Source organism: Macaca thibetana, chromosome 13, assembly GCF_024542745.1.
Source record: "Macaca thibetana thibetana isolate TM-01 chromosome 13, ASM2454274v1, whole genome shotgun sequence".
Classification (NCBI taxonomy): domain Eukaryota; kingdom Metazoa; phylum Chordata; class Mammalia; order Primates; family Cercopithecidae; genus Macaca; species Macaca thibetana.
The window spans coordinates 54,581,649-54,653,737 of NC_065590.1; the positions used below are offsets into that span (position 1 = coordinate 54,581,649).

Here is a 72,089-nt window from a genome sequence, read left to right on the forward strand (position 1 = left end):
TGGTTTTGTTTTGTTTTTCCTTTATTGGGGAGACTTCACTGTACTATAGATTATTATTTTAAAATGTCATTTCCTTTAGGACTTTCTTGATTTTATAAAATACAATTAGACTTTAGTATATCACTCATTTTTTATAATGGAAAGAGAGGAAATCTGCTTATATTTTATTCTACATGGTTAGAAAATCATTGCATTGTTATTTATTTTTAAAACATTCTTTATATTGATTTGTAGTGCCAGCTTTATTATGTTTTAATGTTCTGATTTGAGAGTCTGCTTCTGGACACAAAATTTAATTTTTATATATATGTATTTTTCATTATTGTTGCTTATGTCACTTATTGTAATTACAGCAACTTTAGAGTAAGACAAAGGACATTGCATTGAAAGAGCATCCTCAAATTGACTTTCTTTTCATAATAACTAATTCCCACATATTTATACTTCTTGTGTACTTCATATTCTTTAGCATTTTTAACTCCCAGCACTTCTTAATAATATTAACCAAAAATGAAAGAGAAGCCCTGCTAGTATTATTGTTCTTATAACATTTTGCTGAACCTCTTGAAATCAACCTTATTTAAATTAATAGCATTTTATCTGTTTGTCCAACATTTGTATTTATTTTGCTTTCTTTTTGTATTACATTCAAATACTGAATGACAACGACTTTACTTTCTGCCTTGCTTTTGAATTTAACAAGAAATTTTATAGTGTTTCAAAATTAATGTATATTTGGTTTTGGTTTCTAGAAAAATATATCTCATTTTTGAAATTTCTTTTTATTCTTGTTATTATGGGCAGGCAATCAAATTTTAGTAAATGTCTTGACATTTATTAAGTGATGTTTCTCCTTAAATTTCTCAATTTAACAAATTAGGTTGATACAGTGCTCAACTTTGAAACTTATAAACTTGGAATAATCATACTTGCACATATTGTATATTTGATCTGCAAAATGTATTACATATAGATATTGTGGGAAAGGTATTATATTTTAATAACTGCAAACATAAATGTAACAATGGAGATTTTACTCTTTTTTAATATATCATATTACTTTTTGGTACTCTTTGAGATTTATTATATTGATTTACCTAATTTTCTTTTGAGTGCTATTTAATCCACTGAGTAGTCCCTATATTAAATTTTGATGATGCTCTTTTCTATGCATTTATAACGTTTTATTTTATTATTTTGCAAATCTGCTTGGTTTATTATTTTTTAAGTGTTGCTATTAAGACAATCACATTTTAATACTGTAAAGCATTTGTTGTAATATTTTTCTAGCTGATCATTTGAAAGGCATAAGCATCATATTCTCTTGACGTCTTTCTGCTGCCTATCATTCAACACTGGCCTGTTTTCCCCTGTGATTCATAATCGTAGCTTGACCTACAGTCATCTGTGGCCAGTGTTGAAGATTCAGCCCTTTAGATAATTTTTTTTTTTTTTTGCTTCTTTAATATATCTCAAGAGTTTTACCGACTCAAGAGTAACCTTTAGGCTGTTTTTCTTGATGGGCATCCCTGGACCATTTTGTATACATTTGGAGTTCAAAGCCTGAAGAGGGAAAGCCCTTGAGTACAAATTCTCAAAGAAAACTTTTTTTTTTTTTTAGGCAATGTCCCTAACAGAGCCATCACCACCCAGACAGACTCACAAGTTTATTTGCTTTTACAGATTGTTGTTTTTTACTGTATAAATTTATCCTGCTATCTTGAAAAATGAGCTATAATTGTAAATGTATAACTTCCATATTTCTAGGTGTTTTACAGAGTTTCTAGGTTATTTAGTTTATCAAAGTGAGAGCAACACCATCAATACTTTATTTCTGACCAAATTTTCATTGGTCTTTTAAAATGTTTATTTATTTATTATTACTTTCGATTAACTCATGTGGTATTCACCAGCCCTATACCTCAGTGGACTTTTGGAAACTGATGAAATGTGATACATCCTCCTCTACCTTTTTCTTTACTTGAACATTATGCAATTTTGTTATTTAACTGGTAAGATTGAATTAATCTGATCATTTCTATGTGGAAGATAAATTTTAATGAGTGACAGAATTTTCTGGACAGAGTAACCCAGAACAATTACACTTTGGAAAGACAGTCTTGAGAGAGAGAGGGCTAAGGCACCATGGAACACAAACCTTTGCACAGATGGTTGGGTATTAGTCAGTGAAACAGAAGCATAACACTGAGAAGAGAGGGTACTTCAGGGGCAAATGAGAGAGTGCCAAATAACTCTCTTCTAGGAGTATCAAGAATTATATTGTCAGTCTCCTTCCGTGAAGCCAAGATTTGACATGAAACTGTTTAAGTGCCCTTATGCACCAAATACTGTATGGGATTCTAGGTGGCAGAGTATGAGCAGAATCAGGCTTATGACTTCCTAACTGGTGGAAAGTCTGTGCAGCTGGCAATCCAGAGGAAAATCCACAGGCCTCAGCCGCCTCTACAGCTGCGGAGACATTGTGAGATGGAATCAGGCCTTGAGTAATTATCTTGGCATTCCATGGTAATCATTCAATAGCTCATAAACAGTCAACATTGACTATGTAATTAAAAAATAGTTACATAATTCTACCCCTAATTTTGTCACTAAAATTAGTATCTTATGCAACTGTTTAGGCCATTTTAGACAATTTTTTTGAGATACATTAGCTTATGCTTATGCTTTTCAAGTGATAATTTTTATTTATAACATTTTAATTGACATTTTAATATCATTAGGAAGCCAAAATGCCTATGATATTCTGACTTGAACTTCTTTCCCACTTTGTAACGCTGCTACATTTTATCCTTAAAGAAAAAGTCCCAGAGGTTGAGTGACTTGCACAAAGTCATATGAATAGTTAAACTACACTTTCTTGTGCAGCTTTTATAATTTGAGGTCTATACCCCTATTTAAGGAGGAGCTAAGTGATCAGCAAACTAGAAGAAGATAATTTAACAATTCTTTAGTAAATAACATTAATCTGCTTTCTGTAAAAGGGAGTTAAGTGATATGCAGACTGAATATATAAAAATGAACAATAGGCACAGAATAATCTGATTTTATATGCTTGTTATATATATAGGAATCGTGTATCAGCATTTGTAAATGCCATAGTCTTTAGTTTCTAAATTTATAAAGATGATAAATAGAATATCATTTTCCTAGAAAGAATATTCTTATTATGTTTTTGGCCAATTTAAATTACATTTTTTAAACATTAACTTTCTTACCTTTGGTGAATATGGTGAGTGGGCTTCTTTTATTTCAGAAAACCCTATTTCAAAAAATTATTTAATTTAAATAAATACCCTCTGTCAGAAGACTGGCACATTTCAGTGTAAGATTTTATAAAAGGCACTGCCATCCACATGAAATAAAACCATTTAAGCCAATTCACTTGCCCTTTATATCTAAGAAAACAAATCCTGTGTGCTGTGATCTAGCCAATTGGATCTAGCAAGCCACAGAACATTACCAGAGCACTCATGCTCACCGAAACTGCTTTTCCTACATAATTGGTGACTACATAAAAACAAACTAAATACCCTTATACAAACAAAAACTACCAAATGACAAAGGGGAAAAAACCTTTGATTTTTAGGATTCTTTGTATCATTTTTCTTTCTAAGGTAACAGAAGTATTTAAATTCTCTATGAATGAAATTAGCTTGCATTTTAGCTTTTAACACCATTTACTTTTTATGAAACCAATTATGATAACTAGCTCAGCTCAGTAACATGGGAAGTTTTTTCACATCTTAGTGAATTTTGCTAGAGCTAAGATAAAATGAATGTCTTAGAACCTTGCTACACAACGTGTACTCCATAGAGCAGCATCATGGACATCACCTGGACATGGATATCACATCAGCTTGTGCTCCAACCCAGATTTAGAGATTATAAATATGCATTCTTTCAAGATCCCCAGGTGATTTACATTTTAGAAGACGTGGATAAATACACCCTCTGCTGGTCAGCTTTCTATCAATTTTCACTACTGTGAATTTCTGACCGGTCTGCCCTTCCACTTCTGAAACCCCTAGTTATCACATTAATCTCCCATTTACAAAAATTGCATGCATCTGTTCACTTGTTATAATTCTCTTCTCTTTCCCTTGATGCTTTGGTTCACTGATCAATTACCCTATCCACCCTTGGGGTTCATAGCCACTGTCTGCTTCTCATCTCATGTCTTGCTGGCTTCCCTTGGCTTTCCTTCCTTATCCACTGGCTCTCCATGCTTTCTCCACTCCTACCACGCACAAGCATGCTTAATTTGATTTGCCTTCTTGGCCCATAAAAGATACTAATTTTTTTATTATGATCAAACCTATTGAAATATTTATGTCATAATCAGAAAAAGAAAAACACATATAATTGATATTTTAAAACCAACATTTATTTTCGTACCTAACAATTTTAGGTATACCTAATGATTTTTAGAAAAATAGGATTCTTTGCCATAGCAAGGATTTTAAATTGCCACGGTAGAAGCACAGATACAATCATAATCTTCTCAAAGACCAAATGAGAAATAATGTTTAAAACAAAGAACCATCTCAGACTATAACAATGATACCGTTAGATATAAATTCAAAAAGTTAGTGTTGTTTGGGCAGGCATGCTTCATGCTTCTGTCTCTGATGTTTTCAAAACTTGACAGAGCAGTACTATCTGGAGTGAAGCAAAAGCACAAATTTAGTCAAAGCTATTTATCAATGTCTGTTAATAATCTAGACATAAAACTATAAATCATTCCATTAAAAAAAGTGATAGGGAGAAAAGAGTTTTTTTATTGATGTGTAAATTGTTTTCTTTCAGTTCTTAGAATTTTTTTTTGTAATTTTGACTTAATGGAGACCCCTATCTGTACAAAATTTATGAAACTCATTTTTACTTCAGATATAGTAAAATACAATGATAAAACAAGGTACCTGTGTATCAGCAGCTTTCTGAGGCATGTTTATCACTCTCATGAATCTGTGTTAATTTCTTCTATTGATGTCTCCAATTTTTTCTAGTTTATTTTGTCTAAATCCTGCCAATGAATTATGCATAAAGCTTATCAATGAGGAACATAAAGTCATAGATAAAGTTCTTGTCTCTGTTGATGATACCATGAACTGACATTCAGGAGACTTGAGTTCTAAGTCAGACTTTGAGCTCACACAAGTATGATATCATTTCTGATTATTATTTTCCTAACTGCTAAATTAAGAGAGAGTTCATAAACACATTCTCTGTGGTCTCTTTGTGTGAAAACTTGTATTTTCCTATCACAGCTAAGATGTTGAATCCTCTTTCAATCTGGAAGAAAGCATTTTCAAAGCACTTTTTGTGTGTGTCTGAAAACTCTTCCTTTTAGGCAGTATTTTCCTGCTGCACTTAGTTTATTGCTCTGGATTTCTGGGCATAGAGCCTATTTTGGTTTTATTTTTGTTTATGTTCATCGTCTTTATTTCTATTTTTGAAGCTGACGCTTCGTAAATATATTATTACACACTGTAAAATTGGATAATAATACTATAAAATTGATTTTCTATATTTGCGCTTTCCTTGAGAACCTCGAGTGTGTACTGCAATTAGTCTAATTATTCAACTGGAAGCTGTCACCTCCTCCCTTGCCTGAAGCAAAGCAGCAGGAAGTACAAATCACACTCAACAGCCTGACACCAGGAGGAGGAAATAAATACCTCCACATGGAATTTGCACATCTGACAGTGTGTCAGCTGAAATGAAAAAAGATAGATTTTGTTTCAGAGAATCCTGGAACTCCTTCAATAATTAGGACAGCAAAATATTTGCATCTGGTTTACCAGTGGAAAGAGGCTGCAGAGACACATCCTGATTGGCTCCTCTTGATGGCTACGACACTTCATACAGTGCCTGGCATATATTAGATGCTCCATAATTGTTTGCTGAGCAAATTAATCAATTTTTTTTTTTTTTTTTTTTTTTTTTTTTTTTTTTTTTTTTGAGGCGGCGTCTCGCTCTGTCGCCCAGGCTGGAGTGCAGTGGCCACATCTCAGCTTACTGCAAGCTCCGCCTCCCGGGTTTACGCCATTCTCCTGCCTCAGCCTCCCGAGGAGCTGGGACCACAGGCGCCCGCCACCTCGCCCGGCTAGTTTTTTTTTTGTATTTTTTAGTAGAGACGGGGTTTCACCGGGTTAGCCAGGATGGTCTCGATCTCCTGACCTCGTGATCCGCCCGTCTTGGCCTCCCAAAGTGCTGGGATTACAGGCTTGAGCCACCGCGCCCGGCCAAATTAATCAATTTTTGAATGAATGTGTGTTGCTAAAAATCAGTAAGGCTTTTATGTAAAAGGTTCGAGAGAAATCACCCCCATTCTTACAACAACAAATAAAAGCTTAGAAAGGAAAAATGAATGTGCTTTATTGGATTCATCAGTGAACTGAGATTGCAAGAAAAAGAGTCCTCTTGACATCTGAAGGGACAGGAGAATCTAGAGTCATAGCTGAGATGTGCTTCCCTGGAACAGAAACCATTGGTGTCACAAACTGGCAAGAACACTTCAACAGGATTTTTGGTGAATTGCCAGAGGCTGAGTGTGGATTAGTGTAAGAGTGAGAAAACCCCGAGAGCTGTGGTTTTAGGGGAACCCCATACTTTTGTGGGTTTTACCTCCAGGAACTCTACCAGGTTCTTACTGTGAATATTTGAGAAAGGTCCCCTGGATGCTCTGTCAGTGGAGGAGAAAAGTAACCCTTGTGAAATATGCCCAGGGCTTTCTCTCTAGCAAAGGAATGCTCTCCACGGGGGAAAGACCTTACCAGAGCCTTGTTCCAGAGCTGTGGGGGAAGAGCATTCTTGCTCCAGTTGCCTGTAGCCTTCCTGTCTTATCTAATGGGCTAGAGGTGGAGAAGCTATACAAGAAGAAATACTTGTGAAAGTCACAGGCTCACTAAAAGATGGAGATTGAAATGAGAGATTATTGAACAATTCCTCTTCCCAACACCTTACCACCACACCATCGGGACTGCACTGTCCCAATACTGCATCCTTGCTGAGATAGCAGCATGATACAGACTTGCTCTAAGGAGGAGTACTTCAGGAAACCTAAAGTCAGGGGACAGACAAAAACAAAGACACTGGAGGAATTTGAAGCTTCTGAGACCTATAGCTACAGCAAACATTAAACAAAGACCAATTCCTCGCCAGATTAACTCACATCCTCACACCAGAGACCTGTTCACCTCAGTTCTTATTATCTGATAAATTATGTCTGCCTTTCAACAAAAAATTGCCAGGCATGCCATAAGGCAAGGAAAAACACAGTCTAAAGAGACCAAGCATCACAACCAGACTGTTATGACACAGGTGCTGGAATTCTCAGACAGGAGATTTAAAATGACTAATAAGTAACCTAATGAAAAAGAGGACAACATTCAAGAACAGATGGGTAATATAGGCAGAGAGAGGTAAACCTAACACAGAGGATTTTTTTTTTTTTTTAAAGCTAGAAATCACGAACACTGTAACAGAATGTCTTTTGTTCATGGGCTTATCAGCAGTCTGGACACAGCTGAAGAAAGAATCAGTGAGCATATGATAGGTCAATAGAACTCCTAAACTATAAAAATGAATAACTAAAAAAGCAAGGCATCCTAGAACTGTAAGAAAATTTCAAAAGATGTAACATATACATAACTGGAATGCTAGAAAAAGAAGAAAGAACAGGGCAAAATATGTGAAATGATAATAGAAGTCTTGAAGTAAAAATGGCTAATAGATGAAATAATGGCCAAGAACATTTCAGAATTGATGACAGACACTAAGCCACAAACCTAGGAAACTCAGAGTGCACTGAGCAGAAAAAAATACTAAAAACTGCACGTAAGTATATCATTTGCAAATCACAGGAACCAAAGGCAAAGTGAAAATCTTAACAGAAGCCAGAGAAAGAAGCATCATGACCTATTGAGGAATAAATAAAAGAAGTAAAATAGACTTCTCGCTAGAAACCATGAAAGCAATAAGAAAGTGGAATAAGATATTTAAAGTATCAAAATTTAAAACAATACCCACTAACCTAAAATTTGATATATAGTACAATTATCCTATAAAAGTGAAAGAAAGAAAGACCTTCTTAGAGAAAGGAAAAGTTGAAGAACTTCATTGCCAGCTGACGCATGTTAACAAAAGACAAATGGAATCTGCAAAGGCAATAGGAGAAGTCTGCAGATTGGGCAGATAAAGCCTTAAGTGCAAAACGAAAGTGCACTCTGAGGAGGACTTCAGGGGTAAAAGATTAGAAAATATTATAAAGGCAAAAACTGTAATATTGGAAGCAATCAAGTGCAGGGTCTGAATTGAATGGCGTTTAAGGAAGACATTACATGCTTCGCTTTCTTCAGGTGGTCTGTGGGTGGTTAGTTGAGGAATTTCTAGCTGCAGTCTATCTTGGTACCTATGACAGCAGCTGGTTTGGCGTGATTGCAGAAAGGGAGGTCCTGTGATACCTTTTCAACATTGTATTGGTTTGTTCTCACACTACTATAAAGAAATAACTGAGACTGGGTAATTTATAATGAAATGAGGTTTAATTGGCTTACGGTTCTGTAGGTTGTACAGGAAGCATGAGGCTGGCATCTGCTTGGCTTCTGAGGAGGTCTCAGGAAACTTACAATTATGGTGGAAGGCAAAGGGGGAACAGATACGTCTTATATGGCAAGAGCAGAAACAATAGAGAGATGGGGGAGGTGCCACACACTTTTAAACAGCTGGATCTCATGAGAACTTACTATCAGAATGACGGTACCAAGGGGGATGGTGTTAAAACATTCATGGGAACCTCACCCCTGTGATCCAATCACCTTCCACCAAGCCCCACCTCCAACACTGGGGATTGCAATTTGACATGAGATACAGTGGGGAAACAGATCCAAACCGTAGCAAAATTTTTTTCAAGAATACAGTATGTGACTGCACCTTCACCCAGCCATGGTTGCCTGGTTCTGTTTTAACTTTGAGTACTCAGCCACAGGGAGTCCATTTTGTTTGTCAGTTGTGGACATAATTTAACACCTGCATTACCAGAAATGTTGAAAGATTTTCTTGAGGCAGAAAAATAATGTTGATCATAAGATGTATCTACATTAAAAAATAAGTAAAAGAGAGAATATTTAAAAAGAAGTAAATCAAACCACAAAATAACTATGAAGAAGAAATCAAACCACACAATAACTATTGTGTGAACATAACTTGTCTGATGGTTACAAAATAAATTTAAACTAGTAATTACAAAAGCAAGAGCAGAATTTGGAATCAGGGTTATTTTCTATAGGATCAAGTGATCACGACTATGTAAAGAGCTTAACACAGTGCCTATACTTGATTATAATGCAACTGTTCAATTTTCAACTGTTCAAAGAAAATTGTTCGATTTTTTCTTTTTTTATTCTTTTTTTTTTTTTTGCACTGAACTAAGCCATATCTGCTTGGACCTTGTTTTTACTATTATTATTATGCTTGAAGTTCTGGGGTACCTGTGAAGAATGTGCAAGTTTGTTACATAGGTATACACGTGCCATGGTGGTTTGCTGTACCCATCAACGTGTCATGTACATTAGGTATATCTCCTAATGCTATCCCTCCCCTAGCTCCCCACCCCTCAAGAAGCCCTGATATATGATATCCCCTTCCCTGTGTCCATGTGTTCTCATTGTTCAACTCCCACTTATGAGTGAGAACATGCAGTGTTTGGTTTTCTGTTCTTGTGTTAGTTTGCTGAGAATGATGGTTTCCAGCTTCATCCGTGTTCCTGCAAAGGACATGAACTCATCCTTTTTTTATGGCTCCATGGTATTCCATGGTGTATATGTGCCACATTTTCTCTATCCAGTCTATCATTGGTGGGCATTTGGGTTGGTTCCAAGTCTTTGCTATTGTGAACAGTGCCACAATAAACGTACGTGTGCATGTGTCTTTACAGTAGAATGATTTATAATCCTTTGGGTATATACCCAGTAATGGGATCACTGGATCAAATAGTATTTCTAGTTCTAGATCCTTGAGGAATCACCACACTGTCTTCCCCAATGGTTGAACTAATTTACACTCCCACCAACGGTGTAAAAGTGTTCCTATTTCTCCACATCCTCTCCAGCATCTGTTGTTTCCTGACTTTTTAATGATTGCCATTCTAACTGGCGTGAGATGGTATCTCATTGTGGTTTTGATTTGCGTTTCTCTAATGACCAGTGATGATGAGCTTTTATTCATATGTTTGTTGGCGGCCTAAAATGTCTTCTTTTGAGAAGTGTCTTTTCATATCCTTTGCCCACTTTATGATGAGGTTGTTTGTTTTTATCTTATCAATTTAAGCTCTTTGTAGTTCTGGATATTAGCCCTTTGTCAGATGGGTAGATTGCAAAAATTTTCTCCCATTCTGTAGGTTGCCTGTTCACTCTGATGATAGTTTCTTTTGCTGTGCAGAAGCTCTTTAGTTTAATTAGATCCCATTTGACAATTTTGGCATTTGTTGCAATTGCTTTTGGTGTTTTAGTCATGAAGTCTTTGTCCATGTTGCCCAGGTTTTCTTCTAGGGTTTTTATGGTTTTAGGCCTTACCTTTAAGTCTTTAATCCATCTTGAGTCAATTTTTGTATAAGGTGTAAGGAAGGGATGCAGTTTCAGCTTTCTGCCTATGGTTTGCTAGTGTTCCCAACACCGATTATTAAAGAGGGAATCCCTTCCCCATCTCTTATTTTTCTCAGGTTTGTCAAAGACCAGATGGTTGTAGGTGTGTGGTGTTATTTCTGAGGCCTCTGTTCTGTTCCACTGGTCTATATATCTGTTTTGGTACCAGTACCATGCTGTTTTGGTTACTGTAGAGCAGTCTGAGGTTGACCTGAGATGCTCAGGCTTGGTGGGAGGAGGGGCCTCCACCATTGCTAAAGCTTGAGTAGGCGGTTTCACCCTCACAGTGTAAACAAAGCCCCGCTGCAGCTCAGCAGGGCCACTCAAACTGCCTCTCTAGATTCCTCCTCTCTGGGCAGGGCATCTCTGAAAAAAGGCAGCAGCCCCAGTCAGGGAGTTATAGATAAAACCCCCATCTCCCTGGGACAGAGCACCTGGGGGAAGGGGCAGCTGTGGACATAGCTTCAGCACATTTAAACGTCCCTGCCTGACAGCTCTGAAGAGAGCAGTGGTTCTCCCAGCACAGAGTTCGAGCTCTGATAAGGGACAGACTGCCTCCTCAAGTGGGTCCCTGATACCCCCCTGCCCCGTGCTCCCCTTGTATCCTGACTGGCAGACACCTCCCAGTAGGGTCCTACAGACACCTCATACAGGGGAGCTCTGGCTGGCGTCTGGTGGTGCCCCTCTGGGACAAAGCTTCCAGAGGAAGAAACAGGCAGCAATCTTTGCTGTTCTGCACCCTCCACTGGTGATACCCAGGCAAACAGGGTTTGGAATGGACCTCCAGCAAACTCCAGCAGTCCTGCAGCAGAGGGATCTCACTGTTAGAAGGAAAGCTAACAAACGGAAAGGAATAGTATCAACATCAATTTTCTAATTTTAAAAAAGTGTCAGTAAGTCTTCTTAAATCATACATTGCTCAGGTAAAATAAAGGAGATGAATATAGCAATGGTGCTAGATTTGAATTTTTAAAAAAAAATTTGGAGTATAACCTAGTAATACTCTTTTTAACAATAGAAAAACTTTGTCCAAGATTTTTAATTGTCTTCAAATATGAACCCCAAACATTTAGAAAAGGTATGTCCTCAACTGGTAATTGGCTACATCACATATTTTAAGAAATGGAGAAATGAAGGGGAAATAAAGGAAAAGTTAGTAGATGATATATTATAGGAGTCAACAAGATAAGTAAAAAGGGAAAGGGCCTTGCATTACTTAAGCAAAAGTAAAAAGCAACTATCTATAATTCATGAGATTTAGTGGGCAATATGAAGACTTTATTTTATACCCCCAATAGGCAATTTAAAATCTGTATAACTATATAAAGAAATATAATTGTGTATATGGGCTAAAGAATCTGAATGAACATAATTTCTTTTTCTACTCTCAATTATAATACTAAACCTTTAAATGAAACTAAAATATTTAAATTAGCAGAAAAGAAACTTTAAAATGTGGTTTGAGATTCACTTACTCTTTTTCCCAGCCCTCTTCTCTAACAATATTACTTATAAGTAATAAATAAAATTTTTAAACATGTTTTCACAATTTTTGACAGCAACTTTCTCAGAATAGCTTGCCTTTAGACTAATAAATACATAATCCTGTATTCCCATAATCCCATACCTAATTGAACACCTACTTTATACAGAACGAATTGTTCAGGCTAAAGAATAATATCACTGACAGAGAGATCCTTATCTTCATGATCCAAGAAAGCAGAATTCTCTGAGGGCTTGTAGGCGCGACAGCAGCTAAGAAAGATTACCAAAGCAATTAATAAGAAAGCAAAGCGTTATACAGTGGAAATAAAAAGTAAAATATAAAAATAGTGGTCTGTAATAATAGACTATCTGGGAAGGCTTACTGCAGGAGATCAGTTTTGAGCCAGACATTAAAAAATTATCACCACCTTTTTCAAACAGTTCTCAAAAATTATTTTAGGAAGAAGAATAGTTCAGTCACATTAATTTCAATCATTTTCTAAGACTATCAAAAGCAAAGGATGAAATTTGTTCATGTGAGTATAACATTTTATCTATGTCCATGCTATTAACACTAGCTACTAACTACAAAGCCAACCTCTAATGTTTAAATCCAGATTTTAAAATCTTGTCCTATAAACCAGAGATAGATTTGAGTACTTTTTTGAGGAAATTTTTATTCATATAACCAACTTTGAATATCTTGACTGCCTGTATAAAATGAGATTTCAAAAAAGAAACCTAGGCAATTTTTATGGGAATGCGTTAGACCTTAATTCAACTCTGTTTCATTTAAAACAACAGCAGTATAAAAACTAGTTGATAAATATTATCGCAGTACTCTGGGGGAATTTCAATAATGTAGTAAAATTGACATAAAATTTATTGGAGAAAAGAAACATGCAAGTTCATCAATGATAGGGAGACTACATGCAAGTAGTGTTGTATGGTCTTTCACCAGGTAAATTATATAACTTAAGAGCAAATATTTTAAATGAAAAATACATATATCAAGAAACAGATGCAAATATTCAATTCAAGGACATAGTAGAGGTACCAAATCTAAGGGGTGGTTCTGAAATATAAAGTACGTTATTTTGAATGGAAAGTTCTAAGATTTAACCAGAGACCCAAAAGCATACTGAATTCAAGATGATAACTGGGATAGAGGTAGAGCACAAGGAGGCAGGAACTAGCGCCAAAGCCATACAAATAAGATGTTGGTGTTAGTAAGGAGGCAGAGTCTTAAACTGCTAATTCATGTGGCAATCCAATGACAAGAAAATGCCAGCAGTAGATTTTAAGGTGGGTCGGGATCATGACTCGGGAATCACGGTAATAAGTTCACTAATGGAGGGCCACTGTTACATTCTTCTTGCTATGGTTATATGGAGCAGGAGGGAGCCACATAATTCAAACCATCTCTGTGCAGGGGCCCTTGCTTATCACGGCTGCCTATCGTGAGACCAGAGCGTACTGCGGTAGCAGTCCTCAGCAGGAAGTCCGTGAATACCGAACAGTGACAGTTATTTCTCCAGATGAAGGAAATATTAAAAATCATTTCTTCTTTCTAGAAGTAACCTTAAAATGAGAGTGCCGAAAGAATGCTCAGGCAGATGAGTTATATTTCTTAAAAATCTGTAAAATCCTCTTCCAGCCTTTTTTTTTTTTTTTTTGTGGTTCATCTCTTATTCTCGATGATCTTTTTTTTTTTTTAATTGTCAAACTTCTCAGGAGTGAAAATATAGATGGAAATGCTGTGAAACAGTAGAAATTGTTCAAGTTTTAGGACTTGGATTTGTTAACATGAGAATAGTAACACAACTTGCTTTTGTTGGGTCATGTGACATTCCATTCATTGGGGTATAAATTTATTTTCCTCCCTTATGAAATGGTAGAAATGTTAGTATTAATTTATTTAAGCAGGTATGCCTTGAAAAAATGGTGCTAGGCTACTGCATCAGTTTGCATAAAAAGGACAAATAATTGGCCAATACAGTATATGCTGTTTCTCTATCCTGTTCCAGACTTATCATAACATGCTGAAATATGAAACAATAAGGAAAAGGGCAGAAGGAAGGGTAGAATATATGGTCTGCATACATCCTAAAACATTTCCTTAAAGTAGTAATTTTGCCTGAGAAGAATATGTTAAAATGCAAGCCAACGACACAGAGTATATTTTCCCCTCTTACTCCCTCCTCAAAGGCTGAGATGGCATCATGCAATTCTCACTCTACATTTCTTAGAACTTTTGAACCTGAATGATCCCGATTTCTACTCTGGACTTCAGGTTTATGAGTTAGCAGAAAGACATCCCCTCTAGCAACAGTTCCAAAGGATATAATTACAAATATAGCATAAGACCCTCAGCTTTCAAGACTTTTAACATTGTTGTTGTTTTTAGAAAGTAATTGGTTTTGCTTTTGCTTTTTATCCCCCTCCCAATGCCAGTGCAATCTATACTGCCTGCAAGCCAGACTTTAAATGAAGCAGATGCTCCAAGTTTAAACTTCGAGCTGATAGTAAAGTTGTTTCCTAGCAACACGAAGTTATGAAAACTTCAAGAGTGCCACTTGCTCAATACAGTTTGTCTCATTTAGTTTCATGCACTCAGTGGGTTATTATAATGTACTGAGTACCAAATCAAAATGAACTTGATCCTACATTAAAAGGAATGAAAAACCACTCCATTGATTTTGAACTAGTGACCTTTTCAAAATTCGGGCATACAAAATAAAACTTTATACGATACTTTAAAAGAAGATTTTTCAAAATGAAATTTGAAAAGGATGTTGTAGACTGGTGATAAGCTTAGGCCATAAATCTATCCAAGCAGATACGTTGTTTTAAAACACCTAGACTTTCTGAAGATCAGGCTAACCTGACCTAGGCAGAGGAAATGGTGTGTAATTAAAATGCCTTATAGTAGTGGTTCTCAAATATTTCGGTCTCAGAACCCCTTCGCTTTCTTAAAAAGTGTTAGACTATCAAAGTACTGCCATTTTATATGAGTTATGTATGTCAACATTTCATTAAAATTAAACTTAGAAATTTTTTGTCTTTAGTTATTTATTTAAAAATAAATAGTATGTCTTACAATAATATATATTTTAGAAACAGTTTTATTTTCAAAAACAAAAATAATTTAGTGAGATGAATGGCAATGTTTTACAATTTTACAAGTCTCTTTTAATGCCTGGTTGAATAGAAGACAGTTTGATTCTTAAATTTTTTTTTCAGCCTTTATTTGGTTGTGATATCACACATCACATAGCCTCTAGAAAATTCTACTATGTTATCTTGAGAAAATGAGTGAGAAAAAGGCAATTTTTCCAGTTCTTCTTTCACTTTCTCTTCTGTAATTAATTTGGGCCACATTTTGAGAACTGTTGGCAGTAAGCATGTTTCTTCAGTGTGTAACAGGATTTAAATGATTTCCTTTCTCATAGTCATTAACATTAGGCAGTATGGTAAAGTGATTTCGTTTCTGGCACTTAAAAGTCAGTTTGCCTGAGTTTGATTCTATTTTGACAGCTTGTAACTCTATAACCTTGAGTAAGTCACTCTAAAAGTCTCACTTGTATCATTTATAAAATGGGCTAATAGCAACACTAGCCCCACAGTGCTATAACAGAAGTAGGTAGGAAATAGACAACACAGCAGATTTTTTTTTTTCTCAAAAAAGTAACCACCCAATGATTATTGACTGTATCTCTGATTTTAAGACTTCAAGACTATCAATTAAGACTAAAACAAATATCTCAATAAGACACGCAGATAACCACCACTTTCACTCTACCTCATTCTTAAAAAGAGGAAATATCGTGAACTTGTGATTACCAGAGGCTAATACGCGTTTTTGCATTGAGAGTTGAAGTTTGATTTACTTCTTAATATCAAGGAAGAAGTATCTGACATGATGTTTGAATTCATTTGTATTTGCTTCTTTCCTAACAAAATATCTTTTAATATCATCTGGTAGAGAGAGGAATGAAGATGTGTGACTTTGCTTAAAGAAATAGTGAAAGTGAGTATTAATGCAATTTGAAACTAGCACAGAAATATGCATTTAGTTTTGATAAATGATTTCTGGTTGGTAGATTTATACTTGCTTCAACTTTTATTCTGGATTATATAGTGGGCAAAAATAAGAAATTATTATGGGCTTGAATCATACACTCACACTGGGTAAATTCCAACCACGTCATCAACTGTATATTCTTTTACAGTCACTGCAGGACTGATCACATTTGCAACATGAATATTATCTTTCATTCCATAATTTCAAAACACTCAGTACTACCTTGGTTCTCACAGCAATTTATAGCCAGATATGTGGTAAACAGTGTTTCCTTTTACCTTGGGAACTAGCTTAAGAGAGTAAATGAACTGAGATTGCATGAGGTCTTGCAAAGAGCCGATGGGGGAGTCCTGAACTCTACAATAAATGCCATTTCCCTCAAAGGAGAATAAATAGATGTTCTTGAAAATCAGATCTTTAAAACAGAGCCTTATATGTTTTTGGACTTTAAACATTGGTAAAATATAAAATGATATTCAAAAATGAGTTTAACAATTTAGCAACAATCATAGTCCATTCATATTAGGCATTTTAAAAATGTGCTACGGCTTGTTATACCAAATCAGTTTTGATAGGCTTTGTTAGATAAATTAGTGGTTAGTGGGAAGTTTGAGAGCTGGCAGATTTAGTGCATTTGGGAATAATATAAAGAAGTCTTAGGATGTCTGAGTACTGTGTTTGAGTGGTAATGGTTTAATTTTCTGCCCCACTGTGGTGGCTTTTTTATGACATTAAAGTGAAGAAGCAGAAAAAAGATCATTGGGCATCATCTCACTTGTCTTTTTCCTGGGGGAAATGAGTTGAAATACGGTGCTTTTCTTTAGCAAAGCATATTAGATTTAGCAGGCCTGTGTTCAAATTCTAGTAGCCAGCTTACAGAACAAGTGTTCTAAAATGCATTTCTGAACTTCTCTCAATTTCATATTCCTGTGTAACAGGATGATAAGCATAACTACCCTGTAGTCCAATTTCAAGAATCGAAGGGGTTAACATATATAATAGAGTCACCCAGTTCTCAAAAGAAACAATTCCTTCCCACATTCCCTTCCTTGCTTTTATTTTTTTTTTTTCACTTTCTTTACTACAGGTTATATCTTTTGCCTATTCTTGGTGTCTGTCCTTTACTACAGATACCAGTAGCAGTCATATTTCATATACCACTTTCTTTTGCAGTACATTTAAAAAATAAAATGTTGAAGCTGAAACTTGTTGAATTAAGCTATAATTTTATTATTACGTGTGTGTGTGTGTGTGTGTGCATGTTTGTGTGTTTTAAACCCATTGCTCAACTGTTTTGGTTAAGTTAAAGTAAGTATAAAATGTTTTCAAATATCAGCAATAGAATTATTACCATTTGAGGAATAAGGTATTATCCCAAGATGACATATCAAAGATCTCAGATAAGAACACTGAGACATTACATTAGCTTCTTTAAAGTCACAAAGCTAAGTGTCAAAGTAAGATTCAAAATGAATTCATTTGGTTTCAGTCTGGGCAGTTAACCATGCTTTTGGTTAGATATAAGCATATTTTGCTTTTGCTTGAATAGCTGTCTCCAAAAGATCAGAAAAACTAAAATACATTTGACATGCTCTTAATTTTACTGTGAGGAATACATGATCAAGAACCGGTCTCAGTTTAATAAAAATCATACAATAAACCACATTTCGGGACATGTACTAATGTCTCATAGGTAAAGTTGTGCTATAGTAAGATTTGAGTTTTCACTCACAGGACTAATCATCCCTGATGTCAGCCCATCCTGGGAAGAACTGCAGAATCAGGGACTCAAATCAGGAACATGAAAGATGTGCCACACTCTAAGCCCACGAAGGAGGGTCTTCTCTCTGGGCTTTTCTCTCTGTGATTTCCTTTTTCTGGAGCTTGGCCCGTAACTCTCTAGATGTGGTGGAAACATGCCACAGCCTAATGGAATCAGGCTAAAAGCTCTGAAGAAATGGAACTGAAGCAGGATATTTTCCCATCCCCTTCATAGGACTCGTGACAGGGATGCCTCATTTACCCATCCTGCAGTTTTCAATTCCTAGTAAGAGGGAGCATGCAAGCGTATAAGGCGGGAACTGGAATGCATGAACCCTGGAACCAGCTGGCTGCTTCAGCACTGGCAGGATTGAGCTCCACTCACTCAGACCTGCAGCAGTCCACCCCTTGTGGGATGGAGTGCATAGGTGAGCAGGTGCAGGAGTCAGGGTGAGTGCTTCTGGGTGCTGGCAGGAGCAAACACTGTGCAGGCCTCATGGCAGCATCTGCGGAGGTGCATGCGATCCCTGAAGCCCCAGAGGGAGAGTGTTACAGTGCTCTTTTAGCTCTTCCATCTGAAGATGGCTTAAGGGTGAACAGCTCAGTGGGCCTCCTGCGTTTTCACATCAGGCGGCTGCCCTCTGCCAGTGAGGGTGAAAGGCCAGTGTGACAGCCTTTTGTGTTTGTACTCATGGCACCCGAACTCTTGGCTGGTATCCAGGAGAAATAAGGTTGCACAAATAAATTAAAAGATGGTAAAGGTGGGGGATTTTATTGCCAATGAAAGTGGCTTTTAGTGGGAAGAGGAGCTGAAGAAGGGATAGGATGGAAGGTAATCTGCCCCTGAAGTTCAGCCATCTCCAGCTGGATTCTTCTCAAAGTGAGCCATCAAGCTGTTCCTCTAAGGTCAAGCTGGTTCTCTCCGATGTCGAGCCACAGTCTCTGATGTCCAGTCCCTTCTCCTCTTTGCTTGCTGAGTCTGGAGTCTTTATGGGCACAGGATGGGGGCTGGTGGGGCAGGCCACAGGTGATTTTTGAAAAGGCAACATTCAAGTGGGAAAACAAGGATGTAAATTCTCACTTTGGGCCACAATCTCAGGCTTTTCAGCTTTAGGGTGGGGCTTCACCAGGGACCCACACCTGTCTGCCTAGAATTTCTCTGCCTCCTCTCCCCATCAAAAGCTGGAGTTATCAGGCAGGCATACTTCAGAAAACTTCACAAAGATAGGTTATATATAGTTTGTGAGTTTTGAGAGCAGCTTTGGAGATAAAAATGAGGCATAAGTTATTCTCTGTGTTGTAATATCCTTCCTTTGTACAAAGTAAGCATCCTCAATTCTCAGTTAATCATAGCCCACACCTTAACACATTGTGAGTACAAGCAATATTAGCAGGAAATTTAAACTGAGAGTCTACACATTCAAGGAATCTATAAAATTTAAGTACATAAGCAAGTTAGGAGGATGAATAGAATACAAATATTATTATCAAGAGACAAGAAAGATTTCCACTTTGGGCCATGATGCACTAAGAAAGACTGGATTTATATTTCCAACTCAGATAACTAGAAGACTGAACAAAATATTACAGAATACAGCTTTGAGGCATTAAGCCATGCAGGGTTATGATACCTGAGAGAATGATAATATTCCCGAGAAACTACCTAGGGAAAAGATTTTCAACCTTGTACACTGTTGACATTTTGGGCTGGATAATTCTTTGTTGTAGGGAGCTCACCTGTACATTGTGGAAGGTTTAGCAGCATCCTTGGCTTTGGTGCTAGTGTAGTAGCACTACCCTAGTTGTAACAACCTAAATTGTTATCAGACATTGCAAATGTCTACTATGGAACAAAATCATTTCAGTTTGAAAACCATTTGCCTAGAAGTAGTCCCTGTGCTGCGGCATAAAGAAGGAAAATCCAAGCAGAACCAAGCCACCACACAGATTTAGGAAGACGGAGATTAAAGGTTAAAGAGGTCTGAGTAGCTAGAATTTATAAAACAGACTAGCAGTGAAAGGGGAGCTAAGAGAGAGAGAAGGAAAGAGCAAGCTCTAGAATCTACCTAGGGACCTCCTGAATCTAATCTGCACCTATGTGAGAGGAAATGACATGAGCAGGGAAAGAACTACTGGAACTAAGAAAGTGCAACAATTCACAGAGCCTGCACACAGCGGGGAATAGCAATTATTCCCATTAGCCAGAGCTGAAGACTTTAAAGACATGGAGAAATCTCAGAAGGGTGACACCTTAGTAGAAGGTCTAAATTAGCCCTCAATTAAAAGTTGGTCAAGATACACTCCAAAAAACTTAAAAGCAAGCATTTAACTGTTTCCAAGAACTTAATTATGCACCAGAACAAGTTACATCACGATATAAAGGAATACATCAAAATCCAACATTAAACATCATATTCACAATGTTAGGTATCTAATCACTAAAGCTGGAAAATCTGCCTCATAATCACAAGAAAATATAATCAAGAGTGACATTCATAAATAAGAGAGATGACACAACTGGCAATGAAGGACATTTGTAAATATGAAAACAATTATAAATATGTGCCTTATGCTTATATGTGCCCAATTAAAAAAATACGTGACAATGATAGAGAAATAAGAAATATAAAGCATTACCAAATAAAAATCTGTAAAGAAAAAAACACATACTAAAATAAAAAGTGCACTGTAGAGAATTAACAGCAGATTAGACATTACAGAAGAAGAGATCAGTAAAAATGAAGTCATAGGAAGGAAATGAGAACAGAGATCTAAAAACAAACAAAAAAAAAGAAGACAGGAAAATAAAAAGAGCCACAGTGATAATCATATTCTAACAAGTGTAATTAGATACAGAAGGAGAAAGGCAGAAGGCTAAGGATGGGAGTGGAAGGAAAGTGTAGTATCTGGAATAAGAATAGAGAATTTTAAAATACGGTGAAGACTATAAATCAACACATCCAAGAAGTTAAACAAACCCCAATCAGAATAAACACACAAAAAACAGTACTATGGCATATCAAAATCAAATTGGTAAAACCAGTAATGCAGAGAAAAATCTTAAAAGCTGCTAGAGAGGGAAGAAAAAATGACCTATTATGTGCAAAGGAGCAAACATAAAAGTGAAAAAACATTGTTGGCAAAATGTATGCAAGCAAGAAGAAAATATAGTAATATCTTTAAAGTACTGTGAGGAAAAAAAATCCAAAACTGTCAGTCTGACTGTTCTCTACTTGGCAAAATATTTTTCAAAAATGTAGTGAAAGAAAAATTATTTAGACAAATAACAATTGAGATATTTCATCACTCACAGATTGGAACTACAAAAAATATTAAAGGATGTTCTTCAGGCAGAGAAAAAATAAGATAGAAATTTAAATTTAGAAAGATGAATAGCAAATGCCATTAAATTATAATCCTAAAGAAAATGTAAAAGTTTTTTATTCTCATATTTAAATCTCTTTGAAAACAATTATGTGAACAAAAATAATACAAATGTGTATATTATATAGAAATAAAAATAATAACATCAGTAGCACATGAGGAGAGAAACAGATGTAAAATCTTGTTATCTTCTTTCAAGATATATAGGAAGTAGCATTATATTTGAAAATAAACTGTGATAAGTTAAAGATGTATATTGTGAACCCTGGAGGATCTACTGAAAATTTAAAGTAAGAGATGAGGAAGAAGCCAGTATTGAAGAGAAAGTGGAATTATAAAACGTTTTCATTTAACTCAAAAGAAGACAGGAAAAAAGGAATGGAGAAAAATGGAACAAATAGAAAACAAACTACAAGATGGCAGATTCAAAGCCAACCATTTTGATAGTTATATTCAATCTAATTGGAATAATCTAAAAGTGCAATTTGTTGACAGAGATCAAGCTGACTAAAAAGACCTAACTATATGTGTTATATAAGAAATGAATTTTAAATATTAATATACCAGTAGGCTAAAAGTAGAAGATTTTAAAAGACATTGTGAAAACACTAAGCAAAGGAGGCTGAATTGAATAAAATAATATCAGACACAGTAGGTTTCAAGCTAGGAATATCACCGGGGAAAAGAAAAACATTTTATAATGGTAGAGAGGTCAGTTCAACAGGAGAATATGCTTGAGGCCAGGAGTTTGAGACCAGCCTTGGCAGCATAGTGACACCTCTACTTGGGAGGCTGAAGTAAGAGGATGGCTTGAGCCTGACATGTCGAGGCTACAGTGAGCTCTGATTGTACTACTGCACTTCAGCCTGGGTGACAGAGCAAGACGTTGTCTCAAAAAAAAATATATATATATGGGATATAAGGATATAACAATCCTAAGTGTACAGGCACCTAATTAAAACGCTTCAAAGTGCATGGGGAAAAATACAATTGAAATGCAAAATTTACAAATATACAAATATGATTCAGGTAGTTAAAGCTTTTTTTTAGTTGACTAAATGAGTAGTCAAAAGAATAGAAAACATTTATCAACCTAATTTTCTCATGAACCCCCAAAAATTAACAAAATAATAGGAAATTAAATCTAGAAATATAGAAACAGTATAAAACAACATGAATGAGTATAGTTACTATTTGAAAATCAATGTATTTCATATTAACAGACAAAAAAAATATATGATTACCCCAAAACATTCAGAATGCAGGAGAAACATTTTGCAAAACTAAAAAACAAAAAACAAACAAGAAAACAAGAAAACCCAACAACAACTAAAACCTTTCAGCAAACTAGAACGGGAGATAACTCAATATAATAAAGTATATAGTTGAAAAAAAACCTACATCACACTCAGTGACAAAAGGTATAGTTAATTCTCAAGTTTAAGGAAGGATATTGCTCTCATTACTTATATTCATTGTTTTAATGCAGTCCTAGACAGTTTAATAAGGGGGGAAAGAAAAAGGAAAGGAAGGAAGAAAGAAAGAATGTAAAAGGATAATTACCAGTAGAAATGGCAGAGTCAGGGACTCCAAAAATCTGCCCCTCTGTAAAATCAATAAAAATTTTGGCAAAAATTGCCAATATCAACTTTTTCAGAACTTTGAAAATTAAAGCATGCAACAATCTGAGGAGTAGTTATTCAAGAAAAATGACTGTCTCAGTAAGAGTTAGGAACTTCGTGGTGTTTAAACTCATTGTAGTCACATTCCCCTCTCCCAGGTATGTGGTAACCCTAAAAGCCCAAAACTCACTATCGCGGTATTCATGAAGAATAGTAGCTTACCAGCTACTCACTGGTAGACACAGAATAGAGTTGGAACTCATGTAAAACCTTATTCACAGAAAATTGACATTATCTGGACCCCTCTGCAGTTACCTGAAAACCTTCTCTCACAGGCCTTGTATTAATTTGACCTTAATCAGAACTGACTTGATTTGGATCATGGAGAAAATAATTTTTATGGACATTAGTTCACTTTAAAAAGTTTAATAATATGGCAGCTTACAAGAGGTATTGATAACAGTTGGAGCAAACAAGAAGCTGACCAAAGCTGGGGAATGAAATGTCCGCAGAAAACTTTGAAAAGCCTTGACATGTTACTGAGAAGCCAGAAGACCAAGCATCTACAGGGTTGTGTGAATGACCGGGAAAGACCTGAAAGAGCCCAGAGTCCTTCCTTCTAATTGATGTTGCGATTCTGTAAAATCAGGAAAGGAAGATTAAGGCACAGTTTTCATCTACCTGTTGAAACTTGAAAATCATGAGGATAAAAATAATTTTAGCAGTATACCATGTTGTGGATCAGAATACTTATTATATGTTTTGTGTGTCAATTTTACTCTAAGTGATCTGTAAATCCAACACGACTCCAATCAACACTCTAGCCATCTTTGCTGATAAAACGAATAACCTGACTTAAAAATGTATAGGCAAAAGATTTATAATACATGACACAATTTTATGTTTCATAATCTTTGCTATTTTCAGACTCCCTTTATTTATTGCCACATAAACTTTAAGGTTATGTTAAACAATTTAAAAAATTGACCCTGATTAGCAGTCTCACGTAAAACCCCATTTAAATTTATATATTAATTTTAAGAATACTTTGTTTCCTAATCAAAAACATTTATTCAGGTCTTGTTTTAAGTACATCTAATGATTTCTGTTAATTCATAAAGGTCATTCACTTTTTAAATTAAGTTTACTTATATGTATTGCCTAATTTTCCCCTTATTAAAATGAAATGTTTTTGTATTTCCAATTGTACCTATAGTGATGTGTTTAGAAGAAACCAAGTTTCCTATGTTAATGTTTCTTAGAATAAATGTAATAATATTGCTAGGTGTTTATTTGGTGTTAGTAATCTATAATTTGCATACTATTGGAAAGGGAGAAAATCTTTAGTTTCAGTATTGGGAATGACTTAATGAAATTGCTGAAAATATTGTGCATGTCTTGTGATTTAAATGACTACCATCTCCAAGCTTGCTTAAACGTAATTAAAATGATACTAGGGTGTATCTGCCAGTAGTCTACATTAAGGGATAAGGAGCCTCTTAGGAAATGACTCAGCCTGAAAGAAGAGAGAATGCTGGCACAGAAGCTTTTGTTTGTCATTTGTTTTAACAACAAAATGGAATAAAAATGAGTTCAGCCTGTGTAGATTTTATTCAGCTTATCCAAAAGTTCAACCACCAAAAAACTCCACCCTCATCTCTCCACTGAGTTCTATGATGAAAGGAGAGAACAATAACACAATATTTATAAATGTTAATTAAAAGGTTGTGGTCTATTTTCCATGAGACAATGAAGCAGCAATAATTTCAACAATTTTGTAAATATAGAAAATTTTTCTAGTGCTATTGAGTGTAATGAGAAACAGTGATCTTGGTGCTGATGCTAGCAACCTTGATGTCAAAGAGATCCTCTTCGTAGTAACAGTCCAGCTCTTCTTCTTCCATCTCACACTGACATTATCACTACTTTCACCAGCAATGCATTATTGTTATCAGATATTCATTACAGAGCTGAATCAGCTAATGAAAATTAGTTGATTATTTTCAATTATTGCTGCTTTCCTTTTTACTTTAAAATCTATTGATAGTAAACAATTTTATTTTAGAAAACATTTTGAGAAATACTTATAATGACTTATGTGAATACACTCATGATTTTCCTCTTGTAATTCTTTTATTTTCCTAGTGAATTCCTCATCCATTTATACATTTACTATCAAATTTTGGGGGAACCTAATAATTGAATTTGGGACTTTCTCATTTATTTTGATTCCTTACTGTTAAGAAGGCAACAGCTATGAATAAATGACTTCTCTTCTTTTTTTTTTTTTTTTTTTTTTTTTTTTTTTTGAGACAGAGTCTTACCCTGTCACCCAGGCTGGAGTACAATGGTGCGATCTCGGCTCACTGCAACCTCTACCTCCTGGGTTCAAGCAATTCTCCTGCCTCAGCCTCCCAAGTATCTGGAATTACAGGCACGTGTCTCCATGCCCAGCTAATTTTTGTATTGTTAGTAGAGACGGAGTTTCACCATGTTGGCCAGGCTGGTCTTGAACTCCTGACCTCGTGATCCACCCACCTTGGCCTCCCAAAGTGCTGGGATTACAGGCATGATCCACCGTGCCCGGCCCAATAAATGGCTTCTCATACTAATGTTTAATTTATAATTTATTTTCAATTTCTTGGTAACATGCAACTCAACTTTCAGTTCCTTATAAAAGCAAAGGTTTACTTGTTAGTTGTATTCCATGTCAACCAAAGTTTTGTTGGAGATTGTGCTTATTAGAGTCACTCAAGAGACCCAGTGACCTCATCTTGACACCTACCTCCATGATCAACCACAGTAAGTGGTAGGAGAATGTGTTCTCACACTGGCTCTTAGAACTTTGGCCTGAAAGTGACACATATTTCTACTGCTTACATTTTGTTAGTCAACTGTCTCACAAGCACATGTAACTTCAAGTGTTGAGAAGGCACAATATTACTATACCTAGAAGAACTGTAATGTTTGTGGACAGCCTGAATGGCTACTATGTCTGGCATATTCAACTATTCTCCAAAAAGTAAGTAAAAAAATAATTTTTCAACTATAAAAACATATATAAAACCATTCATTAAAAGTACAAGTGCTCACTTCGTGCCTATTTACACAGTTTTTACAAATATTCTAATTTGGGTGCTAATTATCAAATCAAATGTAAAACAAAGAAAAAATACCAAAAGTGAGATAAATGCCTAAGGAAACAATATAACAGAAGCAGAAATAACTAGATGAATAAAAAAAGAAATCTAATATAGCTAGTATAAATTAGCAGATAAAAAATTATTCATAATTCATTAGCCTCTGAGTACATCATTTGTTTATATCACGTAGAGCAATGTGGACCTGACTCGTCAAGAAGTGATTAATTGATGAGTTTAGGAACTGAAATGGTCCTGCTATTTCTCCAGCCAAAATCTTATCTTGAATTTAGTTCCCATAATCTCCATGTGTCATGGGAGAGAACCAGTGGGAGGTGACAGAATCATGGGGACAGTTACCCCCATGCAGCTGCTCTCATGATAGTGACTGAGTTCTCACAAGATCATATGGTTTTATAATGGGCTTTCCCCCTTTTTCTTGGGAGTTCTCCTTCCTGCTGGCATGTGAAGGGCATGTTTGCTTCCCCTTCTGCCATGATTGTAAGTTTCCTGAGGCCTCCCCAGCAATGCTGAATGGTGAGTCAATTAGACCTCTTTTCTTTATAAATTGCCCAGTCTCAGGTATGTCTCTATTAGCAACATGGGAGTGCACTAATTCAGTAAACTGGTACTGTAGAGGGTGGGGTGCTGCTGTAAAGACCCCCAAAAATGTGGAAGGGACTTTGGAACTGGGTAACAGGCAGAGGCTGGAACAGTTTGGAGGGCTGAGAAGAAGACAGGAAAATGTGGGAAAAATCGGAACTTCCTAGAGACTTACAGAACAGGAAAATGTAGGAAAGTTTGGAACTTTCTGGAGACTTGTTGAATGGCTTTGAGCAAAATGATGATAGTGATATGAACAATAAAGTTCGGGCTGAGGTGGTTTCAGATGGAGATGAGGAACTTTTTGGGAACAGGAGTAAAGGCTACTCTTGCTATGCAAAGGGACTGAGGGCATTTTGTCCCTGCTGTGGAGATCTATGGAACTTTGAAGTTGAGAAAGATTATTTAGGCTATCTGGTGGAAGAAATTTCTAAGAGGCAAAGTGTTCAAGAGGAAGCAGAGCATAAAAGTCTGCTGCAGTGGTGGGGTTCTCATGGAAAACCTCTGATAGGGCAGTATGGAGGGGAAATGTGGGGTCAGAGCCCCCACACAGAATCCCCACTGGGGCTCTGCCTAGTGGAGCTGTGAGAAGAGGGGCACCATCCTCCATACCCCAGAATGGTAAATCCACTGGCTGCTTGTCCTGTGTGCCTGAAAAAGCCACAGACACTCAGCAACAGCCCTTGAAAACAGCTGAGAGGGGGACTGTAGTACCCTGAAAAACCACAAGGGAAGAGCTGCCTAAGGCCATGGGAACGCACCTTTTCCATCAGCATGCCCTGGATGTGAGACATGGAGTCAAAGAAGGTCATTTGGAACTTTAAGGTTTAATGACTGCCCCATTGCATATCAGACTTGCATGAAGCCTGTAGCCACTTTGTTTTGACCCTATTGCATATCACTCTTGCAGGGGCCTATAGTCCCGTTGTTTTGACCAATTCCTCCCATTTGGAATGAGTGTATTTACCCAATGCCTGTACCTCCATTTATCCAGGAAGTAACTTGCTTTTGATTTTACAGGCTCATAGGCAGAAGGGACTTGCCTTGTCCCAGATGAGACTTTGGATTTGCAATTTTGAGTTAATGCTGGAATGAGTTAAGAATTCAGGGGACTGTTGGAAGGACATGATTGTGTTTTGAAATGTGAGGACATGATGTTTGGGAGGGGCAAGGGGCAGAACAATATGATTTGGCTGTGTCCTCACCCATAACTCATCTTGAATTGTGGCTCCCACAATCCCACATGTTATGGCAGGGACATGGTGGGAGGTAATTGAATTATTGAGGGAGTTCCCCTCATGCTGCTGTTCTTATGATAGTGACTGGAGTTCTCACGAGGTCTGATGGTTTTATAAGGGGCTTTTCCCCTTTGCTTGGCACTTCTTTTGGCTGCTGCCATGCGAAGAAGGATGTTTTTGCTCCACCTTCCACCATGATTGTAAATTTCCTGAGGCCTCCAACCATGCTGAACTTTGAATCAATTACATCTCTTTCTTTTATAAATTACCCAGGCTCGGGTATGTCTTTATTAGCAGCATGAGAATGGAATACAGGAATACAGAAACACACTTTCTTTTGGAAAAACTGCTGAACGATAACATTTAGTTTCGAAAATTCTGCTATTTTTCTGCCCTTGCACCACTCCCCAACTACGTACAAATATATATCTGATATATAATAATTGTCTGAGATTTCTTTACTAGATACAGTACAATATATTTATCTGAGATTTCTTTACTAAAAGAACTCACTTCTAATAAGTTTGTTTGGTGATGTAATGGCTAAGAACCAAGTAGTATCATTGAATAATCCATTAATAGTATAGTCATTAGTCATTATAAATAAGTCCTTCTTAGACACATTGACTTCTACAAATTTCCATGAAGAAAATGAACATTAATAAATATGCCTGGAGGGCTCCTGATAAGTTTTCTTTAGAATATGTTTTACATAATCATAAAAGAGATGAAAACAAATTTTCGTTTCTTTCAGTGTATTTTAAAGATTTCATATACATACATTAACCACATCACAAAAAAGGAACTTAAAATGTTATCTTTTAATTTAAAATGTATTTTTACATGACTAAAGAAAGACAAAAGAAGGAAACACTTTTGATTTGGCATTTTAAGTATGTCAACAAGAATGCTGCCTTCATAGAAGGTAAAAGAAAAGGAGTAACAGCGCAGAGATTTGTGCACCACTGCTCCTGTTCTGCCTTCCAGAGAGACCACTCAGCCTTCAGCAACTGAAGAATCACTTCACTGTTAAATTGATTCACAAAGAATCTCAAAATTGTAAGATATATTTAGCTTCATGAAAAGGCTGTGTTGAATTCCTTGTGGTTTCAGCATGTATTGGTAACAGGAAATCACCAGGGAGTATATTTAGGAAAGATGTCCTCCGGTTTGCACAAAGAGACTTTAGCAAACAAAACAGAAACATATGGACAGCATCCTCAGTGCCAAGTGTCATAGGAATTTTGCAGATCATCACTTTGCCACACACACACACAGACACACACACGTATAGACACAAGTAATTCTCTCAGCATGAGACTTTATTAAATGCTGGTAACTGTCTTGGTAGAAGAGAAACAAGAACCATAGTTACTGTAAATTTGCAGAAGCATGATAAAGAAGCAAGGGAATAGTCAAATTGATGCATTCTTCATAATGATTTCTTTTGTACTTTCCACCATTAGTCATTACTTGATTATCCACGTTATCTAGAGATACACATGCACATATTTTCTGAGGTTTGAGAGAGAATTACATTGTTTCTGATTTATATAGGTCAGGCTAAGAAAAACTTTGCGTGATCAAAACTAACATTTCAGAGTAGACAGACAACAGCAAATAAAGTGATTTGTATGCATGGTCTGTGTAGAATCTTCAAGGTGTGACAAGATTTTCCAATTTCATAGCAACATCCTAGAAAATTCTACAGAAGAGAACTTCATAATCCTTTTCAGGGGAATGATGAAGGATGGGCAAAAAATATAACTTTTTAAGAAATTTTTTAAAAACATAATTTGGTTCATAAAATACCCACTTCATCTCCCAACATTGGACTGAAGAGAGTGGCTGGTAAAATTAAAACTCCAAATCATTAACACCTAAAAGCAAACGTCAAATGGATCTTGCTGAATGATATGTTAGCATGTGGTGTTCCTCCCAAATGCTCAAACATGATTCACTAACTATGCCCAAGTCAGAGTATTTTGAAATGCCCATAGAGGATGCAATGGATTCAGAATTACTAGGTAGTTCTCAGGCTGTGCATCTATAAAATGAGTTGAAAATCAAATGTGAACTATCATAGCTTTGATGTGACTCAGTAACTATAGTTTTCTCCAACTTCAGATTGCAGGGAAAGGTGGCAGAGGATTTGGGCATTAAATCAAGAGTATGAACACTCATAAAGAACATAGTGGAGTCTAATTTTTAAATAAAACAATGGTGGTATTAACTGATGACTCTTAAAAATATGAGAGAAAATATTATACATGTGAATACTATGAGCTTACTCAGGATTAAGAAGGTTTGAATGTAGTTATAGAAAATCAGGCAGGAAGTTCATTTTGGATTAGGGAATACAAGACGTGTTTCAATGGTTTCTATATGTTTTGAGACTGAGCATACAAGTTAAAATCTTCAAACCTGCTAAACAGCTAAGTCTCTAATTTCACTATCTGAATACAACCACTTGCAGGGAAAATAAAAATCATTTACTGGGTGAAGAATGAGGCTTCAATATAAATACTGTATCAACATCTCCTTAGGTGACATTGATGCTTAATCAGGTTATAGGTAGGATAAAAGCTTATGCTGAGAAAAAAAAAAAAAAAAAGCAGGGTTTCTCTTCCATTTCTGGTATAGTCTCTTATTCTTCTGAAATAGTCCTTAGTAATGCCATCCCTGAAAATAGTCTGAAATTCAGGCATTAAGAGCTGAGCGTGATGTTTAATGCCTGCTCATCCCAATCTTTCTAGCCAATTTATTGTCTGGCTGGCTGCATAAATATTGGTTCTCAAAATAATGTATTCATATGAGGTAAATTTTGAATCTCCAGTGATACCTAGGAAAATTATTTTCTCTATATATCGTTGACATTTTATTAAAATGTAAAGAATAGCTTCATACACAAATTCATATGTAGCACCACAGGGTAAACAATACACAATATCACATATACTTTAATAATATTGCGTATTATTGTAACAATACCCAATATCACATATACTTCAGAATTGCAGGGAAGTTTCCAATTAGCTATAAAGAAGTTTGCTTTTGTATTTTTCTTGGTATTGTTCTGAGTACTTAGAATTTTTAAAAAGAGAAATAATAGACATCTAGAATATATATATATTTTTTGCAACTCCTGAACACATATAAGGAAGGAGGTCATTATATGGGGTCATAATGGAGAATGATGGAAAGGCATCCAGGTGGTTCAGCCAGGGGAGGCAAGAGGGGTCATGATTTCTCCTGAGACCTCGAGTCAGTAGAGAGAGGCCTGTAGTACAAGACAGGAAAAACTTTGGTGATGTTTTCAAAAGTTTCATTTCTCATGTTAGGGAGATGCTTCTCATCCTTCTCACTGAATCTTCTGGTTTCTGTTAGAACAGCAAATCAGTCTAATTTTGGGACTCAGCTTTAGGAATCCTATTCCAATGCCAGATTTATTTAGTAATAAAGTCAATATTTGTTTCTCCATCTGCCTACTCCCTTGTTTCTCTCCTGCTTCCAAACTTGGAAAGGAAAACACACAAAAAGATTCACACTGCAAAATAGAATTTTACTAAAAATGTACTTTTTTTTCTGAAAGTGTAAATAGAAAGCAAGTATACAAGGTGGCAGAAAACACTTTGAAAAACAATAAACCTGTGCACAAATATGTGGCTTTCTTTACTCTTTCAAAAATATTCTTGCATAATCTGTTTACTGCTCAGTACTCAGCCTGATGCTTTAGTGAGTACAAATTAATACTAGTTGTTATTCCCGGAAGAGGAACCTCAACTTACTTCTCCATGACAGTTCTTTGTTTTATTTTTGTGTTTAGCACAGCCATTCTCCCAGCATCTAACCCATCTTTCATAACTTATATTAAATATCCTAGTATTAGGCCAGGTGTGGTGGCTCACGCCTGTAATCCCAGCACTTTGGGAAGCCGAGGTGGGTGGATCACAAGATCAGGAGTTCAAGACCAGCCTAGCCAACATGGTGAAACCCTGTCTCTACTAAAAATACAAAAATTCGCTGGGCATGGTGGTGAGCGCCTATAATCCCAGCTACTCAGGAGACTGAGGCAGGAGAATTGCTTGAACCCAGGAGGCAGAGGTTGCAGTGAGCCGAGATAGTGCCGCTGCACTTCAGCCTGGGCCACAGAGGAAGACACCGTCTCAAAAAAAAAAAAAAAAAAAATTCCTAGTATTTGTAAGTACTTTTCTTATCCTCACCTTTCAGCTGAAAATGCATTTTTTTTTCCATAAAAATCTCATAGAACTTTGTTACTTTTCTCCTATTCAATTTTTGTACTGTTTTTATTTGCTTAAAAATATTTTTCTTGTAAAAATATTAATGTCTTGAGGAATAAACTGAACCCTATTTGGCTTTAAAATGTGGCTGGGTGTAGTAGCTCATACCTATAATCCCAGCAGTTTGGGAAGCCAAGGCAAGAGGATCAGTTGAGGCCGGAAGTTTGAAACTAGTCTGAGCAACACAGCAAGACCCAGTCTCTACAGTAAATAAAAACTAAAAAAAATTAGCTGTGCATGGTAGCATGCGCCTGTGGTCCCAGCTCTTTGGGAGGCTGAGGCGAGGGGATTGCTTGAGCCGAGGAATTCAAGGCTGGAATGAACTGTGGAGACTTGCTGATGATGAGGACACAGATAAGGTTATTTTGGGGCCCAGAAACCGGGAAAGAGACACTCTCACTATTTCTGTATGGACCAAAGAGTATCTCCTGAGTCAGTGAGTGATGATGGTGTCACAGCAATATGTGAAAAGTCAACAGTTTTTAAACTTTGGGAAGAAATCAGTAAAGAACTTTAAGGGAGTATAATGCTCTTCTAGAGGCAGCTGTGAGTAGTAAGGTGGGTGCTCAGAACAGGACAGGGAAGAGCCGCAGCATCCAGCTGGAGCAGCCTTGTTTTGTGTAGGCACAAGGGTGGCACTCAGTGAGTCATTCTGCTTATTCCAGTGCAAGAAAGGGAAAAGGAAGAAGAAACACCTTGAAACGGTACTCCACAGCATTATAGTTTTCAATTTAATTTCTGTATTTGATTTCCATAACACACTAGAAGTCACTTTACAACACCTTGAGTAGAGCAGAGTTTCTCAGCTTGTAGTCTGTGTGTGACCATGCACTGTGATTTACCACGATTTGCCTTATAAATGTTAATGCCTCTCCTTTGACTTTCAAAAATGACCCAGTTCAAACAATAAATTGTGTGGTCACTGCTCCATGAACCATTGATATCATATTCTAGATGAACTAAATCAGAATACATGTGGCTGGTGCTAAGGGCCTGGGACCTGCATTCAACAGAACTGTGCAGTCAATCTCTATGTAAAGAAAGAATTGTTTAGCTCTAGACTGTCTAAATTCAAAGCCCATATGAATTGTATTACAAAACATTAACTTTTTGAAATATATCTATATTTGTGTTGGTACTGAATTTCAAAATCTATAAGTTGATGTTTTTACCTTGTTTACATTTATATTTTCAAATAATAATCTAAAGCCTCATATATAAGATTTGGCATGTTTTGGACTAAAGGCTAGATGTCCTCCTATATGGGCAAATAAATCATTTTAAACAGTTTGGGCGTATAAATTTTTCTGTAATAACTCATAATGCATGTGTATAAAAAAGACCAAGTTATGACTATATAAACATGTGAATACTATTATGAAATTTGATTTCATTTTAATTGTATAAAAAGAAAAAAAAAACAGAAGAATAGGGGTGAGATGTTGATCTTTTGTTCCTACATTAGTTGTATTATATCCCCCAGTGAAATGAAATTCCTTTGAACTTTTAATTTCCTAAAATAGGATACTGAAACAAATAAAAGCAAAATATTTTATCCAGCAGGTGTAACTTGTAAAATTAAAACCTAGTGCAGTCTGTAAATTTAAAAAATATTCATCAAGAAAAGGTAAACATTCTCTCTTCAGAATAATTTTGAAGATGGTCCTGGCCTTCCATCATTTAACTTTCTAGTGCTTTGCTAGCATATGCTTTCTGGTTTTGTTTCCTCTTTCCTCTCCCTTTTCTTGACATTATCCAAAATTTACAGGGCTTCAGATTTTTCAGTATCCAAGTTGGGCTAATTATCATGGTTCAGCATATGGTGTGTTCCAAATGGTATGTAACTGAAGCTGTGTTAATATTTTTTCAGACTACACAGGCCAACAGAGCAGGATTTCCTTCTGCTTTTCTATTGTGAGGTTTTATCTTAGGGGTGCTGGGTGGGAGGTATGGGACCAGCAGCAGATGAAAATTCTTTCCTTTCCTATGGGGTACAAATAGGGAATTCGTGGCTCTAAAGAGTGCAGATGGCAAGGGCTATTGAATTTGCCCAGAGAGAGGCTTCACCAGCTGTCTTGTAGTAGGAGGCACTTGGAAAACCTGCCTGACTGGCTAACGCTACTAGATCTGCAAGGAAACTGCTCATGTGAAATGCACTGGTCCTGTTACGTGAGGTTAGGATGGGAATGCCTCTTCCCTGAGTATATCTAGAAAAAACTAGAAAAGAGATGAAGTCTGTCCCTAATGACTTAGCAAAAGATTCATAGGTCCACTAAATGAATAATTAATTAATTCCAAAGAAAAACCAACAGACAAATATAACCATAGCTGTAGCCTCCATTTTATGCCACAAGACATGACACTGAATAGCTTCATCTCTATACCTGCTGATGAAATACATAACCAAGAGTAGGTTTAAATATTACATAATCCTTCTAAGAAGCTTCAGCCATGTAAAGCATAAAGATCAAGGTGAACAACTGGGACAGGTCGCACCTATGGAGCTTAAACAATCAAAGTGAAAAACAAAAATTTTAACAACAACAACAAAAAAATGCAAGGTCAAAATGTTGCAATAAGAATACAAAAATTGATTTATAGATCTAAACATATGACTTTCAAATATAAACATTTAACAAACGAGAATAGAAAAGAAAACACTGCTGAGGACAAATTAAAATTCTAGCATATCACATGGAGAAAACACCTTATAGCAGAGATCTGAAAAAAGAAAATAATTTCACAAATGAAAAATTATGGATAAATCAAGGAAACCAGTAATATAAATAATAAAAATTCCAGGCAGAAAGAAGGGAAGGATAGAGCAAAATAAATTATTAAAATTTTAGTGTTTATTATTATAGATAATATATTTTTAACTTAAAAAGTAATTTGAGGTCAAACTTCAGTGTCGAAAGGGTTTACTGAATCTAAACAGTACTGAAAGTTGCTGAATCTAAATAGCACTGAAACTAAACAGTACTGGTCTCTATATCCTAGAGAAACTTTCGGGCCCCAAGAATAAAGAAAAAAATTATATAAGATTACTTAGAGAAAGAACACATCATTTGCAAAGAAGCAAGAATCCAGAAAAAAATTGCATTTCTCATGTGCAGCAATGCAAGCTTGAAAATGATAAAATAATAAATAAAGACTGTTTAAAGAAAATAGATGAATTTTAAAATGTACAGGTTTAAAACGTGTCATTCTTTGTTGAGGGGAAACCATAGAAGACAAGAATGCCCTGTAAATGTACTCTAAGTAAAGGTACACAAATTCATACCATAAGATATATTCTAATTAGTAGTCAGTAGTAAATATGCTCAATTTTCATTTGATTATACATAGTGAAATAGAAATGTATTATGAAAATATGACTTGGAAATTTTTATTTCTTTATAAGTTTGTTTGAAACAGGTGAAACATTTTATAACTAGAACCAAATAACTAAACTGTATCAACTACACTCAGGGTTTGGAGTGGATGTACAGTTTTCTTAAGTTCTCATCTTGTAGGGAACTGGGTCTGGAAGTATAATGCCTTGCTTTAGAGTGAGAGTGGTATACAGTCATAATTTAATGTTGGTGCATTAATACAGAAATATAATTTAATTATAACTTTGGGTAAAAGGAGAAAATCATCAGTAGACTGAATAGACAGCTAAATTAACAATAATTTGTAAGAAAACAAACATAATCATGATAGAGCCAAAGAAATGAAAAAACTGGCAAATAAGAAGCAATAAATCTAAGTGATAAAGCCTCAATTTTAACCATAAATTAAAAGGAACAAATGTAGGTGTATGTCTTTTCACTAATTATTAGTTGCCTTAAATTTCACATCCTAAGAATGTCAGGATTGATTTAGAAGTAGACTGTGACTAGACTACCTGTACTCAAACTTCACATAAGCTAGGTAATTCGGCAGAAAATGTAGTGCAAAAAATGTGTAATGTTACCACGTTGCAGCAAAAGTATCTTCTAATCATATGAATCCTTAAATCCTTAAATAAGCCTACCCCACTACCTCAGATAAAAGGCTGTAAGCACATGCTTCTGTGTGCCTCTAATTCCTTGAATCCCAGTTTCCTGCAATCAGCATAGACACTGAGCTTTGGCCATGACTTTGAGAGCAATAAAGGATGTACCAGGAAGATAATCCCATGTGCACCTCTGTCCAGGAATATTCTCATGTGTGCATAATATTATGTTGTATTCTTGCTGGTTTGCAGGTAAACTTGGTCATATCCAATATTTTATTACTATTAATTTAAAACCAACCTTTGTGGCTTGGCCTACATAGAATTGCATTTCTATCCCCTTCTTGTATACACAAATAATATTGTTGTCAAATCATAAGAAATTATAAAAAATTTTTTGTTGTCTTATGAAGTTCATGTTTGTTTCAGTTTTCTCAAATATTCATCAAATATTTGCTCACCATCATTTCTTCATCCCACTCCTTTTGTTGTGTTCAAGGTCCCCTTCCATCTTCCTGAAACACACTGTGTTAATCAGCAATTTCTCCAATAAACAATGTCCTACAACAATATTTTCTAATTCCTGAACCTGGGTCAATCGGGGCATCTTTGCTTCAGAGTGTGAATGAGATGGGCTTGACTCTGTGTCTCTGGTCAAGTATGTTCCACATGTATCATTGCTGGGCCCAGGTTAAAGGAGCAGAAAACCTGGAGCTTATATTCCTCATGGTGTTAGCAGGAGCAAGAGAGGCGAGCCAAACCACACAAGAACATTTAAGAACATTTAAAACCTCTGCTTGCATTATGGCACTTGTCATTGGCCAAAGCTAGTCACATGGGTAACCTCAAAGTTCCTGGGCAGGGAAGGATATCTGAGCTGTAGTGGAGGAAACTGCAATATAATTTTATAACAGAGAGGTTGAAGCATTGATAATAATATGCTTACCATGCACATTTAGGATTGTAATAAAGTTTTAGGAGTAGGAAACTGGCCTATGTCTAAAATTGTTTTTGGAGTTTTCAATATTGTATAGCTATAGACCTACAGGGTAACAGATACTTTTCTTCAGGATATTCATTTTATTTTATTCTCTTCTTTTTCTTTTCCTCTTCCCTCCCCCAACAAGCCCACCTCTCCCCTCCTCTTCCCTTGCCTTTCTTTACATCTCTTCATCATTTGTGTCTTTCTTTCTTTCCTTCCTTCTCTTTCCTTTTTCTGTTTCTTTCCAGGCTTCTACGGTTTCTTTTGAGAAATTAAATGACATGCAATTTGTTCTTGTATAAGTAAACATTCCCTTCTCTTTAATTGCTATGAGTCTTTTGTGTGTTTTTTTTAAATTGTGTTATGCAGTTTTATTATAATGTATCCATGTGTGGATTTGTTTAAATTTAACTTCTTGACTCTCACGGTGTTTTTTGATTCTGAAGATTAGTGTCTTTATCACCTTTTGAAAAAAAATCACAGTCACTATGTTTTCAAATATTGCCTCTTTTATTTTTGGCTCCATCTATTATAACCACTTAAGCCCTTTTTAATTAAATATTTAGAACTTTTCATTTCTGAAATTTCCTCAGATCTATCATCCTGTTTACATAACAATTTTCTGTTTTCTCTTTGACTTACTCCTTGCTATTTTTCAGAGTAAATCATATCACAAGATATGTGAGAGGCCTACTGGTGTTTCACAGTACCTGGTTTGATGTCTTATTTAATGTATTTAAATAATTTAACATACTCATTTAATGTGCTCTTTCATTTGTTAAGGATCAGTTCATGTTTGGGGGTTTCTGATTCTTCTACATGTGTCTGTTTTCTCTTGTTCCAGGTAGATTGCTCTTGGTGAAGGGGTTTGTAATTTTTAAAGTACACATTCAACTTTTGAGTGGCCTCTTATTTCTGTTTCTCTGTGACTTGAGTGAGAAATGTGATCATTCAAAATAGCATGACATTTCCTTCTGCCAGAGTCCTTGGAGTTTTACCACCCTAGACCTGACTTTTAAAGGCATAATCTTGAAAGGGGAAGAACTTGACTATTCCTCCAGAGTAATGCAATCTCCATATTAGTGCAGGACTCAGAACCTGATTTTTTAAATTGCATAGGATAATTTCATTCTTCTTCTTCGAGACCTGAAAGAAATGAAAAGAGTAGTACCTGCTTATCTGCAGTTTTGCTTTCTGTTTGAGACACCTGTAGTTAACCACAATCTAAAATTATTCAGTGAAAAATTCCGGAAATAGACCATACATAAGTTTTAAAATGTGTGCTATTCTGAGTAACATCATGAACTCTCATGCCTTCCTGCTTTGTCCTACCTGGGACGTGAATCCTCCCTTTGTTGACATATTCATGCTGTAGACACTACCCACTTGTTACGCATCAACATTGTCTGCTCTTGACATCCAACCATTGACGTTGTCATTCCTAGATGATCCAGAATAACCCAAAGCAGATGACCCTCTTTCCAACATACTATCAGAAGGTCAGTAGTCACCTAACTCTGTGTCACAGTGCCTATGCAATTCACCTGACTTCATCTCATCCCATAGGCATTTTATCATCTCACATCATCATAAGAAGAAAGGTGATTATGGTACAATAGATACTTTAAGAGAGGGTGAGAGAACTAATTCACATAACTTTCATTACAGTATATTTTTATAATTGTTCTATTTTATTATTGGTTACTTTTGTTAATCTCTTACAGTGCCTAATTTATACATTAAACTTTATCATACATATTTAGGAAAAACATAGTATGTATAGGGTTCAGTACCACCTACAGTTTTAGGCATCCGATGTGGGTGTTGAAATTCCCTCTGGTTAAGGAGAGTATACTATAGTTCAGAATTTTTCCAGCGATGCCAATTTGTTTTTAGTCTACCTATTTACTGTGAGCCCAGACCTAATAGGGTCCCAAGGATGTTGTTTTTCTCTCAATTCCTTACTTACAAGGACTGATTCCTCTAACACCCAGATCAGTTCCAGAGTGAATTTATGCATCCACTACTCTACTATTCAGTTCACATTGTTTCTAGTTAGGGTGATTGGGGATTTCTTACCTGCAAGCTCAGCAAGGTACTGAAATGATTATAACTGGATAAAGAATACTTTATCCATTATTTCTAAATGTCTGTGGCAGTTTGGTTTTAAGACTAATCTTAATATACCAAATATTCAGAATTGGAAAATAGAATATCTTCAATGTAAAGCTATTTATACTGGCAACAAATAATATATTTTCCCTCTTTCATCTACAAAATGGTATGTGTATGTATATGTGTATGTGCACATGTGTGCACACATTCATATAGAAAAGCTTAATATAAAATAAAAAACTATATTATATCCTACATTCTGATTGTATGTAATAAAAACAGAAATAATTTAACTAAGCATTTGTTTTTTAAGATGGATTAGTAGGAACATTGGGTGACAATTCTCCTCAGAAAGAAGATCAAAGTTACTGATGAATGCACATGTTCCAAATGGAAAACTGAGGAAAGAGAGTCAGAACCTGTCAGAGTACCTATGGGAAGAAGCTGAACTGCAGAAAAAGAAAGCAAGAGTATGACGGAGATTAACCTCCAAGGAATGTGGAGCCCAAAAGGAAGGGAAGGTGGGGGGTGCTTCTCTGCTTCCCTTACCCCTTTTATTATCTGCTAACTGTCAAACTGTTGGGGAGCCCCTCTGCCCTCGTGACCTGGGCAACACTGTTATTAGCAATTTGGGAGTTCCCAGTGACAGAGAAATAGCTGGCCAGAACTTGTAGGTATGTCCGCACTCCTCAGGCCTGCATGAAAATGGCAGGCACCATATTGTTTGTGCACCACCTGTGGTGGACATCTACTCTGCTTTGCCCTTGAGCCGTGTCATCATGAGACCCCCCTTCACACACCCAAACATATGCCACAACCTGTTCTAACTTTGGCAATCACAGGGGATAGGCAGGTCCTTGGAAAACTGCAAACTCCCAAACCTAACCCTTTATGTGGGCTGCCCCTAAGGCAGCTAGAAACACAGCCTGACAAACCTTCCCTGGGGACAAAGGAGAGGAAACTGCAGTGCCAATCACTGAAGAGGGTGGCACCATCAGCCAAGAATGGATGCAGAGGGGAGTCATCTCCCCCAAACAGTGCGGTGTTGTGAACACAGTAGACGTTTTCCCTGCTGGGGGCCTATACGTGGAGAAAGTGCTTTTCATGCTTTTTTGTGCTAGCTCCAACTCCATTGAAAGTGAGCCTGCACTGCTTGGACTTGCCCAAAGGGTGGAGTCCAACTCCCACTCCCTACACAGAGTGGCAGCCTCCCAGCAAAGGATGGCGGGAAAACCACAGAGTTGTCCACACTGAACTGGGGAAAAAGGCTCCAACCTGAGCCCACGTTGGAGGCAGCCAAGGAGAAAGGTGTGTCCATGGGCTGCAGCTACACTGTGGCCAGGAGCCGAAGGATAAAGTCTATTCGAACTGAAGGTCATGGGCCCTGTACCAAGGATGCAATTCGGTTCTTGCCTGCTCAGGATGAGGAACTGGTGCACAGTCACTAACTCTTTCCCCTGAAACCTCAGTGCACCCCAACATGATCCCCCTTGCAACCTTTTTCCCACGGTCAGGGAGGGTATGACCAATGATCACCAATTTACACAAAGGAGAGCTGACTCTTACTCTTGAGCGCCAATTACTGGAGACTGAAGCCTGAATTGCAACACCAAATGAAAAAAAAACCTGCTGCCAAAACGGCATAGTGTTAGTGCCCTTAAGAGAGAAGAATAAAAAGTAAGCTACTTGGAAAACTTACTTGAGGAAATAATTCAGGAAGGTTTCCCTAATCTTGCTAGAGAAGTCAATATCTAGATGCAAGAGATTCACAGAACACACACAAAATGCTATACAAAACAACCATCACCAAGTTATATAGTCATCAGACTATCCAAGGTCAACACACACACACACAAATATTAAAGGCAGCTAGCTAGAGAAAAGAACCAAATTACCTCTCATATAAAGATAATCCCATAGGACTAACAGCATACTTCTCAGCAGAAACCTTACAGGCTAGGAGAGATTGGGGGCCTATTTTTAGCCTTCTTAACACACAACAAAGTCAACCATGACTATTAGATAAAACAGACTTTAAGCCAACAACAGTAGAAAAAGGCAAAGAAGGGCATTATATAGTGATAAAGGGAAATAAACAAGAAGATTTAATTTTTCCTAAATACATAGGCACTGAACACCAGAGCACACATATTTATAAAACAAATAGTACTAGACCTAAGAAAAGAGGTAGACAGCCATACAATAGCAATGGGGGACTTTGACAGCCCACTCACAGCGCTAGATGGATCATCAAGGCAGAAAACCAACAAAGAAACTCAGGACTCAAATTGGACTCTTGATCTTTTTTACCTGTTCATGAAAAATTCTCCAAATTTTTCCATAAGCTTGGCCATAAAGAAAATATCAATAAATTCAAAATAATTGAAATCATATCAAGCATCTTCTCAGACCACAGTTAAGCAAAATTAGATATCAATAACAAGAGGAGCTCTCAAAAACACAGAAGTCCCATGGAAACTAAAAAACTTTCTTCTAAATGACTTTTGGGTAAATAGTAAATTAAAGCAGAAATTTAAAAATTGAAACAAATGAAAATAGAGACACAATATACCCAAACTTCTGGAATACAGCAGAAGTATGTTAAGAGGAAAGCTTATAATACTAAATGATTACATGAAAAACATAGAAAGATCTAAAATTAATAACATAACATCACACCTAAAGGAAATAGAAAAATAAGAACCCAAAGCCAACAGAAAAAAGAGAAACAAAAATTACAGTATAAATAAATGAAATTGAGATTTTAAAAAATCACACAAAGGATCAGTGAAAAAGTTGGTTCTTTGAATGGATAACCAAAATTGATAGACTATGAGCTAGATTAACCAATAAATAAAAAAATAAGATTCAAACAAGTGTAATCAGTGGTATTTTTGATACCGCAGAAATAAAAACAATCCTCAGGAGACTACAATGAACATCTCTATGCACATAAACTAGAAAATCTAGAGGAAATGGTTAAATTCCTAGAAACATACAATCTCCCAAGATTGAACCAGGAATAAATTGAAATCCTGAAAAGACCAATGACGAGTTATGAAATTGAATCAGTAATTTTAAAAAGTATCAAGAATGACAGCAAAAAAGCCCAGGATCAGATGGATTTGCAGCCAAATTCTACTAGATGTACACAGATCTGGTACTAATCTTACTTAAAATATTACAAAAAATTAAAGATAAGGGATTCCTCTCTAATTCATTGCATTGGAACAGTATCATCCTGATATAAAAATCTGACAAGAACACAAGAAATTACAGGCCAATACCCCTGATGATCATAGATGCAAAAATCTTTAACAAAATACTAGCAAACAGGATCCAGCAGCACATCAAAAATATAATCCATTCCAATCAATTGGAGGACTTCATTCCAGGGATGCAAGAATCGTTCAATATATGGAAATAAATTTGATTTGCCACATAAACATAATTAAAAACAAAAAACATATGATTACCTCAATAGATGCAGAAAAATCATTTGATAAAACCCAACATCCCATCATGATAAAAACCCTCAACAAACCAGGCATCAAAGAAACATACCTAAAAATAGTAAGAGCTCTATATGTCCAACCCACAGCCGACATCACACTTAATGGGGAAAAGTTGAAAGAATTCTTCCTAAGAACTGGAATAAGACAAGAATGTCTACTCTCACCACTCCTATTCAACATAGTACTGAAAGCCCTAGCCAGGTCAGTTATGCAAAATAAAGAAATACAAGGCATCCAAATAGGAAAAGAAGAAGTCAAATTACCTCTGTTTGCTGATGACACAGCAATATACTTAGTAAACCCAAAGGTTCCTCCAAAAGACTTTTAGACCTAATAAATGACTTCAGTCGAATTTCATGATCCAATATTAATGCACAAAAATCACTTGCATTTTTATATGCCAACAGTGCTCAAGCTGATAGCCAAATTAAGAACTCATTCTCATTTATAACTGCCACACCCACAAATAAAATAGCTAGGAATATATTAAGGAGGTGAAAGAGCTTTACAAGGAAAATTACAAAATACCAATTAAATAAGTTGCAGATTACACAAACAAATGGAAGTACATTCCGTGTTCATGCATACGAAGAATCAGTATCATTAAAATGACTATACTGCTGAAGCAATCTGAAGATTCAATGCAATTCTTACCAAATTCCTATGATCATTTTTCACAGAATTAGAAAAATCAATTCTAAAATTAATGTGGAATCAAAAAAGAACCCAAATAGGAAAAGTAATTTTCAGCAAAAAGAAGAGAGCTGGAGATATCACATTACCCAACCTGAAATCATACTACGAAGCTATAGGAACCAAAATAGCCTGGTTCTGGTACAAAAATAGACACGTAGATCAGTGGAACAGAATTGAGAATCCAGAAATAATGCCACACATTTACAACTAACTGATTTTTGAAAAAGTCAACAAAAATAAACAATGAGGAAAGGACACCCTTATCAATCAATGGTGTTAGGAAAACTGGCTAACCATATGCAGAAGAATGAAACTGGACCTCTGCCTCACACCATGTACAAAAATTAACTGAAGATGAATTAAAGATTTAAATGTAAGACCTGTAGTTATAAAAATCCTAGAAGAAAACCTAGAAAAAGCTCTTCTGAATATTAGCCTGGCCAAAGAATTTATTACTAAGACCACAAAAGCAAAGGCAACAAGACCAAAAGCAGACAAATGGGATTTAATTAAACTAAAGAGCTTCTGCACAGCAAGAGAAACAATCAACAGAATAAACAGACAACATACAGAATGGGAGAACATTTTTGCAAATGCATTCAACAAAGGACTAATATCCAGAATCTAAAAGTATAGGCCTGAAAAAATATTTTTAAGTAAAAAATTAAAGGGTACATATTCTACTTGTATTAAAATTCTTCTATGTATTTAAAAGAAACTTCCCAGTAGAAATTTAGCAAAAGGTATGAACAATCAAGACAATAAAGGGTGAAAATGAATCATCAATAAATACTTTATAATTTGCTCAGGCTTTTTAGCACTCAAGGAAATGAAAATAAATGCAACTAGCTACTATTTTCTTTCTCATCAGTTCAAGTACAATTCAAAACAAAAATTAAGTTCACTACTGGTGTGCATACAAGCATTTTCATAGATTGTTAATGGTAGTAAGTACTTGAGGGAAACGAAAGTAATAGCAACTGGTAATTTTAAAAATACACATATTCTTCGCCATGTACTCCTACTTATTTAAACTATCCATGTTTAAAACACTAAGATATAATGCTTACAATGTAAGGTATTTGGGTGATGTATACCCTAAGAACCCAGACTTGACCATTATGCATGTATCAAAATTGCATTTGTACTCCATAAATTTAAATGAATAAATAACACACTAAGATAGAAGTACCCACATACAGGGGGTTATTTATTGCACCATTACTCTTATTTGTTAAATCTGAAATAAACACTTCCGTTAACATGAACGTAGTTATACAATTAATGGTACACAATTGAATTTTTTGTCAATTAAAATAGTTATTTCTGGTAGAAACATTTTCTAAAAAAAGAAAATGGCTGTTTGTTATTAAACTAGATGCAGAGAGAAAGAACAGTCTTGTTAAAGGTCTCTAGATCCTCACAATAGAATTTTATGCAACTATTTAAAGGAGAATATATGCATCTTTTCCTAGAGGTTGCTCATGACAAATCATTAAATTAAAAGTTAGAATTATGTTGTCTTAAAACATGTATATATTTGTGTGTGTGTGCAATGTGTGCACATACATACTTCCACATCCTCAAAGATTTTCTATATCTAATTTTTGCCCTGTATTAATTATGTAAGCAATTAAGCTTCCAATTAGCTGGCCTAATACAGGGGGTAGATATGAGCTATTGGAGAGGAATGTAAAATAGAGGATGAAGAAAAGCAGTCTATGATAAAATAATTCCAAATCCCTCAATGTAAGGGCATTCTAATAGAGAAAATCATCAGGTAACTCAAAGACAGAATAGAGGGCTTCTGATGATCTAAGTTGTCTTGTTAATTACAGTTAATCTAAAACTCCTTTTGGCTGTTATAAAAAGGATTAAATTTTTGTTGTTGTTAGTGTTGTTGTTGTTGTTGTTGTTGTTGAGATAGAGTCTCACTCTGTTGCCCAGGCTGGAGTGCAATGGTGCGATCTTGGCTCACAGCAACTTCTGCCTCCCAGGTTCAGGTGATTCTCCTGCTTCATCCTCCTGAGTAGCTGGATTACAGGTGTGCACCAAAACACCTGGCTAATTTTTGTACTTTTAGTAAAGACAGGGTTTCACCATGTTGGTCAGACTGGTCTCAAACTCCTGACCTCATGATCCATCCGCCTCAGCCTCCCAAAGTGCTGGGATTACAGGCATGAGCCACCGCTCCCAGCCCACATTTCTTTTTCTGTCTAAGAAAGTATAATACAAAATCTCTAATATTTGGTGAGTTTCTTATGATCTCATAATGGTAGGGCTTATGTTTGTAAAGATCAATTTTTATAGGCTGTTACAGCTATAGATATAAGTGTGAAGGAACTTGGATTAAATCCAACTGAACCCTATATGCCATAACTGAGGTTACCCTGGGTCTGGAATTTTTTGCAGAGTCCAGAGAGTTAAAGGCTCTCACAGTGTTGGATGGTTGTCAATAGAGTTACACATCACAATAACTAGAAAACTTAATAAAAAAGAATCTAAATATTCAGGCCTTGATCTCTTTGTACTGAATTAGATACACTTAGATCTGTGGAACTCTGGTGATAGGTTTTTCCAAACTCTTCTGTGAGTTGTGCTTCATTTATTAAGAACAGCTAATCTCTTCACGTGCTTCCAATTTATAGAAAATTCAGTCTTAAATGTACTGAAAATGAGGCAAAGACAGTTTTTTGAGTTCTAATATGTTTAATCTAATCTAATAATTTATTCTTGGTATTTTGCTTTTATTCGAAGCTTTAGATACCTAGATTCTGAGTTATGAGTCAATAAGTCAGTGTTGTTTTCTAACTTGGTGCATTTTCAATAATGTGGCATTGCACTTCCAGGTGAAGTTTAAATGTTCCCATCCTACATCTTCAGCTTCAGCTTAAACAACCATCTCCCCTGTTTGAGGTTCCCACTATTACCTCTTTAATCCCTTTCTCTTTCCCCTCTAAGGCATTCTATGGAATGCTGTATAATCCCTACCTCAATTCTCACACACTCCACTTTATATAACTAATTTCTGCTCATGCTTCGGATCTCTATTGAATGTTGCTTCCTTGAGGAGGTCTTCCATGTCCTCTAGGTCTAGGTATGTCCTCCTCCTTCCCATAGCAATTTCATTTTCTCTTCATCATATTACACTTCAGTGATACAGAAATACATACATGTGAGTGTTTATTATACAGTGATTGATCAGACTGTTATATACCAGTGGTTTCTACTTCTCAGTCAATAAAAATCAGTAAAATATTTATGAATATATTTCACTATTATTGTGATATCTTATGCTCTCTCACCTTAACAGATTATGTAACTTGACATGTATTTTAGTGACAGGTAGGTATATTTCTCTAGGAGAGAAAAATAAAAGTTAGTATGGATTTTTTTTTTTACTTGAAATCTAATACATGTTTTATCCAGCGAGTTGATGATAATTCCTGGGATATAACAAAGTCAGCAGCAGCGGCAGCAGACTTACCTGCATCATGTTCCCACACCCAGCTCATGGCCCTAATCTACCTTTCAGAAATAGCAATATTTCACCATGTATTGTTTAGGCCCCTACTCATTTGGACTAATTTTTGGTGCCCAAACATACCTTTCATTTTCATCCTTTCAAACGTGTACTCATGCAAACCCATCTGGAATCTGTCTTCCCAGAACCCTCCTCAACACCTCCCACACCTAATTGCCTTCCTCTACCTAGGCTTATTTTGGTTGGTTAATGTCAAGGACAGTACCAGGCCCTCATTCAACTCTTTATATCTTTATATACCTCAGCACACAATAGATCAGTAGAAATGTAGAAAATCAAACCCTCTAAGTTACATTCCAGAAAAGTAGTATTCATAATGTTTTTTTTTTCCTGATTGTTTGCAATTTGCTAAATCAGCAAAGTACTTTGTGTCTCTCCTTTTCCTCCTATGTGCTAAACTAGAATTTTCTTAACTTTTCCTTACCTCTCCAGAGCCTGGCATAGTCTATCCCAGTATCTTGCACATAATAGTATTTCATTATGTAATTAAATGCAAATATTTTGATAAAGATACTGCTCTTTGGTAAATGATCCTCTCCTTGTGTGTGGAAGAAATTACTGTATTTAAGGAAAATGTGAGAACTCCGTTTAGAAAACCATGATTTCTTCCAGAGTACCAAAGCCTGTTGGGGCCTAGAGAGTTAATGTTTCCAAATAAGAATCAATTTCCTAGTTTGTTAAAGAGAGGTGCAAGAAAAAATATTAGTACAGTGACAGACCTGAGTGGAAAAATCTAAAGTAAGTATAATTCAGTTTGAACAGTTATTTTTATGTCTAAAGTTTTTTAAAAGTCAAGAATTGCCTTGAGGTTCTTTAAAAACATAGATAGTACCCACACATTTTTTTTTAATTGTAGATTGTGACTGGGTACAGTGGCGCATGCCTGTAGTCCCAATACTTTGGGAGGCTGAAGCAGGAAGATCAGTTGAGGCCAGGAGTTCAAGACCAGCCTGGGTCACATAGCAAGACCCTATCTCTACAAAAGAAAACACACACACACACACACACACACACACACACACACAGAGTAGATTCTTGTATTTACATCTTGGCAAAGACTTTTAAAACAGCTCAGAAAATTATCCTACTAGTCAGTATATCCTTTTTGTGAAGAAGAGAGAAGTAACAATTATGACAGTAATTAAATGATCTTAAGAAAATGAACATAAATGGCACCCAGAACTATTAAAGATTAAACAAACCTTTGAATTGCAGAGGCTGAGTCTACATGAAACCAAAAATACCTGTTTAAATGTGAAAAAAATTCAACTGATTATCTAAGTATGTTGTTCTCAAGATGCTATAAGACTGCTTTAGTTTTGTTTGAAATTACTTTATTTGATATTATGTAAACAGGCTAAATGCCATACAAACACACATAAAAAATTTTTTTCAAGTTAAAATTAAAAGTGGGAAGGCATGTAGTGTCAGATGATGATGATTGAGATTCAGAGATAAAAACATTATATGATACTAGGCAAATAGAAAGAAACGTAAAATGAGTAGTGTATGGTAAATGCAGGGTACACTGACAATAAAGGAAGAGCAGACAGTTTCATAGATTAGTACATGAAAGAACATATAAGAACATATGAAGTTGTATTGACTTGTCAAAGCAAATTTTATAAACAATATAGTTATTTGATTTCCCTAAGACTTGAAATGTTTAACATTATAACCTGTGTTTCCTCTGCACAGTAGTCCATTATTTAGGAGCTTGTATTGACCCAAATGGATTTTCTTTGTTTTTTTTTGTTTGTTTGTTTTTTGTTTTTGTTTTTGTTTGAGACGGAGTCGTGCCCTGTCGCCCAGGTTGGAGTGCAATGGTGTGATCTCAGCTCACTGCAACCTCCGCCTCCTGGGTTCAGGAGATTCTCCTGCCTCAGCCTCCCTTGTGGCTGGGATTACAGGCGTGCACCACCATGCCCGGCGATTTTTTCTAATCTTTAGTAGAGACAGGGTTTCACCATGTTGGCCAGGCTGGTCTCAAACTCCTGACCTTGTGATCCAACTGCCTTGGCCTTCCAAAGTGCTGGAATTACAGGTATGAGCCATCGCACCCGGCCCCAAATGGATTTTCTGATATTTCACTTTCACGCCTTCTCTGAGTGGTATTCTAAATCTTCTGGGTCTAATGGTCTGAAATTCTTTTTACTACTTCATTTTGTAAAGATTAGAGAAGAATACCTACAACATGGTTACAAATCAGTATGTCCTTGGGAATGAACAAAAATTGATAAGCAGAAATCTGAAGTAAACAACACTGCTCTTAGACATTCTACATTCTCTTTGTTTATGACCTTTACGGAAAATGGCCACTGATTCTACTGTCAGTGCTTTCAACTATATTAAGTTGGTTGGTAGAAAAAGAAATCCTGGTTTTTGAATTTTCAAAAAAAATTCTTATTGGTGATATAATGTGATATTTTTAACCAAAGTGCTAGGAAGTAGGTATAAAATGAAATCAAGGCTCAGCAGCAAAGAAACCTGAGATCAGGGCTCATATTAACCTTTTACTAGCTTCATGACTGGGAAAATTAATAACTTCCTAATCTTCAGTTTTATTTTTGATAAATATCACTAACCTTGCTTTATAGTGATATTATGATTAAGCTAATGCATAATAGATAATAGAATTGTGCCTGACACATGGTAGCTAATTAAAAAACAGTGTTTTTTAGTAATGTTAATAATAGATACTATTTCAAGAAGTGTTTAGTGAGTTTTATCTTATGCCAGTTAGAGGCTACCTGGGATCTTGCATTCGAAACAATACTGACATTATGTCTACCCTCAGAGATTCACCAGGGTCCATAAAGGGTATGGCAACACGCATATATGTTTTATTTTTGTTAAAAAAGTTGTTTGGCTTGCCCAAGGTGACACAGCACCATCATAATTAGAATTTAGTTCTCCTGGCTTTGGATTTTGTAGAAGTTTAGGATGGAATGTTATTTTTGTTGAGACAAACAGTTTATCAGTGTAAGTGGAAATGATGGACATATAAGAAGCAATTAGTATTGTATATCTGAAGATAGGTGAGTGCATGTGACTATCAGACCTAAAATAAGACAGTGTATCTACTACAGATGGAGTTTAAAGTCCATTAGAGCAAATAACATTGCTATAAATCCTTGTAAAGACAAGACATTGTTATAGTCATGTATTTCTACAGATACCAATTGCAAAAAATATTTGAAGCAATGTGTTTAAGTCAAGGAAACTGGCCAGACCCTGAAATGATTTCACATACTATAATTGAACTTTGATGTGAATAAGAGTAAAATAAATACATTATCCTGTTTTTTCTTCTAACTTTAGTTTTGCAATTGGACTGGTTCATTCTTAGCATCTGTAGGCTAACTTAGAATTTTTGCAAAAGCATGAATTTGATTCATAAAGGCTGAGGCTTATAGTTATATCTTTAATCATCCATGGAATGTCACACCATTAGAGGCCTGAGGTAATGCAATATTAATTCAGCAAATATTTATTTTGTGTCCTCCTGTGTGCCAGGCACAGTTCTGTGCACATGGAATATAGTAATGAAAAAAATTGAGAAAAAACTTCACTGGGGGGCTCATATTTTGGAGTAAAGGCAGATAATGAAATTAAATATAATAGAGAAGTTTAATATATTAAACATAATAATTTGTATATAAATAAACAGAGAATTTAATGAAATTGAGTATAATAGAGAAGTAAATTACCCAATATATTAGAAGATGGTTAAGTGTTATTTTAAAAATAAAAAAATAAACAGAATAAGGGAAAGGAGGGTTGAATAAGGGCGAGTAAGTTTCAGCGTTAAATAAAGTGGTCACTGGGTGGAGAGATTTGAAGGAAAATTTTATAGATATGAGGAATTAGCCATTGTATGTATCTTGACAACCTTTCCCTCTTGGAAGAAACAGTTAGAACAAGAAGCTTAATAAAACTATAACAAACATGGCATGGTTGAGGGATCCAGCGTGGCTGGAGCAGAATGATAACGTCAGAGAGGCCAGGAGGCCAGGTCTTGCAGGACCTCTCATGGACTTTGACAATGGCAAGGTTTTGAGCAGTGTAGTGCCGTGCTATGGCATGATATTAGAAGGGTCATTTGGTCTTCTGTGTTTAGAAAGGATACAAAAGGTTAAGAGCAAAACGTTAGAGAATATTTCAGAGGCTATTTTAGGATCCAAGCAAGAGATCATGGTAGCTTAAGTTACTAGCAGTGAATAGGGCAAGTAACAGATGGGCTCTGAAAATATTTTAATGTCAAAATCTACAGGATTTAGTAAAAAATGTAAAGTGAGATATAAGAGAACAACAAAAATTATAGAGAACAATTTAATGATTTTGACCTAACCTGATCCATGTGAAAATTGAGTCTTTTTTTTCCCCTCCTTGTACAAGGATGCCTATAACTGGAGCATGCTTTTTGGCAGGTAAGAAGTTCAATTTTGGACAGGTTTTTAATTACATATTCCAAAGGACGTGTTGAGGAGATGCCAGATACCTAAGCCTGGAATTTTGGAAAGAGGCCTAAACTGAAAATGTAATTCACAATTAGTTGTCATATAGAGGATATTAAAGCCATGAGTTTGCATGACATGACCAGGAGTGTGAGTACAAATAGAAAAGACTTGAGGACTGATCCCTAGAGCATTCCAAATGTAAGAACTGAGGTATTCCAGTACTTGACTCAGAGATCTTATGAAGTGGAAAAAAAAATTTTGGTAAGCTTATAATAATATTTACTATTTGGCTATTGTGTATAAAGTAAAATCTCTTAGTGCAGCTGTGAGGTAGCTAACTCTCCTTCCAGGAAGGACTGTCTTGCTTGTGCTCAGGTTTACCTTTTTTTTGTTTTTCCTGTTGAAAATAATTTTTGAAATCCAAGTATCTTTAACTTACTATGCTACCCCCTTTGCTATTCAGTACTCAAATGCAAAAACATTTATGTAATACTATTGGGGTGAGTAACACACAGAGGAGTTGGAAAGGAATATTTAACAGGGAAAAGAGGTATTAAAGGCAAATTAACTGAATATAAATATATATTCTGCTGAATTACCTTATACAACTTATTTAGATTTCTTATATAAAAATAAGGATAATAATTATTTTTCAGAATTGTCATGAGTATTGATATTAGCAAATGCAAAGTTATTGGGAACTTTTTTTTTTTAAAAACATATTCATTTCATTGTTTGATTATTCTGTAATCCAAGTTTTTGTGGTTTGGTGTCTGGAGCTCTAATTTTGCTAAGTTTTTTGTGTGTTTTTTGTTTATTTTAAATACACCTACATGGTTTAAGATCGTTTTTGAGGCCGGGCGCGGTGGCTCAAGCCTGTAATCCCAGCACTTTGGGCTTGAGGCCGAGACGGGCGGATCACTAGGTCAGGAGATCGAGACCATCCTGGCTAACACGGTGAAACCCCGTCTCTACTAAAAATACAAAAAACTAGCCGGGCGAGGTGGCGGGCGCCTGTAGTCCCAGCTACTCAGGAGGCTGAGACAGGAGAATGGCCCGAACCCGGGAGGCGGAGCTTGCAGTGAGCTGAGATCCGGCCACTGCACTCCAGCCTGGGTGACAGAAAGAGACTCCGTCTCAAAAAAAAAAAAAAAAAAAAAAAAAAGATCGTTTTTGAAAGTTTTTAATTTTAATACAGAATTTTTTCCCTGCTCAACTGGGCATAAGCAGTGAAATATATCACTTTCTGCAGTTATTTTCGATGTCAGTAGTGATAATCCTTGCAAACTTAATCTTTTTTCCAAAACTAACTCCATATTTCCCTCAAATATGCACATTCCTTCAAATATGCACACCTAAAGCCCTCATCTCTGTGATAACTTTCTGTATCATAGATCGAAAAGTATCATAATAACGTCATGAGGAAAAACATTGAAAATCCTTGAGAAAATTAGGCAATTCTGAAGTATAGACTATTGGCTGATGCAAAACAAAGGCAAAAAACGTTTCATGTGACTTTAACTGTTGGAGAGTCATTAGATAATTAGTAGTAAGACAGTTGCTTGGCTGCATTAACGTTCCTCTCCCTAAAATTCAGGAAGAAAATAAGAGAAGGTGGGTTCCTCCTTCCGTCTGGATTCAGTGTACCCTATCATCTTCATGGTGGGGATGCCAAGCATTGCATATCACAGCAAACTCATCTGAGGATGGGTATTGGGGAGAAAGGCTTGTCAGGCAGGGACTACACAAGCAAGCATCTCCCAAGTAGCTCACTTTGCTTCAAACTTCTCACTTCTTTCTGAAAAAAGAGGTTTCTTCGCAGCATTCTTCCCTTCTAAAAAGATTTCCCTGAGATAAGAAAAAATATGGCTGGGAGGGGTGCCTCACACCTATAATCCCAGAACTTTGAGAGGCCAAGGCAGGTGGATCACTTGAGCCCAGGAGTTCAAGACCAGTCTGGGCAACATGGTGAGACCTCATCTCTACAAAAAATTTTAAAACCTAGTCAAGCGTGGTGATATGCACCTGTAGTGCCAGCTCCTAGGGAAGCTGAGGTGAGAGGATTGCTTGAGCCTGGGAGGAGGAGGCTTCAGTGAGCCGAGATCACGCCAATGTGCTCCAGTCTGGGCAACAGAGTGAGACCTTCTATCAAAAAGAGAAAAAAAAAAAAATACAACTACCCAATTACTATCTACAGTGTTTAATCATCACTAAGCACTCACTGTGTATCAGGGGCTTTGCCAATGGCGAGGGAGACAGATAACAAATAGGATGTGGACTTTGCTCTATGGTTGTTTATTCCTGATCAGGCAACTTAGAAGAATCTGAGACCAGAGGAAGAATAAATAAGAATCATCAAATTAAGTGGGGCTTCATTTCAGGAGACATCATCTAAGCTGAATCCTGGTGGTTGAAAAGAAATTGGTCAGGTTAAAAGTTAAGGAAGATGAGAAACTATGTTAGGCAGAAAAAGCAAAGACACTAAGATAGAAAGATCATGGTACATTCATAGACCATGGGGCTTGGCAAATCATACTGGCATTCTTCCCAGTACCTAAGACTACAGGAAACCTATTTAAAAAATAAAACATAACTGCTGCAGCTATCAGGGCAGTCTTTGTTCTCATTTGTGGTTTATGTCCATATCCTCTGTTTTAAACATGCTGCCTTATTTGCAATCCCTGTTTTCCATCTCACTACTTAAAAGCAAATCCCTTCACTGTCTTGCATCTTCAGAGAGATGACTTTTTAAAATATTGGTTCATTTTTTTATGCAGCCTCTATCAATACCACTGTCTCCCAGTTCAGCTCTTATTTCCTATAGGTCTCTCTTATGTATTTTAGCCCACAGAAAATTCTGCTCAGCTTCTAGGACAATGCATGTAAAGTCTCAAAACACTGACCTTTAGAATTTAGAAAAGAAGTGTTTGCCCACCGTGGCACACGTTTACCTATGTAACAAACCTGCGCGTCCTTCACACATATCCCAGAGCTTAAAATAAAGTAAATTTAAAAAGTCAAACTCACACCAAAAAGAGTAAATAGTGGTTACTAGGGGCTGGAAGATGAGGGAAGGGGAGGGATGATTGCTGTATGGTATCAACTTTCAGTTATAAGATGAATAGGTTCTGGGGGCCTAAAGCACAGCATGGTGATTAGTTAATAAAATGTATCCTTGAAAAGAAAATAGAAGAAAGGAAAGGAAAACAAGTGTGTGCATCACTGTTGTTCCTGTACCTGAGAAATAACCAAAATATAAATGATACTGCTATTTTTCTTAGCAGGGCATCACCCCCTCACATTTTGTGCCTAATTGTACATATATAGCATTCATAGACTTCATCAGAATTTGTAAGACTATGTACTTAAAGTCTAAGCTCAGGTATCCCAATTTACTGTCATTTCCTGTCAATAAATATAAGCTTTCAGCTTTCACTGTAGGGTAACAACTTCCAGTGACAGTGGACAGATCCTTCTAGCATTAAAGGATTAATAATAATCTCTATTAAATGGGAAGTGATAACATTTTGACTGCCATGATGGCCTAGAATCCCAGGGATCTCTAGTAACAAAGTAAGTGTACTTTTATACACTGCCTTTTTACTGTGGGCCTACAGTATACAGTGATAGCAAGGAGAATGCTCAAAGCTGTGAGGACAGGAAAAGAGCGATGCCTCAGAACACATACCACTTTCACCAAGTACGAAGAATAATCCTGCTAATCGCTGGAAGCAGGAAAGAAGGGCAGAGAAATAACCCTAAAATGCATCAAATATTCACAGAGTGTACTGCAGAGATAACCAAAGTCTGTATTTCCTGAGGAACAGAAAGACAAGGGTAGGGCTGGAAAGTAAAGAGAATTCCCCAGCAAGTCAAAAAACTATTGGCTGTGCTATAAAGGAGAGAGAGAGAGACAGAGACAGAGACAGAGACAGACAGACAGAGAGAGAGAGAGAGAGAGAGAGAGAGAGATCTTTGACAAATCAGTAAACTGCTAATTAGGTTATAAAGCATCAAGAATTCTGAAAATCTCACTAGGGCTCACAACCCAAAACCTAACAAATAAATGTCTTAATACCACACCTTTTAAATATAAGGACAGAGGTAAACTTAATCGATCTAATGCCACAATAAATCCAAGACTGAGCTAAATCACCAATTAAAACGGCTCATCCTCCTTCATTAGCAGCCTGAGAGAGCAAGAGATATGCTGTTTTCTGGGGGAAATATTTCATTCATTTCAGTTTCTGCTCATTGTTTTAAGATGTATATTAGTCAGGGTTCTCTAGAGGGACAGAACTAATAGGATACATGTATATAAAAAGTGGAGTTTATTAAGGAGTAATAACTCACACAATCATAAGGTCTCACAATAGGCTGTCTGAAATCTGAGGAGCAAGAAAGCCAGTCCGAGTGCAATACTAAAGAACCTGGAGTCTGATGTTCAAGAGCAGGAAGCATCCAGGGTGGGAGAAAGATGTAGGCTGGGAGGCTAAGCCAATGTAGCCTTTTCACATTCTTCTGCTTGCTTTTATCAAAGCTATGCTGGCAGCTGATTAGATGGTGCCCACCCAGATTAAGGATGAGTCTGTTTTACTCAGCTCACGGACTCAAATGTTAAATTAATCTCCTTTGGCAGCAACCTCACAGACACACCCAGGATCAATACTTTGCATCCTTCAATCCAATCAAGTTGACATTCAGTATTAACCACCTCAAGATGTAAAGATAAAATTTGGCAAATATGTATCTTTTGAAAGACCCAATGAAGTATCTTTGGAAAGACCTTATGAAAAGTAAAATAGTCAATATAATGTAATCCATAGATGGTCCAGATGTTAGAATTAGTCAGGAAAAATTGTAAGATAACAATGGTAAGTGTATTAAAGCATCTTGTGGTACAGGTGGACTAATGCATAAACAGGTAATTTTAACAGAGAAGAGTAAATGATAAAAAAGACTTCAATGGAAATTTCAGAATTAAAAAAATTATATCAGAAATAAAGAGTTCACTTCATGAAATTTACAGAGCTCTACACCCATTAACATCAGAATACACGTTATTTTTGATTTCACATGGAACACTGACCAAGATGAACAAATTGGGCCATAATAGAATTCTCAGTAAATTTCAAACGCTTACAATCAGGTAGAATGTGTTTTTTAAATAACCCCCAATAAATAAAATTCAATAATACTATTTATAAAATATCCAAATACTTGAAAATTAATAAACACATTTCTACATTTGTTATGAACTAAAAGGTTACATGGGAAAGAAGAAAATATTTAGCACTGAATGAAGATTAAAACAAAACATGTAAAAACCTGTTAAAGTAATATATATAGAAATAATTATAATATGCAATGGGTATATTAAGAGAAATATTTCTAAATAAAAAATTCTAAGCTTCCAACTTAAAAAGTTGGAGAAACAAAGCATATTAAGTCCAAAGTAAACAGAAGAAAGGAAAAATAAACATGAATGTAGAAATCAATAAAATAAAAAGCAGATAGGAAATAAATAAAAAGATCATAAAGTAAACAAAAAGAATAGTAAAACAGTTTTCATGGCCCTTGCAAAACTAATCATATAATAAAAAGAGAAAACACAAATAGCAATATTAAGAATGAAAGGACATTACCACAGATTCCACAGAAATTAAAAGGAAGAAAAACATAAGAGACAACTTTATAACAATGTATTTAATACCAAGAAGAAATGGAAAAGTTTCTTGCTAAAAAATAGAATTTTTCATAAAAAAACTCTTAAAAAAATAACTCTGGTTCCAGTTCCCTTGACTAGTCAATTCCATCATACATTAAAGGAGGGTACAACATCAATCTTATACAAATGATTTCAGAAAATGAAAAAGGAAGAAGTAACATTTCTTGATTCTTTTTATGATCTATGATGACTCTAATAAGAAAACTAGAGAATGCATTATAGTGCACAAAAATTCTTCACAAAATCCTAGGTTTAGAAATTAATCAATGTTTAAATCATCACATTATAGAATAAAGGGGAAAATCATATGATTAATCACTAAAAGCAGAAAAAGCAATTGAAAAAATTCAGCCTTTCACTGTAATGGTCTTTTAGAAAACTAGAAACAGACAGTATCTTCTATTTTAGAAAGGACATCTATGAAAAAAAATCTGTAGATAACATTACCCTTAATGCTACCACATATGCTTTCTCCTTAAAATCAGAAACAAGGATAGAGTCCAGAAATAAAAATCACACATACATAGTCAACTGATTTTTGACAAAGGAGCCAGTGTAATTCAGTGAGAAAAGGAAAGGCGTTTCAACAAATGCTGCTGTAACAATTGGATATCCATATGGAAAAAAATGAACTTTAACTCTATTTTACTTGATAGACAAAATTTAATTTGAGATGGATAATAGACTTAAAAGAATCATAGGTAAAGTCATAATGCTTCTCTAAAAAATAAGAGTATCTTTACAACTGTAGGTTAAATAAAAATTTCTTATATAGGACAAAAAGCACTATCCTTATTATAAGGAAATGTTAAATTTAAATTCATAGAAATTGAGTATATCTATCCTTAAAGAGACACACGGTAAAAAAATAAGCAGGCAATGAGCATACTGGAAGAAAATAGCATACTATTTTCATTATATGTGTGTGTATATATATATATAATTTATATATTATGTATTATGTTTCTCATATATAATATATAATATAGTTGATAAATGCTTTGCATCCAGAATATACAAAAACTTACATAAATTAATAATTTAAAAAAGCAAAAATACAATAGGAAAATATATTTTACTCAATACTTTGAGAAGTTTATTGATTATATAAAAATAATCAATAAACCCATAAAAAACTGTTTGACATCATTACTCGTCAGAGAGATACTATTTCATAAAGAGATAACAACTCTTATCCACACAAATAGTTAAAGAAATGTTGCAGTGTCAAGTATTGGTGAGTATGTGGAACAAATGGAAATTTCATACTCTATAGGTAATGTAAAATGGTACAATTATTCTGGATATATTTCTGCCATGTATTTATGGCGGTTTCTTACAAAGGTGAGGGTACACCAATGCTGTAACCTAGCATTCAACTGTCTGGCATTTACCCTTCAAAACAGTATGTCCATAAAATGTTCACACAAAGGTTTATAAATGTATGTATATTTACAGCAATCTTATTCATAAATAATCCCAAATTGGAACTGTGCCAAATGGTCATCATTGAAACAATAAATTAACAAATTATAGTACATTTTATACAATATGATAACATTAAACAATAAAAATATATTTCCATCCTTAAAAGAAAGGTATTTTCTAAGAATTACCCTTGGAGTATAGATGCTTTTTCTAATCATTGGAAATCTAAGGACTTCAGTCTTTACTGCTATGTGAATGGCTAGCTGATATCTTTAGTATCAGCCCTTAATTCATGATAGCTTTTCTGATTTTTTCATTAATTCACTCAGTAATTTATTTATTATATATTATAGGGTAGGCATTATTTCTATTACTATAACTGGAAACATATAAGCAACATTTCTGCCCTCAGAAAGATAACATCAACTGAGGAAAGAGCAACCATAAAATAGTAATTATTTTACATATTAAAGGTCTTATAAAGGAAAACAAAAGGAAATATAAGGAAGCATGACAATGGGAGGGGAACAGAGATTTACTCTTTAGCTAAGGTAGAGGTAAACCCTATGAAGTTTGAAATACTTGCTCTCATACCTAAATGATGAAAATAAATAAACTATGCAAAAACATCCTTGACTAAAAACAGAAAGTGAAAAATAATAATTTAAGAAGTAAATGGGTCATCAGGGTTTGGGATTATGGTTGACTTTATTTTCAAATAATTTTTAATAATGGGACAGTATGATCTTTTTAATAATATATATTAATATAATCCAGTCTAAAAACCTGTAGCCAATTTATTTTGCCAGTTTCAATTCTGTACTTCAAGAGACTGCTAGCTGGGCCAGGTGCAGTGGCTCAGGCCTGTAATCCCAGCACTTTGAGATGTTGAGGCGGGCAAAACATGAGAGCCCAGGAGTTCAAGATCAGCCTAAAAAACGTGGAGAAATCACATCTCTACAAAATAATAAATAAATAAATAATAAATAAACAAAAATTAGTTGGGTGTGGTAGTGCAAGCCTCTAGACCCAGGTACTCAAGAGGCTGAGGTGGGAAGATTGCTTGAGCCCCAGAAGTGGAGGTTGCATGAGAGCTGTGATCACACCAACCCAGTTGAGAGAGCAAGACCCTGTCTCAAAAAGAGATTACTTGATTACTTACTAATAAACTAGTTGTATTACTCCATTATCATATGCTTAATAAAGACATACTTGAAACTGGGTAATTTATAAAAGAAAGGAAAGAAGTTTAATTGACTCACAGTTCAGCATGGCTGGGGAGGCCTCAGGAAACTTACAATCATGGCAGAAGGAGAAGCAAACATGTCCATCTTCACATGGCGGCAGCAAGGAGAAGTGCTGAGCAAAAGAAGAAAAAGCCCCTTATAAAACTGTCAGATCTCTTGAGAACTCAATTACTATCACAAGAACAGCATGAAAGTAACTGCCCCCATGATTAAATTACCTTACATCTGGTTCCTCCCATGACATGTGGGGATTATGAGAACTACAATTCAAGATGAGATTTCGGAGGGGACACAGCCAAACCATATCATTCTGCCTCTGGCCCCTTCCTAATTTCATGTCCTCACATTTCAAAACACAATCATGTCTTCCCAACAGTTCCCCAAAGTCTTAATTCATTTTGATAGTAACAGTAGGCAGTCCAGTGCCTAGGTAGAAAGGGGTAGGCCCCAGTGAATCTCCACCTTCAAGCTGAAGACAGTTTAAAGCCTGAAAGCCAAGATAAAGCCTCAGACCATATTGAGAACCTGTCTTCCTGCTTGGGATACTTTGCTCTGATTGATCCCCACCCTTCACCTATTTTACATATAACTGCTCTTTCCTAATTGGTTTTCTACCCTGTCTTGACCTCCTTTGAGTGATGTCTTCACTTTAACCTTTTTTGCATACTCACAAATCAATTAGCACACATTCACCATTCTGAGTTTATAAAAAGCTCCAGACCCAGTCACAATGAGAGAACAAAACCACCCAACTGCAGGGGTGGGGCACCACCCCCTGCTGCTTCCCATCTCTGCTGAGAGCTGTTCCGTCACTCAATAAAATTCTTCTCCACCCATCCTCACCCTTCAACTGTCAGTGTATCCTCAATCTTCTTGGACATGGGACAAGAGCTCAGGAACCAACATATGTGAGTACAAGATATAATATAGGTGGCCTGGGGTGTTCCCAGCCCAGCCTCAGACTGAGCTGTTGTGCCAGCCAATATTAGCCAAGGGGAGATGAGTGGGCAAGGTGCCACCAGCTGCAGGCCCGGGGCCAAGTGAGGCCCAGGCAGGGGGTGGCGGTGGATGTCGTCAGCTGTAGGTCCTATCTGGCAAAGTGAGCAAGAAAGTTTCTACATCAATTTCAGCATTAACACAAAAGTCCAAGTCCATAGTCTCATCTGAGACAAGGCAAGACCATTCTGCCTATGGGCTTACAAAATCAAAAGCAAGTTAATAACTTCCTAGATACAATAGGGGTAAAGGCATTGGGTAAATACACTCATTCCAAGCGGGAGAAATTACTCAGAAAAAAGGGGCTACAAGCCCATGCAAGTCTGAAATCCAGCAGGACAGTCATTGAACATTAAAGTACTAAAAGGATCTCCTTTGACTCCATGTCTCACGTCCAGGTCATGTTGATGCAAGAAGTGGGCTCTCACAGCCTTTGACAGCTCTTCTTCTGTGCCTTTGCAGGGTCCAGCTTCCCTTCTGGCTGCTTTCATGGCCTGGAGAGCCTGTGGCTTTTCTAGGCACGTGGTGCAGGCTGTCGGTGTATCTACCATTCTGGGGTCAAGAGGATGGTGGCCCTCTTCTCACAGCTCCAATAGGCAGTGCCCCAGTGGGGACTCTACATGGGGGCTCCAACCCCACGTTTCCCTTATGCACTATCCTAGCAGAGGTTCTCTGTGAGGGCTCCACCCCTGCAGCAGACTTTTGCCTGGATGTTCAGGTGATTTCATACATCTTCTGAAGTCTAGGCAGAGGTTCCCAAACCTCAGTTCTTGACATCTGTGTACCTACAGGCACAACACTACATGAAGACTGTCAAGGCTTAGGGCTTGTGTCCTCTGAAGCTGCAGCCTGAGCTGTATGTTGGCCCCTTTTAACCCTGACTGGAGTGGCTTGGACATAGGGCAACAAGTCCCAAGGCTGCACAGAGTAGGGTTTCCCTTGACCTGGCCCCAAAAAACATTTTTCCCTCCTAGGCCTCCAGGTCTATGATGGGAGTGGCTGATGTGAAGGTCTCTGACATGCCCAGGAGACATTTTTCTGATTGTCTTGTCAATTAGCATTTGGCTTTTGATTACTTATGCAAATTTCTGCAGCCAGTTTGAATGTCTCCCTAGAAAACAGATTTTCCTTTTCTGTTGCATTGTCAGGCTGCAAATTTTCCAAACTCTTTTGCTCTACTTCCTCTTGAATATTTTGCTGCTTAGGAATTTCTTCCACTGGATACCATAAATCATCTCTCTCAAGTTCAAAGTTCTACAGCTCTCTAGGGCAGGGGCAACATGCTGCCCATCATTTTGCTAAAGCATAAGATTATAAAGAGTCACCTTTGCTCAAATTCCCAACAAGTTTCTCATCTCCATCTGAGACCACCTCAGCCTGGACTTTGTTGTCTATATCACCAGCAGCATTTTCGTCAAAACCATTCAAGTGTCTAGAAAGTTCCAAACTTTACCACATCTTCTTGTCTTCTGAGCCCTGCAAATCTCTAAGAAGTTCCAAATTTTCCCACATTTTCCTATCTTTGTCTGAGCCCCCCAAACTATTCCAGCCTCTGCCCCTTACCTAGTCCCAAACTCTCTTTCAAATTTTGGGCATCTTTACAGCAGTGCCCCACTTTCTGTCATACCAATTTACTGTATTAGTTCATTCTCATGCAGCTAGTAAAGACAAAGCCATGAGTGGGTAATTTATAAAGGAAAGAGGTTTAATTGACTCACAGTCATCATGGCTGGGGAGGCCTCAGCATGCTTACAGTCATGGCAGAAGAGGGAGCAAACACATCCTTTTACACATGGCAGCAGCAAAGAGAAGTGCCAAGCAAAGGGGCCAAAGCCCCTTATAATCCATCAGATGTTATGAGAACTCACTCACTGCCATGAGAACAGCATGAGGGTAACTGCCCCTATGATTTAATTACTTCCCACCAGGTACCTCCCATGACATGTGGGAATTATAGGAATGACAATTCAAAATGAGGTTTGGGCAGGGACACAGTCAAACCATATCACTAGTAATCAAGTAGATATCCTAAAATAATTTTAAATAATTGGATATATAATTTGTAATTAGTTAATTTTATATATTTAAATGGAAGCAATAAAATACTTTCTAAAGCATTTGAAGCAGTTTACAGCCTTAAACAGGCTAGTAAGTGCCATGTAAACAATGTTTATAGTATTCATCTTCACAAGAAAGAAAAGGACTACACTCTAAAAACATGGTAAAATAAAAAACCTGTCACAACTCTCCAAAAGAACAGATTTAAATTCCTATAAATTTTACAATTCTCGAAAACAGCATTCTTGAAAAACACCAATCCATAGACAGAGAACTACTAGTTAAGATTGCAATTGCTTCCAAGACTTCTGTGTTTCCAGAATCAAGACTAAATAATACCTCTATATGTATAAATATTTATTTCAGAACTTATATGTCTCTCTGATCATTCTGAAATACCCTTTGATTAATCAATTCATATGTTTTATCCTTGTATGTAAAAATGGACAAGATACAGAAGATATGCTTCCATTCAGCTACATTTTGTTTATCTTCACCAGTGAGAAGCAACCATACACTTTATCATGATCTCAGACAAAAACCATTTTCTTTCCTTTCTTTCCTTGTCGTTTCTCTACACACCCTGAGTTTAGAAGCTTTACTAAACTATGTTTATTTTTGAAGCTTTGGGTAGCAGGCTGAAAAGCCTATAAACATCAGAAAATGGCAAATTTCCTTTTGATACCCCTTTAATTCTAAAGCATGTTTATATTCCTATTCATAAAAGGCAACTTAAAAATCACTACATAAAGTTTTCCTTTGTAAATATGAACAACTCTTGAGACCTTTTTGCTGGTGTTTTGTAAATCAATGCAGTGCTATTGAGTTAAGGAAACCCCTGACTGTAACCATTTAACAAATTTGTAAATTGTAGAAAGAAGGCCTGAAATTGCTTTTCACTGCACTGAAATTATGTTGGGGTAAATGTATTATAAAACATTTAAATTACAAGATATGAATCCCATCTTTTTATCAGATTGCTTAGTAATTTTATAATAAGTATATTTTTCACATCTACTTATTATATTGCAAATTTTGCCTTTCAGAAATAATATCATTTTTATTCCATCTTAGTTAAATTTTATAAAATTAAATACTGTCACTTAAGCTGGTGGGGCCATGTAGAACTATACCTGTTTGTTTACTTTTGTTAGAATTCTCAGAAGACTTCCTTCTGTTAAAGTTCATTAAACTCCTAATGAGGCTCCAAATACATTGTTTATCCACTGCTTAGGTGAGTAAATAAAGAATATAAATAAAGGAAAGAGCTAAGTGGCCCCCTCAGACTAGAGAAAACTGCAATAATTTCAGAGAGCAAAGAATGTTTTGCTCAGTGTTTGCTCAAGGTTTATCACGGGCCTAACCCAATCTGATCCCCCATCCCACCTTACATTCTGGTGACTCCTGAAAAAATGAGCAGAAGTCAGCAAGTCGGTGGAACAGGAGCAAAATCATGAACAGCACTATTCTTTCTGCAAATCAGAATGAAGACCATGAAAATAATTTAAAAATAAGCCTAGAATATCCAGAAAGAAATAAATTTTAGATTCTGAAAGAATTACAGGTAGCATAAAAGCATAGCCAATACAAAACACAGAATAAAAGTAGTAATGATGATGCTAATCATGTACATACATTCATTTCCCCCTTATTTCTTAGGTAATTTATTCAAAGTAGTATTTTTCATCTCTTTCTTCATGTATAATTTCTAAATTCCTGGTTTTCCTGATTTAGTGTAACCTGAGCTTACATGCCTACCCTGAATTATTTTCCACAGTCCCACAACATGCACACATGTATGCAGACACACACACATATTAATAGAATTGATTCTGGATAGGCCATCATCTTTATTTGCCAAGACACGCACTTCTCCTCCAGATCTGTTCCTCTAAGCTGGGAAATCCTCAACTGCGTCCTCTAATTTTCCAAATATTATAATTTCTCAGAGCCTTCACTAAAGTCTTTATCTGCTATAAAACTCTCTAACTGAGAAGATTTCCTAAGTATGTTCTCAAGATTTTTGTCAGGCTGCTTGATATCTAGTGTCAGGAAGAGGTGATCCAGTAGGTGAAATTAGGTGATTGGTCACAGGAACATTGGTGAGGCCAGGCCAAGGGGTCAGAAAACCAAAATGGATTAAAGACACATGAGTGTCTAAGCTAACTAATGTTCCTGGAAAAAATGCACACAGAAATTCTACAACATGTGGCCGCATTGCTTGTTAGTTTTACTTGCTGTTGTTTTCAATTTTCATGTTCAGATGCTTTACACCCCTAGTATACGCTAAAAGCCCTAAAAATTCATCATGTATTCCAGTCTTTACTAATCTCTGTTTTGCCTTAACACTCTTAGAAATTATTGCATGGTGAGAATAGAAAAGTATAAATGCCCTAGATAATAATTCAATGCTGAAAATATCATATATTTGTACTGAGTCCTTGAGATTGTATACAGCAGGAATTTTTGACTTCCTTTTTTTTGACCCTTTTGAAAGTCTGGTGAACCCATTTTTCAAAATAATGTTTTTACATTCATAAAATGTATACATGGAATTATAAATAATACAACAACACTGAAATATAATTATCAAAATATTCTTTAAAAACCTAATTTGTGATATTGCAATATGTATTATTACATATGAAAATATTGCATAACAGGGTGAAATAATGTTATTTCATTAGCATATTGAAGTATCGCAATTCTATAATGTCGTATGAAAATACCTGTGACTGACGTCTCATAGTGTCAAATTTGGAGGTGCTGCAAATATTTCTATGATTAGCCATACACATTCATAATGAAAGGAAATGCTAAATGTCCATTAGAAGTTAGTGAATATGATTTTGTTTTTCCATTCCAATTTATAGACTCTGTGAATTCTACCCACAGACTTTTTCCTGAGTGTCAGTGGATCCCATATTTAGAACCCCAATGTAGCAAAACCCTTCTTTTTATGTAGAAAGAAATGATGAAGAGGTTACAGGAACTAGCTCAATATCATAAAACTTGGTGGAAGTACTGAAATTAACAGAAATTGTATCTTCTCCCACCAAGGCCAAAGCTCGTAATATCATCCATGGCTAATTCATGCGCTTTCATTTAAAAATGATCACAAGTGTTAGTGTATAATTTGAAAGCATATCTTCATAAATTCTCAGAAAACACTCTGTAAATGAAGGATTTATTACTTTGTGCTCACCTCTGTTTTGTAAATTACTGCTTTACACTAGAATGATCTGTATATCAGTCTATCTCCCCCAATAGCAGGTGAACTCCCATAGAAAAGCCACTGTGACAAATATATATTATGACTCCTGGATCCTTGAATTGGGCTTGGTGTGCTTGTTTGAGCTGAGTTTTATTTACTTCATTGTTATTTATTTACTAACCCACATCCTTCATAGTTTGCTTTTTTTTTTTTACTAGACTGAAAGTTCCTGGTGACAAAAGCAAGTCTTACATACTTCTCTACCCCACAGTGTTTATCACAAAGCTGCATATATTTAATAAAGATTAATATAGAAGAAAGTATTTTTTAAAAGAGAACTTGAAAATTAAGATAATTTGAAGCCTATATTTTACAATGAATTTCTCAAACTACCATAGAAAAATAAATTAATACAAAATTTTGCAGTGAATAAACAGCTCTGCATATTCCATGTTCAATGTGTAATGATGATATAGTATTTTAAAACTCCTGTATTAATTTCTTGGTTTGGAAAAGTCAACATTTTTAATTATTCTAGGTTATAATTATCATAGGTTATATATCGGGTTATTTATATTAGGTTATATCATAAGCTATTATATATGGGTTATTTAGATAAGCTAGATAAAGAGCATTTGCTTGTCTCACCCTTGGCAGAGTATGTACTACTGTGTTTCAAAAATGATATTCCAGAAATAAAAATACATTGCATCTTAGAATATTTGAAAAGTCACTTTAATTTGAATTTTCTACCAACCACATTTTTCTCATTTTGTCTACATTTGGATGTTACCTAGTTGCACAGAAGCTTTATTTTCCTTACCATTTTGGGGGAGTTAGCTTCTTCACAAGTGAGATTGCCCATTTTGTTGTGATGAGTGGTTTTATATCTTACTGTCATGCTGTTAGCCAACTGAGTTGACTCACTAATGATACAGCTATTGCGATCTTAGGTCAGGATGAGATCCAAAAATAATGCAGAAAAATAACACCTATGCCTTGGTCCATTTTGTGTTGCTGTAACTAATTACCACAGATTAGGTAATTTATAAAGAAAATACATTTATTTCTTACAGTTCTAATGACTGGAAAACCAAGGCTGAGGGGCCTGTATCTGATGAGGGCCTTCTTGCTGTGCTATCCCATGGCAAAGTGTGGAAAGGCTAGAGAGAATTTAGGAAAGCAAGAGATAAAGTGGGGCCTGAACTTCCTTTTAACAAGCCTACCCTCAAGATAATTAACCCACTCTAGCAATAACGACATGAATGCATTCATAAGGGCAAAGCCCTAATCACCTCTTATTGGAATCCTCCTCCCAACACTGTTGCATTGGGGATGAAGTTTTCAACACATGAACTTTGAGGGACACTTTTAAACTCTAGAAACCTGATGTTAAGCGTGAAAGTATGCACTATTAATGTAAGTAACATGTTCCAATCCTATTGGTGACTTTTCTTATTAACAATTTTTGACACTTCCTAAACAAAGTTTTTTAAAAGTTTAATTTATATTTGAGAAGTGACAATAGTCGAAGTTTTCAAAGGATCAACTAGTCTTTGTGTATTTTTCTGCCCTGCAGATTTTCCTTTAAAATATACTAACAAATTTAACATCCAATTCCATGGATTTTACTATACTTCCTAAAGTTTTAGAAATTATATTAGATTAAAACAATTGTATATATTATTTTAATTTAAACTTAAAATTGGCTAATTTGAGTTATCTTACAAACTTTTAAAACCAAGAGGTCATGAGATATTTAAATGAGTATGTTTGGTGTGGTTTTGAATTGTCCCCAAGATTTAATAATTAAAATGTCACTGAAGTTTTCACTGTATTATAGAAACTTTCTGGATGGTGTAGGTAAGGAACAACTGTTATTCTAGTAATAGTGTTCTTTCTTTCATTTGTTCTTTCTTTCTCTATCAAACATTCATAGTATAGTAATAATAAATTTATAAAATTCTTTTCAAATGTTTCCTCATTTCCTCTTTATAATAATCCTATCCTGTGGGATAGGTATTCTCTATTTTTCTTAAAAAAAAAAATTCCTGGCCAGGTGCGGTGGCTCACGCCTATAATCCCAGCACTTTCAGAGGCTGAGGCAGGCAGATCATGAAGTCAGGAGTTGGAGACCACTCGGGCCAATATGGTGAAACCCTGTCTCTACTAAAAACAGAAAAATTAGCTGGGCTTGGTGGCAGGAGCCTGTAATCCCAGCTACTCTGGAGTCTGAGGCAGGAGAATCACTTGAATCCAGAAGGCGGAGGTTGCAGTGAGCCAAGATCGCACCACTGCACTCCAGCCTGGGTGACAGAGCAGGACACTGTCTAGAAAAAAAAAAATCCAGGGCACAGTCCCCTTTCCTATCTATTTATCTCTGATTCTTCTACATTAATAAAAAGCTTAGATACTTAAAACTGAATTATTTGAGTTACAATTATTATTTTATCTTAAAAAAATTAATCTTTAAGATAATAAATAGTAATATTTACTTTAATGGAGTAAAAAACATAATTTAACTTATCAATGCAGAATATATAATTTTCCCCTCAAATTTAAACAAACAAACAAAAAATATATTACTCATAAGAAATTCCATGCTTTGCCAACAGTCTCATTATAACTCACATCTTGATTTCTTTGATTACTTATTCGAGATGGCAGAGTGACACCATCATGTTATTATGATGCCACGTGTGTTGTAGGGAGAAGTGACACTGGGATAATTCAATAAGTAACAGTAGTAGTTTACCTGAATAACCTCCCTTTATGCAGATTAGGTGGAAACATACAATCAGGTTATAATTTCAGTACATAATATCACAAATTCATAAATGTCAGAATCACTCCTTTCCCTTTTCCTTTTTCTTTGCAATATTTCCCCAATTCCTTTCAGAGGAAAATATCTAAATGGAACATGTTTTACATGCAAAACTTCAGACCCAGAACTGGATTGGAATTACTAATTAATGAAAGAAAAATAAAATAGCTAGAAGCAATCTAATTGATTTGTTATATTAGCATTGTTTTCAAATTCCTACCACCCCCAGTCCTCATTTAGAACAAAAACTCATACCTTCTATCACAGTCTCTTTATGTTGCTATAATAAAATACCAGACTGGATAATTCATAAATAATAGAAATGTTACTTCTCACAGTTCTGAAGGCTGGATGTCCAAGATCAAGGTGCAGGCAGGTTTGGTGTCTGGTGAGAGTCTTATCTCTGCTTCCAAGGTGGTGCTTTGAATGCTGTGTCCTCACATGGTGGAAGAGCAAAAGAGAGTGGACCCACTGCCCCGAGGACTTTTATAAGGACCCTAATTCCTCCCATAAGGGCTTCACCCTCCTCATGTAATTACCTCCTAAAGTAGGGTAATTAGCAATCCCAAGGGGTTTAGATGCTACTGTTGAGATGCTACTATCTAAAGTACAAGCAGAGCACTCTATAAGTGGGGTAAGAGGATTGCTAATCAGTAGGGTACTAAAGGGCTAAATTACTCATTACTAATTTAGTCCTTTACAACACTTTCAGTTTCTGCCATATATTTTACCAATTCAAATATAAACTCCAAGTAACCAAGTATAGTGATCTGCTTTGTTAAGTGATGTATCTTCTGCACCTAGAAAATTGTACAACATGGTCCATAAATACTTGTTGAATAAATGGATATTGTAGATGAAATATAATGTTCAAATTAGATAATTAAGTTTATTTGATTTAAATTTATGTATCTACTTAATGATGGTGATTTTTAGTCTGATAGTATCATCACTGTTTAGATGCTGCTGTCTAAAGTACTAGTAGAGCACTCTCTAAGTGGGGTAAGGGGATTGCTAATCAGTGGGGTACTAAAGGGCTAAATTGCTAATTTAGTCCTTTAGAGCACTTTTAGAGTGTTCTAAGTGAGGTAAGGGCATTGCTATTTAGCAGGGTACAATTTTAAGTTAGTTCTTTAGGAATGACTTTATTGTAAAAGTGACATTTGTGCAGAAACTGAATGAGGTGAGTGGATACTAGAGGAACTGTCCTCCCGGCAGAGAGAACAGCAATAGAAATGTTCTTGAAGCAAGAGCATGGTCAGTGTGTTTACGAATCAGCAGGGAGGAGACTATGGCTGCAACAGAGTGGGCAAGGTAGAAATTCAAAACAAGTCCAACAGGAAAGGTCAGAAAGTAATCTTGTGGAGTATTGTAAAGACTTCCTGAGTGAGGGGAGGACCACCAGAAGCTTTTGTACAGAGAAGTGATATATTTATTACTGTAGTTGCAGTGTTGCGATTTAGTGGTATGTGTGAAGGAGAGAAAGGAAGAAGGGATGCAAAAGGCAGAAACAGGAAGACCAGGTAAAGGGCTGTTCCAATAATTTACAAGAAATATAGAAGTGGTTTTTGATAAGGTACTAGTGGTTGAAGTGCTGTAAAAATAGTAAGATTTGGGGTAGATTTTGAAGATGACACCAACAGAATTTGCCTATAGATTGTGTGTAGTGTATTAGAAAAAGACTCCAGAACAATCGAGACCATCCTGGCTAACATGGTGAAACCCCGTCTCTACTAAAAATACAAAAAAATTACCTGGGTGTGGTGGCACGCACCTGTGGTTCCAGCTGTTTGGGAGACTGAGGCAGGAGCATCGCTTGAACCCAGGAGGCGGGAGTTGCAGTGAGCCGAGATCATGCCACTGTATTCCAGCCTGGGCGACAGAGCAAGACTCCGTCTCAAAAAAGAAAAAAAAAAAAAAAATAGAGTTACTGTTTGCTGGAATCTGGAGGACTGTGGAAGAAGCAGAATTTTGGGAGACATATCAAGGACTTGGTTTAGGACAAGTCAACTCTGAGATGATTATTAGACATCAAATGGAGAGGTCGGTTAGAGAGTTGGATTGACACGTCTGAAATTCGTGTGTCAGGTTCAAGTTGCACATTTAAATTTGGGAGTCATCTGCATAATGCCATGAGACTAGGTAAGATTATTCTGTAAACAGACAGAGAAGAGAGGAGGGCCATGGACTGAACTTTGAAGAATCCCAGCATGAAAACGTTGAAAACATGAGGAAAAGCAAGTAAAGGGAACTAAGAAGGAATGGTCAGTGTGGTAAGGCAGGAACAAAGACTGTCATACCCTGGAAGCCAAGAGAAGATATTTCACAGAGAGTGAACACTGTTTCCATTAAGACAAGTCACAGGACTAATTTACCAAGTTATATAATTACAGGTATAACCTACATGGAGACGAGTGTTTGATGGAATGTTAGGTATGAGGTGTCTGGAAGAGAAAATTTGGAGATAAAAATATAGATAACTATATAAAGAAATTTTATTTTTAAGGGTAGCAGGAAATGGGATGCAGCTAAGAAAGGATATGTAGTTAAGATAATTTATTCAGAGATACTATAGCACATGAGTTTCTTCATGAGAGCAATCAATAAAGTCGATAACAATCATGAAGCAGAATAGAGACAAGGAATGTCTAAATGATGTTCCTGAGTAGACAAGAAGGAGAAGGATCTAATGATCAGGTAGAGGGGCTGACCTTCGAAAAGGACACAGATAGTTCATATACAGCTTGCAATGTGTATACTGGTGAATAATGCTTATTTAAAACCCATGTTACGAACACTTAAGCTTTCATATTTCAAAGAAAATGTTCTCATAAAAATTGTACAGGAAATGGGTATTTTGATATCCTCTAACTTATAGATGAGAAAAAGTAAAGTTAAACTGTATTTAGAAACCCACCTACTATCATAAAATATTCTGCAAAGTTTTAATTAAGACTTGGATCTTCTTGGAAATTTTAATTAGAAATTGACTAATTAGCCCTTAATCCAAATAATTTAGAT

At 36.0% G+C, this 72,089-nt stretch overlaps 1 long non-coding RNA gene across 1 annotated transcript; it reads right to left on the reverse strand.

Annotated features, from left to right (window-relative positions):
• Positions 1-30,914: 30,914 nt before the first annotated feature.
• On the reverse strand, positions 30,915-49,322 carry LOC126933725 (uncharacterized). Its single transcript, XR_007718722.1, has 3 exons — positions 49,305-49,322; positions 46,875-46,928; positions 30,915-31,528 (listed from the first exon to the last, which is right to left on the reverse strand). It is a non-coding gene; the product is annotated as an uncharacterized LOC126933725 (long non-coding RNA).
• Positions 49,323-72,089: the final 22,767 nt, after the last annotated feature.